The sequence below is a fragment of the Crocodylus siamensis genome, chromosome 6 (genome assembly GCF_052110815.1).
Source record: "Crocodylus siamensis isolate JL-2025a chromosome 6, ASM5211081v1, whole genome shotgun sequence".
Classification (NCBI taxonomy): domain Eukaryota; kingdom Metazoa; phylum Chordata; order Crocodylia; family Crocodylidae; genus Crocodylus; species Crocodylus siamensis.
In genome coordinates, this window is record NC_143400.1 from 46,541,721 (window position 1) to 46,612,867 (window position 71,147).

A 71,147-nucleotide genomic window follows, 5' to 3' on the forward strand; every position below is an offset into this window, starting at 1 on the left:
CCACTAATCAAGCTATTCTTTGTTCTGAAAATCTGAAGTCTGTTAACTACTCCTGGAAATTTAGACCCTCTTTCATACCCCTGCAGCCTGCTTTTAACACTCAGGTAGGCTCTGGAGCGGTGAGAGACGCGCGGGTGAAGCCCGCTGCACCCCCACTCCCCCGAAGCCCCCCAGACACCCCCTCAGCAGCCGCCAAGCCCCCTGCCGACCCCCAGCACAGCCGGAGGTAAGCGGGCTCGTGGTGGGAAGGGGTTAACTCCTCACTTGCTGGGAGGAGGCCGCTGCCTGGTGCCAGGCCGGGTCAAGCCCTTGCCCAGGCCCCTACTTGGCCCAGCCCCCCAGGGAGCCACGCGACCAGGCTGCGTAAACAGGCGCTCGAGTTAGCGCAGAGTTCGCGCAGGAGAGGGCGCGGGAGGGCACGAGACCCTGCCTGTGACCCCCCCCCCCCCAGCCATAGCCAGCCCCAGCTGTAGCCAGCCTACCAGGGGCATGACACGGATGGGCACGCGCCGCACCCCGAGGGTCCCCTCGGGCTCTACGGCCCCTCCACTGGGCACCGCAGAGACAGCCACCCAGACAGAGCCCATGGTTCCGGGCTCCAAGCAGATGGAGCCCCTGACTCTTGGCTGCGGGGGCTGCCTGTCCCTTTTTCAGGCTCTGGGGCCTGGGAGCATGGCCACCCTTACGGGGTCTGCTCCCTCCTGGGGTCTCTGGCGTGCCAGCTGGAGGAGCTCCAGGCCACAGTCCAGAGACTGCATACCATCAGGGACTGTGAACAGGAGATAGACTCCTACTGCCAGGCCCTTCTCCCCCAGGAGCCGCAGGGGAGAGCTCCGTCTCCCTCCGTGACTAAGGAGGACTCTGGGACCTCCTGCTCTGCCCAGTCAGGGACATGGACCAAGGTGGTCAAGGGCCCCAAGGCCCGCCGCACCAAGGCCCCTGCCCTGCCGGAGCTTAGCAACAGGTTCGCACCTCTTGCAGCCCCAGCAGAGCCCATGCAGTTGCCAGCTCCTGCAGGCAACCCAGGCTCGACCGCAGCTACTGGCCCCACTCTCCCCAAGACAAAGCGTAAGGTGTTTGTTGTGGGAGACTCCATCCTGCGGGGCACTGAGGGGGCAATCTGCCGCCCCGACCCCTTAGCCTGGGAAGTCTGCTGCTTCCCGGGGGCCTGCATCCGAGACATTGCGGAGAGGATCCCGCAGCTCCTCCAGCCCACAGACCACTACCCCATGCTCCTTATTCATGTGGGCACCAATGACACGGCTCGGAGCACCCCCAGCCAGGTCATGAGGCGCTACAGGGAGTTGGGAGCAGGGCTTAGGGGTCTGGGAGCTCAGGTGGTGTTTTTGTCGATCCTCCCAGTCTCGGGCTATGGGCTGAGGAGGGAGAGGAGGATCCACGTGGTGAACCAAAGACTGCGGCACTGGTGTTATCGGGAAGGCTTTGGCTTCCATGACCACAGCCCGCTCTTTGGAGAGAGAGGCAGCGAGCTGCTGGGAAGAGATGGCCTCCACCTCTCTCCCCTGGGGAGGAGGCTCTTCTCAGCCAGGCTGGCTGACCTGCTCCACCGGGCTTTAAACTAAGCCCGCTGGGGGATGGGGGGACTACTGCCCCTGCTGGCCTGCTGAACGGCCCTTGCAAAGCCAGCGGACCAAGACACTTAAGGGGGCACTTAAGGGAGCCCACCCCTGCCCCAGCCCTGGCACAATCTGTGGGCAAGGCAAGAGCCCCCAAGGGCACACTTGCCTGCCTGTACACTAATGCCAGGAGCCTGGGCAACAAGCAGGACGAGCTCGTCCTCCTGCTCAGTGCAAAGAAATATGATGTCATTGGGATAACGGAGACCTGGTGGGACTCCACCCATGACTGGACCACGGGTATAGAGGGCTATACCCTATACAGGAGGGATCGTGCTGACAAAAGGGGCGGGGGTGTAGCTCTCTATGTGAAGGAAAGCTACATGTCCCTGCAAGCTGATGTTGGCAACCGGCATGGACAGCTAGAGACCCTCTGGGTAAAAACTGGTGGGGAATTCGGCACAGGGGACACAACGGTGTGAGTCTACTACAGACCTCCCACTCAAAGTCCCGAGCTTGACCAGGAGTTCGCCCGGGAACTGACTGAGGCAGCTTGCTCCAGGACCTTGGTTGTCATGGGGGACTTCAATTACCCGGACATCTCGTGGGAAGATCACTCAGCTAAATCTGAGCGGGCGCAAAGCTTTCTGTCGTGCGTGGATGACCTCTACCTGACTCAAGAAGTCTATGGGCCAACGAGAGGCAAAGCACTGCTTGACCTGGTACTGGCTACGGGGGACAACCTAATTGGCGACCTGATCATTGATGGGAAGTTGGGTGACAGCGACCACGAGCTGATCACCTTCACCATCCGCCGTAAAGCTGGCAAGTCAGTCAGCAACACAGAAGTCCTTGACTTCAGAAAAGCCAACTTTGACAAGCTCAAGAGGCTAGTCGGTCAGGCCCTGAGGGACTATGACCCCAGGGAGATGGCAGTTCAAGAAGAGTGGTTGCTTCTCAAGGAAGCGATCCTCAGTGCACAAGCTAAATCTATTCCAACACGGAGGAAAGGCAGCAAGAAGGCACAGCGGCCCCCCTGGGTCTCCAGAGACCTAGCGGACCTACTGTGGCTAAAAAGGAAAGCCTACAAAGGATGGAGGACGGGATTCACCTCCAAAGAGGATTACTCCGTGCTGGTCCGGTCCTGCAGGGAGCAAACCAGGAAAGCCAAGGCTGCAACTGAACTCCAACTAGCTTCAGGCATCAAGGACAACAAAAAGTCCTTTTTCAGGTATGTGGGGAGCCGGAGGAAAAGCAAGGGCAATGTTGGACCCCTGCTAAACCAGATGGGGCAACTGACAACTGACGCCCAGGAAAAAGCCAACCTATTAAATAGGTACTTTGCGTCAGTCTTTCATCAGTCACACAGGATGCCTATGCCTGCTATGGGACAGGGAAATCTGGGTGAGGGGAATCCCCTACCCTCCATCAATGCTGACCTCGTGAAGGAACACCTTGAGAAGCTGGACACCTTCAAGTCAGCTGGCCCTGACAACCTGCACCCCAGGGTACTCAAGGAGCTGGCGAGCATCATAGCCCAGCCCCTGGCACGGATCTTTGAAAACTCCTGGCGCTCTGGTGTAGTGCCCGAAGACTGGAAGAAGGCCAATGTGGTGCCGATCTTCAAGAAAGGGAGGAGAGTGGATCTGGCTAACTACAGGCCCATTAGCCTGACTTCTATCCTGGGGAAGATCTTAGAAAAGTTTATTAAGGAGGCCATCCTTGAGGGACTGGCCCAGGCTAACATTCTAAGGGACAGCTAGCACGGGTTTGTTGCGGGTAGGTCTTGTTTGACTAATCTCATTTCCTTCTATGACCAGGTGACCTATCACCTGGACCAGGGAGGAGAGATTGATGTCATATATCTTGACTTCAGAAAAGCTTTTGATCTGGTATCCCATGATCACCTCTTGGCCAAACTGCCCAGTTGTGGCCTTGGCTCCACCACGATCCGCTGGCTGGGAAATTGGGTTAGTGGTCAGACCCAGAGGGTTGTGATTGATGGCAGTCACTCATCGTGGTGCCCTGTGACCAGTGGGGTCCCTCAAGGCTCTCTCCTGGGACCCATACTGTTCAACATCTTCATTAACGATATGGACATTGGAGTCAGGAGTGGACTGGCCAAGTTCGCCGATGACACCAAACTTTGGGGCAAAGCATCCACGCCAGAAGATAGGCGGGTGATCTAGGCTGACCTGGACAAGCTCAGCAAATGGGCAGACGAGAACCTCATGGTGTTTAACACCGAAAAATGCAAGGTTCTCCACCTTGGGAGGAAAAACCTGCAGCACCCTTATAGGCTCGGCAGTGCTACGTTGGTTAGCACTACAGAAGAAAAAGACTTGGGGGTCATCATTGACCACAAGATGAACATGAGCCTCCAATGCGATGCTGCGGCTAGTAAAATGACCAAAATGCTGGCGTGCATCCATAGATGCTTGTCGAGCAAATCCCGGGACGTCATTCTCCCCTTGTACTCAGCCTTGGTGAGGCCGCAGCTGGAGTACTGCATCCAGTTTTGGGCTCCACGATTCAAAAAGGATGTGGAGAAGCTTGAGAGAGTCCAGAGGAGAGCCACGCGCATGATCAGAGGTCAGGAAAACAGATCTTACGATGACAGGCTGAGAGACATGGGACTCTTTAGCCTGGAAAAGCGCAGGCTCAGGGGTGATCTGATGGCCACCTATAAGTTTATCAGGGGTGACCACCAGGATCTGGGGGAATGTCTGTTCACCAGAGCACCCTGAGGGATGACAAGGTCGAACGGTCACAAACTCCTGCAAGACCGTTTCAGGCTGGACATAAGGAAGAATTTCTTTACCGTCCAAGGTCTGGAACAGTCTGCCAGCAGAGGTGGTTCAAGCACCTACATTGAACACCTTCAAGAGTAAATTGGATGCTTATCTTGCTGGGATCCTATGACCCCAGCTGACTTCCTGCCCTTTGGGCAGGGGGCTGGACTCGATGATCTCCCAAGGTCCCTTCCAGTCCTAATGTCTATGAAATCTATGAAATAACACGAGCTAGCAACATTAACTCAGATGTGGAAATAATTTTGAGTGAAGCCCTGCCAATGCATTGCCAAGATGCTCAAGAAGGCCTGTTTTTTGCCTCTGAGACAGATGTGCATTTAATTTTAATGACTACAGGACTGATGAAACATCTTCTAAGTATTTTTGCCTTGTTTATTCCAGCTTTATACATAATATATAATAAAACAAGTTAATGTGCATTCCAATAAAATTATATTTGTTCTTGCTTCAATCTTCAACTGAACAATACAGTTTGAGGCCCCTAGCCTATCAGTAAAGTTTCTAGTTTCTTTTTTAACTGGAGAAAAATATGTGCTGTGCTGTATGTGATGGTGCACCACACTATCTGTTCCCACCTTTTCAAAATCCCGCAGACCTGGGATATACATTCCTTGTCCCTGCCCCTGCTCATCTTCCTATCTGTGCCTGTTTTCTTTTTTCTGCTTTCATCTTTTGTCTTCCGTGTAGGTAATCTGGTGCACTGAGCAAGGTTATTTGACCACCAGCTGTGCTGCATGGAGCATATGGCCAGAGGCCGGAGCCTTGGGCTGGTTCAAGGTTGCCAGGTTTTGAGGTAGCTGCTTAGCTCATGTGTGGGGTCCATGTCTCCATCCTTACAAATGTCCACCCTATATCTACTCTCTTTTCCACATCCACTACCAGTGCCAGCTAGGGTGAACTCTGCCACTCTTGTATAACTTTGTACATCTTATACCCCTTCATCCTGGTCACACCACTCCATTTTGAAGAGGTTAATTCCCTGCTTCATCTCCCCCTTTTATCCAACACTCTCTGTCAGGTCTCTGAGATTTGGAGACTGCTTCAAGGCTCATGGAATTCATTGCATTCCCAGGAATTTGACACATGAACTTTTTTAATATTGTTTTTATTCATTGCAGTGATCGCAACAGTGAATGAACCCACACAGTAATGCAATAGGAGAGCGGGGAAAGGAAAGGTTGCAGAGGGAAAAGAACAAGCAAGAACTTGAATTAAGGGAATCTGGCTCTACCACATTAGTGGCTAATTTCTTGGCACATAAGCAAGCACATGTCTTATCCTGGCATCCTTCCCTCTGGTTTTTCATCCTCCTTGGAAAATCTCTATTCCTGATACCTCATTGTGGTCCAATGGTCTTTGGAGCTCATTCATTTTTATTTCAATATCTGAAAGCTTCAGCTTCTAATAAATCTCACTTTTATTGGAGTTGAAAATTCAGTTAATTTTTATTGCAAAATTAAATTTGCTTTAATTTCTATTAGCATTTAAACTTTCCTCAGGTTTGAGTGAACTATCAGTTGGTATCAAATTGAAATTGATGTTTGACAAAATCAATTAGCTTTTTAAAAAATGTTTTTTCATTTCTTTCATTTTGATTAACTTCAGTTTTTGAAGTGTTTGTTGGCAACCAATTTGATTGATCCTTCTTTCATATCAACATGTAATATCATTTCAGTTAGAAAAATGATTTTACTTCCAAGGAAACTTATGCTGCATTTCCAAGGTTTTTTTGTTTTGTTTTGTTTCCTTTCTAAATCAACTACTATTTTTTATTTTTTTAGCTTTCTGGGAGGCTGTTTGATTTTGCACATCAGCTTGGTTCAGTTAAACTGCAGAGGTGCAGGGCAATGACTATCATGTGATGCTGGCAGACAAAGAGGAGCCAGATCCCTAACAATGCAGCTTTTTAAGCTCTTCCTTGATCCAGGGGATGAAACTGGACACTTTTGCAAATACTTTAGGGAAGGTTTTTCCATAGCGTCCATAGGAGACAATGCCATAGGCTGTCCCGTTGCACACCAGAGGACCCCCAGAATCACCCTGTGGAATAAAACCAGAAGTGAGATGAATTACACTGGATCAATTTGCTTCTTTCTGTGCCAGAAATGGGACTCACCTCCCGTTCCTGACCATTGACACATTTTGAGCTGGGGCTAAGATTACACATTAGAGATTACATGTTAGTCTGTGTTAAGGTTAACTGGTCCTAGTGACAAGTTACACATTCGGGGTTAATACCTGCTCTAAGATGCACTGCTGAGCCCTGCTGCTAAAGGGCTCGTGAGCAGGGTTGTGGCTATGGGCTGCAAATCTGCTTCATGCTCCTAATGGGTTCTTAGATATATTCTAATGGGTTCTTAGATGGGCATCAGAGGGACACCAGGCCACCAACTGTTGATGCTGACCCAGTGAGGAGACATTTGGATGGGCTGGATGTGTTTAATTCAGTAGGCAGAGAGAAGCTGCACCTGAGAGTACTGAAAGAATTGGTCAGTGTCATAGTAGAACCACTGGCATGGCTGCTTGAGCACGCGTGGTGCTTGGATCAGGTCCCAGAGGACTGGAAAAGGGCCACTGTGGTCCCTATTTTCAAGAAGGGGAGGAAGGAGGATCTGAGTAATTATAGGCCAGTCAGTCTCACCTCCATCCTTGGAAAGGTCTTTGAAAAGATTATGAAGGATCGTATTTGTGGGAGTCCAGTGGGAGAAATAATCCAGCAGAGCAACCAGCATGGATTTGTACTATGCCTGACCGATCAGGTTTCATTTTATGACAGGGTCATAAAATGCTTAGATGCAGGAACAGTGGTGGATGTTGTTTTCTTGGATTTTAGCGAGCTCTTCAATATGGTATCTCATCCCATTCTCATAAATAAATTAAGAGGCTGTGACACAGATGTTTACATGATCCAGAGGGTGGCAAATTGGTTTAGTGGTCATACCCAGAGAGTGGTAGTAGAGGGGTCAGTATCGACCTGGAAGGATGTGGGTAGTGGGGTCCTGCAGGTTTCAGTTCCTGAACCTGTACTCTTCAATATCTTCATTAGTGACTTAGATGTGGGTGTGAAGTGTACTCTATCCAAGTTTGTGGATGATACTAAATTGTGGGGTGAAGTGCACAGTCCAGAGGGTAGGGAATGATTGCAGGCAGACCTGGACAGGTTAGACAAGTGGGCAGTACACAATAGGATGCAGTACAACAAGGAGAAGTGCAGAGTGCTGAACGTAGGGTGCAAAAATATCAAGCACACCTACTGGCTGGGAAGTGACCCTCTCAGCAGCACAGAAGTGGAAAGGGATCTCGGACTTATAGTGAACTCCAAGATGAACATGGGTTTTCAGTGTGACAAAATCATCAGCAAAGCTAACCGCACTTTATCATGCATCAGCAGATGCATGACAAATAGAACCAAAGAGGTTGTTACTTCCCCTATATGCAGCAATGGTCAGACCACAGTTGGAGTACTGGGTCTACTTTTGGGCTCCGTACTTCAAGAAGGATGTTGATAGACTTGAGAGGGTCCAGAGAAGGGCCACTCATATGGTTAGGGGATTACAGGACAAGCCCTGTGAGGAGAGGCTAAGGGACCTGGACCTCTTCAGCCTCCACAAGAGAAGGCTGAGAAGTGATCTTGTGGCCACCTACAAATTCATTAGGGGATGCAGCAAGGGATCAGAGATGCTCTGTTCATCAGGGCGCCTCTTGGGGTAACAAGGAACAATGGTCACAAACCAACAGAGAACAGATTTAAGCTAGATTTCAGGAAGAATTTCTTCACAGTAAGGGTGGCCAAAATTTGGAATGGGCTTCCAAGGAAGGTGGTGCTCTCCCCTACATTGGGGGTCTTTAAGAGAAGGCTGGATAGGCATCTGGCTGGGGTCATCTGACCCCAGTACTCTTTCCTGCCTTGGCAGGGGGTTAGACTCGATGATCTGTTGAGTTCCCTTCTGACCCTAGCATCTATGAATCTATGCCTTCACTGCTCACTGGCTGTTTAGCCACGGTATAGGCCGAAGGGGTTTGGGCCCGCTTATGCCACTTAGATTACTCCTTCCATCCACTAAATTGCCCCACTGAATCCCATCAGCCCCTGGATTTCCACCCCCTTCCTCCCACCCCTCAAAATGGCTATCCTGCCACTCTAGCAGACTTAGAGTAGTGGCTGAAGGAGAAGCAGCAGCAGCAGGGCAATAGGAGAGTTCCCCTTTGTTGCCTGATCCTGGACTCCCTGCAGCCTGGATCCAGCACTTGACAGCAGTGCCTCCTAGGATACTGAAGGACTGAAAACAGGGGAACACCCAGAAGGTAACTGAACTCAAACATAGTAGTACACCTCAAAGATAATCTTGGCCCCAAATGGTTTAACTTTAAGATGCCTGAAGGGCTCTCAGGGCCAGTTAATAAGACTTAATATGTGATCATTCACATTTTAATTGCTCTTAACACATTGCTAATGCACATTTTAAGTGCTCTTTAAGTGATCTACTTGTAATTTGTAATCTGAACCTGAGACATCTGCATATTATCTCCCAGTTTTCGGTCCAGACAACCACAATATCTCCCCCACCATGGGCTCAGATTGTGTTAGCATTACCTTACTTTATGAGCCAAGGAAGCTGCTTACTTTGAATGTTGACTTCTTTCCAGAGGAATCCCCTACACACATCTGAACCCGAGGAACATACTTGGGGAAAAGCTTCCTGCAGATGCGATCATCCTGTACCCTCAGATCCACCTCCAGCAATACATCAGATGTCTTCTTACTCCACAGGTGTGTTCTGCCCCAGCCAGCCACAGAGCACATGGTTCCTGGTTTCACACTTTTCCTCCCAGCAGGCAGGGGGATGGTTTGCACTTGGCGATTCAGCCTGGCTTTGTGTTTCAGCTGCCATGGAAAGGACAAAAGAACAAGGAATCATCCCCTAGAGCAGAGAAGGAGATGGAGTGCACAGAGGCTGTTGATGCCTTGCAGCACTTGCTGGAATATGAGGTCACTGGGGCAGGGTATATGAACAGGGAGATACCTGCATCAGCATGATGTCATAGCAATGGGTCGTCCTGTTGTATTTAGGGTGGGGGACCCAGTGCTTCACCTTGATCCTCTGAGAGTTTGGTTCTGGCTTTCGAATGTTGTGTGCTCCCAGAATCACAGACATTTTGCTCAGATGCCTGTGGAGAAATCTCAGACTATTGTAGCTGTTTAAACCTATAAAGAAGATCCCCAAAGAAGTGGTCTGTGGGTCTTCCACACTGTGCCCACTTCAAATCACTGAGGTCCATTACATTTATTAGCCACTACAGTGAACTTAGGCACCTAAACCTGATATTATTCACTCTAATCAGCTCCCTGAAAAGCCATTAATAGGATATGGTGGGGGGGAGGCAGATGTGGGAGGAGTCTTTCTCTTCTGCTGTGTTTTCTGAGATTTAGTCTAGAGGCCAAGACTGTGATACATTACAGAAGCAGCCACATTATTGTTTTTTCAGGAACCTAATCAGGTTAGAACAAGATCACATTTAGGTGCCTAAGGGCACTTAGAAGCCTAATGAGTGGACTAGGACCTGGGTGTAATTTGCAGTGCTACAGTGACTGGTGGACCAGGACTCTCACATCCTGTGATACCTTAATGCCTGGTAGTCAGTAATGTTGCAGCACAAGAAGCATCATATCCAGAGGACTTCCAGGAGGTGCTGGGGAACAAATAACAGGACCTTTCCCTTCTACGAATAGCAGCTCTGGTTTGGACTCAGCTCCCTGAGGCTGGGTTAGGGGGTAGGGGCTGAAGGCTTTTCTCCTATTGGTGCTAGGGGACTGTCTGCCTGAATTAGGGGATACAGGGCTTCTGATTTGGCTCCAGGATGTGTGAACTGCCCAGCTTAGAGTGATGGCAATGAGGCTTGGGACCTTTTCCCTTTAAGGAATGCTAGTTTTCATCCAGAGACAGGGATGGGCACTGGCTGGCTCAGAGCACTGGAGGTGCTCCTCTCTTCTGAAGTAGGCACAAGGTTGGGACATTAGGGCTGGAGCTGCTACTTGTTGTCATGAGATGTCTGGGAGCTGCTGGCTGAGGAAAAAACAGAGATCAGTACAGACTTCTGATTCCCTCTGCCCTTTCCCTCCTGTCTCCTGAACTGAGTATAGAGAGTGAGACAGGGCCACTCAGCAGCTCTAGGCCTACGGGCTTACCCTGTGACTAGGGAATTTGGCAGTGCAGGAACATCCAGCTGCTTGATGGTCCTGCTATGTATCAGAGCTGTGGCATGTTCCTCTTGACCCATGAAGTTTAGCCTAGAGTTCTTACCTGGGCTCAGTGTTACAGTGAGCTGCTGTCACCACCACATCTTCCTGGATCAGGAACCCTCCACATCTCCCATGTCCTTTCCCAGATTTTTTTATCCTTGTGTAGGCCATGTAAGGACGGGAGTACTTCTTAGCTTCCCGTCCCCCAATGATTTCATCTGAAAGGAGACAGGGAAAGCTTATAACCACTTGCTTTGACACAAAATATGGCTGAGAAATCAGCACCTCCATGGGCCCTCCCCAGCCCTCTCCCATTATCCTAGAGGAGATTTCAGAAATCTCAGCATGAAACTCAATTATTCTCCCCACCTGGAACGCACAAAGTCATCTCTGCAAAGGTTTAAAAATGACACAGTGATGGAAGCAGTGCTCAGCAATGCAGAGGAAGGCCACTAGTGTAGCATGCTTAACACTGCAACTGTGTGAAAAGAAACCCATGTAGGGGTAAAAAATACCATGATGCTATAAGGGGAGACTCTATCCTTGGGGGTTGCTAGTTCTGGGGCAGAATCAGCTGCATACTAGCTTCTGGGCTGGTACTCTTGCCAAAAAGGCAAATGGGATCTTTGTAGTGATAAATAGGAGGATCCTAAGTCACAGAAAGGAGGATCTGTGACCTCTGTATCTGATGCTTGGCCAATCCCTGCTGGATACCTGGGGGCCATGCCTGGGGTTTAGTTTCTGTGCTTACTCTATGAGCTCCAGTGAGAAGCAGACCCCACCCATTTATTTTCTCTCCACACACCCCAACCTTGGATATTCAGCAATATAGCCCCTCTCAGTACATCTACCATACCTTTCACATGTCAATAAGCCTGCCTGGAGAGGCACCTATGGAGTGGGTCCTGGCTATCTGTTCAGATCACCTCAATATCCTAATCACCAATTCTGAGTGCCTGCATAACAGGAATAAGCATAGGAGTCATGCCGCTCAGTGGCATTCCTGGGCTTGGGCCACAGGCAATGTCAACACACTCCTGGTTTCCACAGATCAGGAATTAAGTTGAAATGTTGGAGACAGTTCAGTTCACAGAGATGCCTGAGGAGGATGAAAAACCTCATGGTGTTTAGCACCAGGAGATCCATCAATAGAGTGCCCCCAAGGGAAGGCTAAACAGTGCCCTAATAACAGTTTGCTCACACCCAAATGGGAAACAAAACTCTGGCAAGCTTGCTTCAACAGACAAGCTCAGAAGGTGAGCCAGTGGCTCAATGTGGACACTGGATATATTCAGGCTAAACAAAAGGAACCAATTTAGTGGGGACAGGGATCAAGTACTGGAGCACTTCAAGACAGGATAGGGGGTGGGATCGCCATGAACATTTTTAGATCAAGATCAGCTGTTTTGCTATAAGACATGATCTATACCGAGCAGGAGTTACTGCAGGGAAGGGCAGTAGGTTATCCAGATCAGATTACAATGGCTCCTTTGGGACATAAACTGTAGCAAACCCCCCCAGTATTTCTTTTTTGTTTTTTGTTTTTCTTTTAAAATGCATTCCCTCCCCTTCCTCAAACATTTCTTATTTTTTCTCTCCCTCTCTATTCCCTATAGGTAAGTATAAGTGAGCTAAGACATAGGATAAGCTTCAGCATTTTATTTTGGTAGCAAGTTGTATTTGTTTGTTTTTTCTCCTTTTTATATTGTATAATTATTATGTTTGTATTAATTTTTTACTGTTCTATATTACTGTTTAACTGGTACTATATGATTTAGGCCTACATATGTAAGTTAGCATAGGTCATGTCAAGTTTCCATTTTGTTTGTCAAGTCTTCATCTTGTTCCCCATGCCTGTTGTGTAATATATGACTCATACCTACCCCTCCTATGTAACTTGGATCTGAATAAATGAGGATGAATGAGGGTGCTTGAGATGCAATGGTAGTAGGTCTAAAAATAGCTCCCTCTGAATGACCAAACCATCAACACCAATACCAGGACCAATGACCCAGTCCTTGGAACCACGCTCCGCATTCAAGAAACAAAAGATGAGAAAACCCACCGTTGTCCCAGGGCTGCACATGCTCAGTAAGAACACTTGGAGCCCTCTGGGACAGGACTGACCTTGCCAGGACAGGCCCTCCCCATAGGAGATCAGAGGTAGTCTGCCTCATAAAAAGGGGTAGTGAAGACTGACTTCTAGGGACACTCTCTCCATCTGGATGAGCATCGTGCCACACCACCTATCTACCCAGAGGCCCTGCTGGTGACCCCCTCTTGAAAACACCTACTGGACAAAGACCCCTTTCCAGCCTGGATAGGTAGCTATCACCCCCCACCCTCTCTTTAACCAAGGACTTGGACTCTGTTTCTCTTCCCTACCTGGACTTCAGGCCTTCCACTGAGTCTATTTTTCCTGCTGCATTGTGAGTGTGTGTGTGTGTTTGTGTGGGAACCAATAACTTCATGGAGCTGTGTAGTGTGTTGTCTGTTTAATAAACCTGTTGTTTTGAAACCCTGAGTTGGGTTTTTGTCTGTTTCCTGACTGTTTTCCCCTTGCCACCACTTATCTGCTCCCTCAATCTCTCATCTGTCAGCCTCAGTTTCCAACCCCAAGCTCCCAGGTTTCTGCCTGTCTCTCTTTCCTGGCTGTTTCCTCCTTGTCACCGGGCTTTATCCCTTGCACCAGTGACCTCAAGTAACCCCGGGGCGTCTTGATCTTAAGTAAACCCAAGCCTTAGTTCCTCAGTCAGCTTCTCCCTAGTCTACTGGTTCTAATCCCAGTTCTAGCAACTTTCACTCCCTACACTTTAACTCTCTCTCTCACCTTAACGTTTCCCTGGGTATCCCAGGTACCCCAAGCATACACATACATGCTGTACCATCCAAGTTAGGAACTTCCCTGTGTGTATGTGTAGGTGGGTTGTATGTGTGTGAACTGGTGAGTGTGTGTGTGTGTTCTTATATATATGTCATTGTGTGCATGATATACAATTAGTGATCTGGGTAGGTATAATGAGTTTGTGGATATGGACAATTGATTTTTGTCTAACTTGTGGGGTGTTTAGTGTATGTGCTTGAGTTGGTGATAGGTATGCATGTGCCTAGGCTGGTTTGGATGTGTATGTGCCTGAGTTGGTAGTGCACCTAATTGATTTGTGTGTTTGTATATGTGCAATTGTACACTGCACCCTCCTGTCTAAGAGTGCAATATTAAGATCCTAAGCATTGGCCTGACCCCAAAGCACAACAATACTCTTTAAGCCCATCTTCAAGACAGTGGATCAAGTGATGACAAGAGCCAGCTGAACCAGAGACCTCAGTTAAAAGGGACCTTTAATGTCTGATTTTTGTAGAACTCTCTCCCTCCCCACTCTCCCATAAGGCAAAGCCTAACCCACAGGATGCTAGAATGATCCATGACTACTTCCTGGGGCTTCAAAGAAGAATGGATTAATGAACTGCTAGCTCACCTCACTGGCCAAAATTTGTGTCCAAGTATCTCATTGCTCTTTGGATCCCTTGGACAGAAATCTGAAATGCTGTGATACTGGCCCCATGTACCACTTCTTTCTCTTACCTACAGATTCCAGTCCCATACAAACTCCTTTCCCTTGTGGCCCTCAGTTCATTTCTAGCTAGATCCCAAGGCAGCTGCTGTAAAGAAGCATCTGACTCTGAAGAGGATGCTTGATTTGAAAACACTCTGAAATCCCCAGGAGCATCTGCCTAATACTCCAATCCTACCCTGTACTCACCAGCCCCAACCCCATGGGGCAGAAGAGCTGTGGGGAGCAGGAACAAGAGCAACATCAGCATCATTAGAGTCCAGGAGACTGACACCACTTCTGCCTCAGCCCAGGGGTTTTATAACTCACAGGAAACCTCTGGGTTATGTCCACATCCCCTGAGAGGGGAGCTGATGTCCTGCAGTGGCATTTAGCCCAGTGCTAATATTGCATAGCATTTCACCCTTGAAAGGCTCTCAAGTCACCTTGAAAGGCTCTCAAAGTATCCTGGTAGAGAATCACTGCCCAAGAAGTAAAGGATTAAAAGAGCTTTCTCCTGTTCTCTCACAAAATGATATCTGGAGACCCACAGAGTAGTGGATCCTGGCTGTAGTTTGTTTGAAAAAGGGTTATCTCAGACCCAACAAAAAACCAGATGTTGGAAAGAGCTTTATTCACCATGGTTACATTTAATACTTCAGTGCAGCTTGTGATCTCATATTTAGACTACCCCCTCTCTTCTATGAAGTCTTTTTCTTTTTAGTCATTAAAATACAGGGGGAAAAGGAAGAAAAATGAATAAAAGCTTCTGAAATGTAAGGCTTTAATTGTGACAAAACCCTTTCCTCACTGCCCTTTTAGTAGTGGACAGAATGTGCAAGGAAATTCTCTTGTGTGACAGGCTTTCCTAATACCAGAGCTGGTTCGGATATATATAATGAGTCCCAGAGGGGTGGGACTCATTATATGAGGGGTGGGACCCAGGGTCTCTCAGCTTTGCAGGTTACCGAGTCCATTGCTTTACCAGGAAACACAGTGCAAGGATTCAGGCAAGGGGAAGGCCCAATCTCTGAGCAGTATCATTTGTTTCTTAATAGGTTAAGGGTGGGGGTGATATTGCTGTGGCTGTCTGTGATAGCTGGATATTGGTCTCAGTAACCCAGGGGTTCCTTGCTAGTCCCATCTTCCTATGAAATCCAGGAGACTTGGATTCTATCCCTAGCCCTTGCTAGGCAGTGAAGTCTTGGCAGTAGAGCTGGGATCAGAAGCCCAGACTCCTGGGTTCATGCTCACTTGTTCTGACACAGTGGAACAGTGTGCAAGAGCTGTGAAGGTGTAAGTCACTTCACTGCTGATTGTCTTTGTGCATTTGTATCATTTGGCTATTATGTGCCTCATTTTCCCCACTTGTTATTGGGCTTAATTCTCCCCACTGTCCAGGAGGATCCACACAGGGATCCCTCCAGAGATACCTTCACCAAACCCACAGAAAACCATACATGGAATACACAGGCCCATGTGAATATAAGTTGTTAAGAAACTGACCACACATCACGCAAATCAGTGCATGCAAAACTTCACAAAGTACAGAAATACAGAAACCTAGGCTCACAACATAGCTCCACAGAGACAAAGCCTCACAGTATATGGACATAGGAAATCATACATATAACATCCAAAACGAACTATAGCACTGTCAAACAGCATATAAACTATATGTGTACTCATAAATCTCTCCCTCTGTAAAACAAATAGGGGACTGATTTTTAAATCATTCATTGGATAAAATGGAGAAATAGCTCAAGGATTAGTTTAAGCTCCATTGTGGGGAAAGGGCCAAAACCCTAGGTATCATATGGGTAGGCCCCTAACTGGCATGGAAAGTTTGGAGAGGTGGCAATGAATAATGGAGGCTACCAGCCACAGCATGTATCCCCTTATTAGCTTGCACAGAGGAAGACAATCACTCCCAAGGCCAAGCGGTTGGGTAGGGTGAAGTCTGCCAGGAGTCCCCTCACAAGAGTTCCCCCCACATGCCCCAGTGTGGTGGCAGGAGCTCACATGTATATTCTGCAGACCTGGTAGGTAAAGCTGTGGACCTGGCAAGGAGAAGGGTAGAGCCTGGTAGGTTAGAACAGGAAGGTGGGGATATCCAGACAGCTGGGTTCTCTTCCCAGGTCTATAAGGGGAGTAGGATTTGGTTTGATACAGGAAAGTGGAGTAGGAGCTAGATTCCGGACTCATAGTTCCCATCCTTGTCTATAAGCAGGGAGTGAGGTTTTGTGGTTAGAACAGGGTGGGCAGCAGCCAGGACTTCTGGGTTCTCTTCCAGGTTGAGGAGGGGACTTGTGTCCTGTCCATTAGAACTTGGGAGGCCAGGAGTCCAGACCTCCAGATTCTTCCCCCGATTATGGGAGGGGAGTGGGGCTGGCTGCATAAGAGGAGGCAAGGACTAAGAGTTACCTAAAGACTGGGTTGTCCCCCCAGATATTGGAAGGGAGTGAAATCTGCTGCTGAGAGAAGAGTGTTGAGGCTCAGGCCTTTTCAGTTTCATTGCAGCCAGTTCAGTGCAACAATATACCTGAGAGCAAAACCTGCTCCTCCAACTTCTGTTACTGAGCCACAGATTGGCACCCCTGGGTGCAGAAGTAGATTGTGGTCCAGCCAGTTTCTTGCCCTGGGCTCAGCCAATGGCTGAGAATAATCCTGTTAAATTGGTGTAACCCCAATACTCACTCCAGGCAGTGAGTGAGGCCCACAGGCTCTTCCTATGCTAGTCCAGGACCAGCTGAGTGATGTTAATGACTTGGAAGCAATCAGAGGATATAATAGGCAAATGTCAACAATAGCCTGAAGTGGCGTGGAGGACAGCTCTGGACTTGGGTTTCTACTAGAAGTGTCAGATCAGACTTTGCTTATTCATGGAGGGGACTAGCAAACTGGGTTTGTACTCTGATCACATCCCACAGGAGTCATTTAAGTCAGGAGAGGTTGGAAAGCCTGGAGCTGGAGGGGCTAAATTCTGACCTGAACTTCTGTTGTGTGAATTAGCAACTATGCCATCGCCATGTAACAGTTTTGCCTTAAGTCTGCTTAGTGATGCAGACACCACCTGGGGGTCTCAGAGTAGTGCACAACTTCATCCTCACAACATCGTGAGGAGGGAAGGGTGTACAGACTCCCAGTTTAAAGGATTTGGTCACCATGGCTTTCTTGCCCCTCTACTAAGCACATGTATTTGGGTATCCCTAAAACCATACGTTTGTGGGAGTGAAAAGAGGGGCAGAGAGACACAGTTGCCATTATGTTGAAACATAATGGCTTTCTTCGTGTGTGTGTGTGTGTGTGTGTGTGTGTGTGTGTGAGAGAGAGAGAGAGAGAGAGAGAGAGAGAGAGAGAGATTTAAAACGAATTGGTGGCAATGAAATACTTTCTCAGTTTCTTGGTAAAATGTCTGGCCAGAGAGCATCATCTTAGTTAGAACAACCAAGATCTAAATGGTGACAGGCCTAACCTAGAATGGAGGAGACCCCCGTTCAACTCCCAACTCTTTACTGCAGCAGGAACTCAAGTCTGGGGTTCTTGCTTCAATCCTAAACTGAACAATACAGTCCTAGGCCTCTACCCTATTTGTAAAGCTTCTAGTTGTTTTTTTTTAACTGGAGAAAAATATGTGTTCTGATGTATGTGATGATGCACCACACTGTCTGTATCTGCCTTTTCAAAATCCCATGGACCTGAGAGATGCGTTCTTTCTCCTCGCCCCCCACCCATCTTCCTTTCTGTTCCTGTTTTCTTTTTTCTGATTTCATCTTTTGTCTTCCTTGTAAGTAATCTGGTGCACTGGGCAAGGTTATTTCACCACCAACTATGTTGCACAGAGCCCATATCCAGAGGCCACAGCCTGGGGCTTGGCTCAAGGTTGCCTGGCCTTGAGGTAGCTGATTAGCTCATGTGTGGGGCCCAGGTCTTCATCCTTGCAAATGTCCACCTTATATCTACTCTCCTTTCCCCATCCACTTCCAGTGCCAGCTAGCGTGAGCTCTGCACTCCTGCACATCTTTGTATATCTCATACCCCCCTCACCCTGGTCACATCAATTCCATTCTGAAGAGGTTAATTCCTTGCTTCATCTCCCCCTTTTATCCAACACTCTCCGTTGTGTCCGTGAGATTTGGAGACTGCTTCAAGGCTCACGAAATTCATTGCATTCCCAGGAATTTGACACACAAACTTTTTTAATATTGTTTTTATTCATTACAGTGATGGCAGCAGTGAGAGAACCTGCCCAGTAGTGCAATAGGAGAGGAGGGAAAGGAAAGGCTGCAGAGGGAAAAGAGCAAGCAAGGACTTGAATTAAGGAAATCTGGCTCTACCACATTAGTGGCTAATTTCTTGGCACACAAGCAAGCACATGTCTTATCTTGGCATCCTTCCCTCTGGTTTTTCATTTGCCCCAGGAGATCTTTATGTTTAACACCTCAGCATAGTGCAGAGCTTATTCATGGTCTTTCAAGCTCATTCATTTTGATTTCAATGTCTGAAAGTTTCAGCTTCTAGTAGATCTCATTTTTATTTATTTTGAATTGAAATTTCAGTTCATTTTATTGCAAAATTATATTTGCTTTAATTTCTATCAGCATTTCAACTTTGCTTAGGTCTGAGTGAACTATTATTTTGTATCTAATTTAAATGTATTGTTGACACAGTCAACTAGCTTTTTAAAAATGTCTTTATATTTCCTTCATTTTGCTTAACTTCAATATTTGAAGTGTTTGTTTGACATCCGATTTGAATGATCCTTCTTTCATATCAATATTTAATACCATTTTAGTTTGACAAATGAATTGACTTCCATGGAAACTTATGTTGCATTTCCAAGTTGTTTTTCATTTTCTTTCTAAATTAACTACTATTTATTTATTTGTTTATTTATTTATTAGCTTTCTGGGAAGCTGTTAGGTTTTGTACATCAGCCTGATTTAGTTCAATTGCAGAAGTGCAGGGCAGACAAAGAGGATCCAAGTAGGCCCTAAGGATGTAGCTTTTTAAGCTCTTCCTCGATCCAGGGGATGAAACTGGACACTTTTGCAAATACTTTAGGGAAGGTTTTTCCATGGCGTCCATAGGAGACAATGCCATAGGCTGTCCCGTTGCACACCAGGGGACCCCCAGAATCACCCTGTGGAATAAAACCAGAAGTGAGATGAATTACACTGGATCAATTTGCTTCTTTCCGTGCCAGAAATGGAACTCACCTCCCCTTCCTTAGCATGAAGTGCACTGTGAGCTGAGGGTGAAATAACACCTTACAGATTACATGTTAGTTTGTGTTAAGATTAACTAGTTCTAGTGACCAGTCACACATTCAGGGTTAATACCCTCTCTGAGAGGTGCTGCTCAGAGCTGCTGCTAGAGGGCTGGTGAACAGGACTGTGTTTAGGGGCTGCAAGTCTGCTCCATGCCTTCCTGGCTACCTGGTTGTCTAGCCATGGTATAGACCAAGGAGGAGTGGAAGAAGGGCCCTCTTATGCCACTTTTATTATTCCTTCCACCCCCCACATTTCCTCACTGAATCCCATCAGACCCTAAGTCCCCCCCCCCCGCACAACCTTTCCTTCTGACAAAATTGCTACCTTGCTGCTCAGTCAGACTGAGAGCAGTGATGGCAGGAACAGCAGGGTGTTGGGAGAGTTCCCCTTTCCTGCTTGCTCCTGGGTTTCCTGCAGCCTCTGCCTCCCCTGTGTGTCTGGATCCAGCACCTTAGAGCAGTGACTCCTGGGATACTGAACAGCTGCAAACTGGTGGTTTGATCTCAGATGAACACCCAGAAGTTAATTTAACTCAAGCTAGGTAGTACAGCTCAAAGATAAACCTGGCCCCCCCAAATAAAAAAGGTTTAACTTTAAGATGCCTAAAGGGTTCTCAGCACCAGTTTCATAGTTTCTAGGGTCGGAAGGGACCTGAGCAGATCATCGAGTCCGACCCCCTGCCATGGCAGGAAAGAGTTAATGAGCTTTAATGTGCTATCATTCACATTTTAAGTGCTCTGAACACATTGTATATGTGTTAGAAATATTATTAAAATAGAAATATTATTAAAAATGTATAGTGAATAGAGTGTTGTTAAAACTGCACAGTTTGTATCTTGTACCTGATAAGCAGAAACACCACCAAGGACATCTCACTAATTTACTATCTCTTTGTAACACTAAATCACACATACCTTCAAACTCCTCTGCCTCTACTCTTGTAAACTACAAAGGCTGTGATTTAATTGACTGTGTCCTTGGGAAAGGGGGGGGTTTGAACTTTTGGTAACCTGGAGAGCTTTCTAAGCATGCGTGATTAGCTAATGCATATAAGCCTATCCGCCCCGCATACTTAAGTAGTTAATTATAATGCACATGCGACGGATGACGTGACGTCATTTCATATATGTTTGTATGAACTGGAAATGAGTTGTAAGAGTTCCTGCTTCTGCACACGTGCTCAGGAGAGAGGGGATAAAGCCTGCTGAGAAGTTGTCCCCGGGGGCAGAGTGTGGTCTTTTGTCTTCGGTCTGACCCTATTTGCAAATATACCTTTTGTATTGCTAATAGTGTGTGTCTGAGAGTTCTTCGCCTCCCGAGAAACGAACCGCAAATTTTTGCATCATATGTACATTTTAAGTGGTCTTTAAATGATCCACTTGTAATTTGTAATTTCATCCTGAGACATCTGCAAGTTATCCCCTCCCCCACCCCCCAGTTTTGGGTTGAGACAGCCCTGGTATCTCCCCCACCATGGTCACAGATGGTGTCAGCATCACACTACTTCAGGAGGCAAGGATACTGCTTACTTTGAATGTTGATTTCTTTCCAGAGGAATCTCCTACGCACATCTGAACCTGAGGAGAATATCTGAAGAAAGCCTTTCTGCAGATGCCATCATCCTGGACCTTCAGGTCCACCTCCAGCAGTACATCAGAGCTGATTTTGCTCGACAGACATGTTCTGCCCCAGCCAGCTACAGAGCACATGCTTCCTGATTTCACACATTTCATCCTAGCAGGCAGGGGGATTGTTTGCACCCAGTGATTCAGCCTGGCTTTGTGTTTCAGCTGCCATGGAGAGAACCAAAGGATCGAAGAATCATCCCATAGAGCAGAGAAGGAGAAGGGAGTGCACTGAGGCTGTGGATGCCTTGCAGTATTTCAGAGGTGGATTAATGCATGGGCCTATGGGGCCTGGGTTCACAGGCCCTGCGAAACAGGGCCCCCCTTGGAAAACTCACTAATGCTACTATGCAAATGCACGTGTTTACATGTGTGTGCATGTGTACATGGGCTTTGGCTGGGATCCCAATCACTGCACTAGGCTCTGGGAAGAATAATCTGGCCTGGACTTTTCTGAATATTGTCAGTATAGCAGGGTGTGGGTGTGTGAAGGCTGCTTTCCACCATGGGGGTTCAGTGGGAGTGTTGCCAAAAGTGCACGCTGGGAAAAGGAGGAGAGACTAGATCCTTGGGGAAACAGGTGAGCTTGGGTAGCTGAGGAAAGCATGCCACTCCACTCCATTCTGCTGCCCCCACCCTGCCCCTGATCCTGCCCCTCTTGTGGCCCTGACATGCTCACTGCTGCCTAAGGTGCCTAGGTGGTATCCTGAAGCTCCTGTCAGCTTCTTGGAACTAGGGGATTCCCAGTGCGCAGTGCTACCCACTACGGTCCCGGGCTGGCTCTAACTCCCTGCTGCTGCTGCTTTCTCCCGGGGAAACCTCGGCCAGGGCCTGCCCCTCAGCTTTCCCTGGCCTTGGGCTGGGAGAGCTGTACCTTCACAGCCACCAGAGCCCACCTGCATCCTCTGAGCCCAGGGGAAGGAACAGCTGAGCAGTGTGTGGGGTGCTGCGAGCTGCCTGCCCCAGCCGAGATGCAGCTGGGGGCTGGGTATGGGTGCAGTGCTGCAGATCAGGACCCTTCTCTGTGGGGGGCCTCCAATTTTCTGTTTACCCAGGGCCCCAGTGCAGCACTTGCAATAGTGTGAGGTCACTGGGGCAGGCTGGTAGGATCAGAGAGATACCTGCAGAAGCATGATGTCATAGTAAAAAGCCTTCCTGCTGAATTCAGGGTGGGGGATCCAGCACCTCACTTCAATCCTCTGAGAGTTTGGTTCTGGCTCCCGAATGTTGTGTGCTCCCAGAATCACAGACATTTTGCTCCGATCACTGCAGGGAAATCTCAGACTACTGTAGCTATTCACACCTAGAAAGAAGATCCCCAAAGCAGTGCTCTGTGGGTATTATACTTTGAGCCCACTTCCTCTGTGCTTTCTGAGATTTAGTTTAGAGGCCAAGACTGTGATACATTACAGAAGCAGCCACATTACTGGTTTTTCAGGAACCTGATCAGGTTAGAACAGGATCACATTTAGGTGCCTAAGGGCACTTAGGAGCCCAATGAGTGGTCTAGGATCTGGGTGTAATTTGCAGTGCTACAGTGACTGGTGGACCAGGACTCCCACATCCTGTGATCCCTTAATGCCTGGCAGTCAGTAATGTTGCAGCTCAAGAAGCATCATATCCAGGAGCTGCTGGGGAACAGATAACAGGACCTTTCTCTTCTAGGGGCAGTAGCTCTGATCTGGACTCAGCTCACTGAGTTTGGCTTTGGGGGTAGGGATAGAAAGCTTTTCTGTCATTGGAAATTCTGCTGCAGTGCTAGGGGCCTGTCTGCCGGAACTGGGGGATACAGGGCCTCTGACCTGGCTCCGGGATGTGTGGACTGCCCAGCTTAGAGTGATGGCAATGAGGCGTGGGGCCTTTCCCCATTAAGGAATGGTAGTTTTCATCCAGAGACAGGGATGGGCACTGGCTGGCTCAGAGCACTGGATGTGCTTCTCTCCTCTGCTGTAGACACAAGGTGGGGATATTAGGGCTGGAGCTGCTACTTGTTGTCATGAGATGTCTGGGAGCCGCTGGCTTAGAAAAAAAAACAGATCAGTACAGACTTCTGATTCCCTCTGCCCTTTCCCTCCTGTCTCCTGAACTGAGTATAGAGAGTGAGACAGGGCCACTCAGCAGCTCTAGGCCTACGGGCTTACCCTGTGACTAGGGAATTTGGCAGTGCAGGAACATCCAGCTGCTTGATGGTCCTGCTATGTATCAGAGCTGTGGCATGTTCCTCTTGACCCATGAAGCTTAGACTAGAGTTCTTACCTGGGCTCAGTGTTACAGTGAGCCGCTGTCACCACCACATCTTCCTGGATCAGGAACCCTCCGCATGTCCATTCTCCATTCTCAGATGTTTTGATGATTGTGTAGGCCATGTAAGGACGGGAGTACTTCTTAGCTTCCCGTCCCCCAATGATCTCATCTGCAAGGAGACAGGGAAAGCTTATAATCACCTGCTTTGAGGCAACATGTGGCTGAGCAATCATGACCTCCATGGTCCCTCCCCAGGTTTCTCCCAACATCCCAGAGGAGATTTCAGAAATCTCAGTATGAAACTGAATTATTCTCCCCACCTGGAACACACAAAGTCATCTCTGCAAAGGTTTACAGATGACACAGTGATGGGAGCAGTGCTCAGCAATGCAGAGGAAGGCCACTAGTGTAGCATGCTTTACACTGCCTAGTATGCAACCATACGAAAAGAAACACATGTAGGGGTAAAGAATACCAAGATGGTATAAGGGGAGACTTTGATCTTGGAGGTTGCTAGTTCTGGGTGAGAATCAGCTGCATACCAGCTCCCGGGCTGGTTCTCTTGTCAAAAAGGCAAATGGGATCTTTGGAGTGATAAACAGGCCTATCCCAAGTCAGAGAATGGAGGGTCTGTGACCTCTGTGTTTGATGTTTGGGCAATCCCTGCTGGATTACTAGAGGCCAGGTCTGGGGTGTTTCTACGCTGCTTCTGCCCTGATTCTGAGCTCCACTGAGAAGCAGACCCCACCCATTTATTTTCTTTCCAGACTCCCTAACCTCAGATATTCTTCAGTGTAGCCCTCCCTCCCCCCCCCCCCCGGTACATCTACCATGCTTTCCAAATGGCAATGAGCCTGCCTGGAGAGTCAGCTAGAGATTGGGACCTGGCTATGTCTTCTGATCACCTCCATATCTGAATTGTTCGCATTTACTGCCGTCATAACAGGAGTAAGCATGGGGGTCATGCTGCTCAGTGGCATTCCTGAGCTTGGTCAACACACGCATGGTTTTGGCAGCACAGAAATTAAGCTGATGTGTTGGAAATAGTTCAGTTCACAGAAAGGCCTGAGTAATATGGCAGACCAGAACATAAACCTCATGGTGTGTAGCTTGAGGAGATCCATCAACAGAGCATCAATCAACAAAAGGAAGGCCAAAAAGTGTCTTTATCCCAGCCTGTTCACACCCAAATGGGAAATAAAACTCTGGTAAGAGGCTTGTTGCTTCAGCAGACAAGCGCAGAAGGTGAGCCGGTGACTCAATGTGGAAACTGGACATATTCAGGCTAAACAAAAGGAATCAATTTTAGTGGGGACAGGGATTAAGTACTGCAGCACTTCCAAGGGCTAGGGAGTGGGAACTCCATGATTTTTTTTAGATAAAGATCAGCTGTTTTGCTACAAGTCATGATCTACTCCAAGCAGGAGTTACCGCAAGGCAGGGCAGTGGCCCGGGTTACCCAGGCCAGATCACAATGGTTCCTTCAGGATGTATACTCTTTGGGCGTATCTCCAAGACAGTTGAACAAGTAATGACAAGAGCCAGCTGCACCAGAGATCTCAGTTAAAAGGGACTTTTAACATTTGATTTTTGTAGAACTCTCCCCCTCCCTTCCCCTTTCCAAAGGCAAAGCCTAACACATAAGATGCAAATGCTCTTATAATCTATGACTATTTCCTGGGACTTGGAAGAGGAATGGAATAATAAACTGCCAGCTCACGTTCTGGCCAGATTTGCACCCAAGTATCTCATTGCTCTTTGGACCCCTTGGACAGAAATCAGAAATGCTGTGATACTGGCCTCTTGTACTGCTCCTTTTTCTTACCTCCAGTCCCATACAAACTCCTTTCCCTTGTGGCCCTCAGTTCATCTCTAGCTAGATCCCAAAGCAGCTGCAGTAAAGCAGCATCTGACTCTGGAGAGGACCCTTGATTTGAAAACACTCTGAAAACCCCAGGGGCATTTGCCTAATAATCCAGTCCCACCCTGTACTCACCAGCCCCAACCCCATGGGGCAGAAGTGCTGTGGGGAGCAGGAACAGGAGCAACATCAGCATCATTAGAGTCTAGGAGACTGACAGAATTTCTGCCTCAGCCCAGGGGTTTTATAACCCACAGGAAACCTCGGAGTCATGTCCATGTGCCCTGTGGGGGGAGCCCATGCCCTGCAGTGACCTTTAAGAAACTATAGGTGAGGTATGGTGGGGGCACAGAAGGAGAGGGCATGTGCCCCTCGATATTCCTGCACTGATGGCCGAGCGGGGGGCTGCAGAAAATGGGAAGCACATTGTCTATGCAAGAAACTCTGTCCCCAGAACAGTGAGAGTAGGGAAAGTTGCTTCTGAAATAAGGCATCTCTCCTCAGCGGGGACTCAGAGCATTTGGAACAAGGGGCTATCTTGAGCCTTCCTGGAATCATATTCATCTCAATTCATGTACACCTGGAGCCTGCATATCTGAAATCCCTTCTGCTCTGTCAGCACATCTGATCAAGTGCAGCTAGTACCAAGTCAGCTGCTCCCTCCATTTTGTTCTCTTCTTAGTGTTTGTGCATGAATGAGCACATTCCCTGACCCCTAAGCATTTTTGCTTCCCTGTGCTAGACTCTCTCCAATCTGTCCACATCCTTTTTGTTGGGGGGAGGGGTAAAACTGGACACTGGACTCCAGATGTGGCCTCACCCGTGCTGCATAGAGGGGGAAAATCTGTTGGCAGTGCTCCTCTAATACAGTGCAGCATTCCATTAGTTTTCTTCACAACAAGGGCCTACAGATGGCTCTTATTCCATTTATTATCCACTGTAACCCCCAGGATTTTTTTCCGGCAGTGGTCCTTTTTGGAAAAGTTAAACAACAAAAAAGAAGCAGTACCTGAGCAGGATGGAGCTGGCATTACAACTGCTGTTGTCAAAGTCCAGTCCATTTTCTCTGAGGCAAAACTAGATAAACACCTGGAAAAGTGGAGAAGAAGGAACAGCAAGGGAGAAAGTAAAGTTTGTATCGCTCATGCTAGTACTGGGAGCACATAATGTGATACCCTGCTGTGACACCAGGCAATGCTGAAACAATACCTCAGCTGTTTGAGGTATTGTTTTCATCAGTCTCTTTGCTCACTAGTGTCTCCTCAGCAGTGTGGAAAGTGGTGGAGTACCTCCATGGAGAAGACTAGTGTCTAGGCCTGATGCTGTCTAATGTAGAGGAGCTATTCGGGGTTGTTGGCTTGTCTCCCCCAGGTGGCACATAGACCACTGGTGGAGATGGTCTGTCGTGGTGAAAAACTTAGAAAGGCTTGGTTTAGCTTTCAAAACTGAGGGCAGAACACTGATTTCTACATCTCTTTGGAGAAATAGGTCCAATGTCTAGGACTGTCTTGCAATGGTCAGGGTGGGCCATCCAGCTTCAAGTTCCTGCTGCAGCTAAAAGCCTGGACCTGAGCAGGAGTTCTCCTTATGCCTGGAGGGAGGTGTCCATCCCTGAGGTACTGGTGTTTCTGGCACGAGTTGTGTTCTCTAGCCAGAATTATCTCCCCCATCCCTGCTTCAGGCTGAGAGAATTTCCCTAAGGCCAGTTTGTTCTGGCAAAGATGTTCAGCTTCAAACAACTGGCACTGTTCTGTCTATCCATCTTCCCAAGTACCCATTCCCAAGCACTCACACTCATTTAGGAAAACTGAAATGAAGTGGTTCAGAGCAAAAATTCTCCACTCTGTTATACAAGAGGTTGGACAAGGCAGTTGAATGACTTAGCCTTGCCCCTGAAATTGCATGGGTCTGTGGGATCCCCGCCCGCCAGGGCTGCAGGGATAAACAGTTGTGCTGCTCCAGTGAGCTTGGTGAGACATGTCACTCAAAAGACCCACAGCTCTGAGGGCAGGTGAGGGAGTGTGGATGGGCAGCAGGAGAAGGGACCTGTGGGTGACAGCTGTCATCTCTCAGTCACACACTTTCTCTCCTGGCACTTTGCCTGTTTTGTTTCTCTGGTGAAATGCCTTATGCAACCAAAGTGAGTGTCTAACGGCTATGTGGTCCTGTTTCACTACCCTGAGGAAGAAGGCAGCAATAGATAAGGACAAAGTGATGGCCACATCAGCTCAAACTAACTGTCCATGTAGCCCCTGCCTTGGTGAGCCCCTTGTCCCAGAAGCCTAGTTTCTCTGTCCCAGACCTTCCATTCATCCTCTTGGTTTGCATCTGACTGGGGCCCTTCTCTCCACATGTCCCATAGACCCATCCTGTCTTTCATAACCTTGCCTCAGACTGAAGTGGGATTCCAGGTTGCTTCCAAAAGTTAATAAAGAGACCCAGAGATTTAACCTATGGCCCAAGCCATGTAGGTAGGGGGGTTCCCTAGGGGGTATTATGTCAAAGATGAAATATCCTGTTATTGTAGTGAGACACCACCTTCACTTCCTTGGGTATATCTTTATGGAAATACTGATATATCGTTATGGAAGATACATAATAATGGAGAGTTTGAATCTTAAGTGGCATTACTCAATCTGTCTGTCCAGTCCTATGAAGATATGACTTCTGGGGAATCTAAGTGAATGGGCTCAGCACTGGGGAACCTGGGTGATATTCTCCAGCCTGAGCTGTACAGGAGGTTGGACAAGGGAACCAAATCACTTGCTCTGTCCTTGAGGTCTATGAGTCTGTAGGACTCACCTTCTCTCAGCGATGTGGAGATGAAGGTGCTTTCTGATGCCCTGTTGAGATGTGCATTGCTAGACAAATCCAAGGCTCTGAAAGCAGGTTGGGGGAGGTGGTATAAGATGATATTGTAGATGACAGCTTTTGGCTTTCGTGTTTCTCTCCATAGTTTCATAGTTTCATAGTTTCTAGGGTCGGAAGGGACCTGAGCAGATCATCTAGTCCATGGCAGGAAAGAATTCTAGGGTCAAACAACCCCAGCAAGGTGTTCATCTAACCTCCTCTTAAACACCCCCAGGGTAGGAGCCTGCACCACTTCTCTTGGAAGCTGGTTCCAGACCCTAGCCGCCCTGACCGTGAAGTAGCGCCTCCTGATATCTAATCTAAACCTACCTTCTGCCAGCTTGTGACCATTATTCCTGGTCACTCCTGGCGGTGCTCGGGGGAACAGTGACTCCCCCAATGCCTGCTGATCCCCCCTGACTAGTTTATAACAGGCCACAAGATCCCCCCTCAGCCTTCTCTTTTGGAGGCTGAACAGGTTCAGGTCCCGTAGCCTCTCCTCATAGGGCCTGCCCTGTTGTCCCCTGATCATACGAGTGGCCCTCCTCTGGACTCTCTCCATGCTGTCGACATCCCTCTTGAAGTGCGGCGCCCAGAACTGGACGCAGTACTCCAGCTGCGGCCTGACTAGTGCCGCATAGAGGGGAAGGATCACCTCTTTGGACCTGCTCGAGATGCATCTGTGGATGCATGACAAGGTGTGGTTGGCCTTCCTAACTGCCTCCCCACACTGCCGGCCCATGTTCATCTTAGAGTCAATGATGAACCCAAGATCCTTTTCTGCCTCCGTGCTGACAAGAGAGGAGTTCCCCAACCTGTAGGTATGGTGCCAGTTATTCCTCCCCAGGCGCATCACTTTGCACTTGTCTGTGTTGAAACCCATCCTATTCTTATCCACCCACCCTTGTAACCTGTCCAGGTCTGATTGTAGCCTGTTGCACCCTTTCAGTGTGCCCACGTCCCCCCACATCTTAGTGTCATCAGCAAATTTTTATCCCCTCGTCCAAATCACTGATGAAGATGTCGAACAGTGCGGGCCCGAGGACCGAGCCCTGCGGAACCCCACTGCCCACGTCCTTCCAGGTTCAGAAGGACCCATCTATTACCACCCTCTGGGTGCTAGTTGGCAACCCATTTGACTGTGTGGGTGTCTACACCACAGCCCCCCAGTTTCTTAATGAGAACGGGGTGAGAGACAGTGTCGAAAGCCTTCCAGAAGTCCAGGAAGACTATATCCACTGCTACCCCTGCATCTAATGATCTAGTGATCTGATCGTAAAAGGCCACCAGGTTGGTCTGACAGGACCTGCCACTGATGAACCCGTGTTGGTTGCCACTAAGCATGCAGTCCCCTGCTGGCCCCTCCTGGATGTGTGCCAGCATAATTTTCTCGAACAGCTTACCTAGGATCGAGGTAAGACTAACCGGCTTATAGTTTCCTGGGTCCTCCTTCCTGCCTTTTTTGAAGATGGGGAACATGGTGGCGATCTTCCAGTCCTCCGGTACCTCACCAGAGCACAATCCTCCGGTACCTCTCCCACAGCTTTGCTAGTTCTGTGCCATTGGTGTCTTACAGGTGGGCTGTGGGATGATAAATGTTAGTTTCTTTACCCTGAGCAGGATGTCAGTGATTCACAAGGACAGAGGCCTGGCCACAGAGAAATTAAATATCCTTCCAGGAAGCCTTTTGTCCCATTACTCTGGTCTTTCCGGTCTAGGCCCCCACTGCTTCCCCTCCTCATGAGGTTTTTGGCCAGTCAGGCCATAGACCCATCCCACCTCTCCAAGCCTTGCCCATGGTATAGGATCCCAGCCTTTTCCAATGTTAATGAAAGTAAACAAAGCTTTCTCTTGATTCACAGGCCAGTTGAAGAAGAATATACTTGATGGAGCCAAACAGGGTGTTAAGGGAGGGATGAAGTACACAAGTGCAGTGGGGTGAGACTTATACATCCCCTAACACCCTGTCACCAACCTTGGCTTGACTCACTCTCATACCTTTCCCTGTTCTTGCCTCCTCTTCTCCCTTTAGGCAGGCTCTTGCTGCATTCTTGCAGAGAAAGCTTGCCTCTCCCTTGGCTCATCTTCCCTGCCCACTTTCCCCAGCAGTTCAAATTTCGTTCTTTCTCATTGACAGAGAAATAGTTCCTCTGCTCCTTTTTTCTAATTTCTTCCACTTGGCCTTGTGACACCATCCCATTCTCACCCCACCAGTTCTTTTTTTCAACTCTCCTACCTGCTTCCTTTCTGGATTTTTCTCTTCACAGTGTAAAAACATCTAATCTTTCTTTGAAAAACAAATCACCATTGACCTCACTTGCCTCTCCAAAGGCCACCTTCTCTCTTTTACTACTCAGCTCCCCAAATGTGGTGTTCTTCACCTGTTCTGTCCTCTCCAATCCAGTTCTTTCCCTCAATAGGGTGCCTGTACATGTGCAGGACACCTGCTCTGATGCCTCACCGTCACTTGTGTTCAGTGTCCCTGCATTTCAAAATGGCGATGAAGGCACTTTAACTAAAGCTCCTTGAACAAGCTTTAATTCAAGTACTTCTCCCACCATTTTGAAGTGTAGAACACTGAAAACACAAGATGCTGCAGGCATTTTAATTAGTATGGTTCCCAAGATCTGCTCTAATTAAAACACACACCCCCGACCACCTGAGCATGTATATAGGTGCAGATCCATCGAATGACCACTTTCTCACCAAAGCTCAGACTCACTTTTCCAGCCTTCTCTCCCTTGTTCTATCAGTTGCCTTCCATGCAACTGGCCACAATGTTCTTTCAATCCAGTCCTTCTTTGGCTTACATGACTCTGGTCTGACCTTTTTTTCCTCCTACATTTGTAATTATAGACCTCCTTCCCACCACTGTTTTTCTTCCCTCACTACAGACAATACTACCTGACTACTGTCCTCAACTGGAACTTTTCTCTCTAGGTCTTCACCTCCAGCTTGTCTATGCCTTGCAGATTCCTTCAACACAACATCATTAAGGTTCATCCTTTCCCCTCCATCCTCACAGATAAACCTCCTGTCCAAGCTCTCATTCCACATTTTGTATTTTTCCTTTCTTCTTTTCTCTGGATATTGTGCTTTTACCCTGCCCATATTGATTCTCAACACTGCAGCAGCAATCACTTCCCTGACTTTTGGTTCTGAATCCCTGCACTTTTCTGTATTGGAGCAAACATCCAATGGTTTGGGCTTTTATTGATCCATGATATTTCATTGGAAGCTCTTTAAAGTATAAACTGTGTGTGTGCAGCCCTGTATGATTCTGGTGCATGGTCGGCACTCCTAGATTCCACATTCATCCACCTCTGTTTCCAGAGCAAATATAGCCATCAAAGATTACACTGAAAGTCTGTGGTGGAGCTAAGAATGGCATTTCCTAAACCTGAGTTGAGCTTAAGTGCTCAGTGAGCAAGAGAGGAGGAGATGAGTTTTGTAGTTCAGAGGTTAACACCCTCACATAGCGGTAGGACACCTGGGTTCTTTTCCTCTTCTGGTGACTGTAATGTTTTAGATTTAGCTGCCTCAAGGGCCCGTTAGGCAGGATTTAGAATTGTTTTCCCCTTGCTGATCTACTCCTTAACCTCTCCCTGTCTCAGTTTCCTTCTAGAAAATGGGGGTGATGCTTTGCTTCCTCACTAAGGCCCATGAAGGGTGAATTCAGTCATGAAGGTGAATTAGCTAGGAGTACAATGCTAGAGCATAGAGGAGCCTGTGTTTGTGGATGGCAAAGGCACTCTTATCTCTGGAGTTCAGTGCTGCTTTGTTATTGGCAACAGCAGTTGAGCAACCCTAAAATGGTATGTAATGAATTTTTTTCCTACTGTCTCTGAACACAGGGTTAGGATGTGGGCTTGCTCCTGAGCTGGGGACACAGCTGTCAGCTCAGCTGCAGTATCTCAGCTTCAGGGTAAAATATCAAGGAAGGGGCAGGCCAGAAATGGACAGGAGTTCCTAAAAAAAAAACTGCTTTAGGCTTCTACAGCCACTATTTTAATACCACAGAGATCAGTCTGGCTTTCCTGAAATACCTTGGTTGTTGGCTAGACCCAGTGAGCATTCCCAGAGCATACCAAACTGCATATACACCTCTACCAAAGGAGATCACCCTTCCGCCCTATACCCTCTGGAACCTGGAAAGGACAGGTTCTATATCTTCCTGTTCCTGAAAGCGCATGACTGGCCTTCTGGGCAAGAACCTTCAGGTCCAGGCTACGGGGTATTCTGTTTTCGGGGAACACCTTCTCCTTCCTGTTCTACCCATCATGACACACATATAGCAGTTGAGACAAGGAGTAGAACCCAAAAGGTGACAAGGCAGTGGGCTAAACTTTTAGTTCATATAAGGGGCTCAGAGAGACAGGAGACATCTTTCTGCCCTCCTGCTCCCACCACACACTGGGCCTACTTTGAGCTAAATTTGCTTTCCAGTACATACACCTGGGGCTGGATTAACCCTTTAGTGGGCCCTAGGCAAACACACTCAGGGCCCTGGGCTAGTCGAGATTCCCCTCCCCACCCCAGTGCTGCCACCTGCAGAGAGCAGGGCTTGGAACTGCTGCTAGGGGGTGGCAGCCACCACCACGCGGCCAAGGGAGGGGAGGCGAAGGGAAGTGAGGCAGAGGGGGCCATTAGCACCACTGCTGCAGAGGTAAGGACCAGGGGCCCCCCGCAGCTCTGGGCCCTAGGCATGTTCCTAGTTTGCTTATGTGTTAATCTATCCCTGCATACTCCTGGTTTACGCTGAGGAAGAGTGAGAGGAGTCAGCTGCGATGACTCTGGTGGACTCCTAATTTATACCAAGGTGAGGACGAGGTAAATACACTGGCATCCAGGTCTAGGTCCAGGTCTTCTCTCTCTCTGGAGACATGTTTGGGCACTTCTGCTGAAGCCAGTAGCTCAGTAGCTGCTATTTTTTCACCACCTGCTCACTCAGCATCCAGGGCTGGTGCCCAGTTACTCACACACATTCCTCTTAGCTATACTACCACGTCTCTCACAAGAGGGGTTAACCTGGGGAAAGAGAACAGTTACCCAGTTTTCATCATCATCTTCTCACATTTGAGAAGAGGTCTCTCTCTCACCACACCACCTTTCAGCTCTCCTGTGAACTATGAATTTTCATTTCCACATTGGAGAAATTTTACAATCTTTGCACTCTGCTATGCTTGAGCAAGGGCATGTGTACCCAAAAGCTTGCACATCAAGACTTTTTTTCCAACTATCTAATTGGTCTAATAAAAGATATCAGCTCCCCAAGAGTTTTGATTACTTTTGACTGCAGACCAACATGGCTACAACCTGTACGTCTGCCACCAAGACTCTCCTAAAGAAGCTTGGCTATGCCCATGCCTGACCAACAAATTGGTCTTCAAGTACCATTCTGCCATATGACAGGTCCCTAGAACTGTATTCTATGCACATTTCACCAAATAAGGAGCTAGGGTTGGGCTGGGATTATCGGGGAAAATTCTCCTCAAAACACCCCAAACTATGCATCTGTGCCAATAGGGATTGTCTTGATGAAGCCTGGATACTTTGTGTGTGTGTGTGTTTTATTCCTTTTGTATGGAAATGTGTGGGTTGTACATACACACTGATTTTTCCTAAGTAACCTATTTATTATTAATTGCAAAGATAAATTGATATTCCTGATGCATACTATTGTTTACACTAATATAACATAGAAGATGGTTGAGAAAGGATGAAATCTGAAAATCATAGGATTAGTACCAGTGCAGTGTTCTTAATTCCCTGTAAACAAGGCTTTTGAATATATTTATCTATCTGTGTACATTGTTGCTGACATCCCTATTGTATCTCAGACATTCATGCAGGAAGAACGTGGTTTAATATGGCAGTCTCCCTAACAGCGCTGGAGGATTTGTCTTCAGTTGCCAACATAACTCTACAACCTAATTTTTAATTCTCAATGTTCACCATATTCATGCCAGGTCTCAGTCTCACCAAGTTTGTGGAAACACACAAAAGGGTTCCCACTATTGTACACTATCCCAACTATTTTGTACGTGCAATGAGAAGACTTTTGTTTTAGGGGCTCTGATAATTTTATAAGCATGTCTGGTGTCCTCTGTTGAACCAATCCAGACTGGTAACTTTATTTTTTAACTAGCAACACTTCGTCTGTTTAAATGCAATAGCTCCCCCCCAACACAGGATACAAGAAAGGGATTTGTGGAGCAATGGAAAAGGGTTTTACCATCTCTGAAAAGTCAGTGACTGGCATTTGAGAATACAAGGTTTGGTGTGATATAGACCTAAATATGCATATAGTTTCGTTTCAGCTTACTTAATGTTATGTGTAGAAATCTCTGGTGAAAAAAGCGAAGCACCAAATGTTTGAATTTTTCTGGAAATTTCTTCTGTGATCAGATTTCACTGTAAGTGTTATGTCTAAGATGCATAGTTTTCCAGTAATGAATTGACATTGACTCAGTTCCTGTGATCTACTCCACTTGTTCACTTTGACACTGAGGGCATCTATGCACTTGCTCTGGGGTGAAGGGGGGGACACTTTAATGAGAGTGGCTTTGAAAGCCGCTGTAATTGAAGTTCCCGCAGTGTCATGTGTATTCAGTGTCCTGCCCTTCAAAATGGCTGTGGGGGCACTTTAACTGAAGTTCACTCGATGAGCTTAGTTAAAGCACCCCTACTACAATTTTGACGTGTGGGGACGCTGAATACACATGACACGGAGCCTGCTGGAGCACACTAATCAGCACGCTTCAGCAGATGCATAGCAGGCTTGATTAATCAAGGTCCATCGTGTGTATAGGTGCCCTGAAATTTTAAAATAGGTAAATAATTTTCTGGTTGCTAGAAAAAAATAATACCAGTATTTTCTGCTATAGTTATCTGTGACCTGTTGTCCGCCAAGCACCTATTATTGTATGGAACTGCAAACAGTCCTGTTCGAGTATGTCCAGATACTTCAACTCCAGCTCGAGCCCTGACCCAGATCAGGGGTGAAGCTGGGCCCTCACTGCATCTGCCCTTCCCTGCTATCTGTCTCCTTCTCCCTCTACTCCCTTCCAGCTGCCACCTCTTAGCCTACAGCTCTAACATGGCTCTGGCCATGCTCCAGTGAAGAACACAGAGCTCATGGTTGCACCAGTCCCAAGCAGGCCACTCAGTATGGAGGTAGCAGCTCCAGTCCCAGCTTCAGGGCCAAGCTGGAGCTGCTGCCACTACAACAGTTACTGCATATCAGGGTTGGAGGTTAAATAGTAGATGGAGAGGGATAGAGGCAGCAAGAGGGCAGGTGCCAGGTGGTATATAGGGTAAAAGCAATAGCAACAGGCACTTCTCTTGACACACCCATAAAGAATGGGTCTAAGAAGAAAGTACCTGACAGTGTTACTGATCTAAGTACCTTGAAGCCTCTTATTTAGTAGGAAACATGGAATAAATGTGCATATTCAACATCCAAGAAGGGATCTAGGTATTCTTGGCTGCTCCAGAACAGTAGCAGAAACACAAACCCTGGTTGCCCATCGTCCTCCTTGGAGCAGTGATGTCAAAATCAACAAAAGAATGGTGACATTCATCAACATTATCTGCCACCACTGTCCTAATGGCAAAGGATAGGTAAGAGCCGTGACCTCAGGGCATTTAATAGGAAGCCTCTCAGATTTTCCATCAGTTTTTCTATACAGCAAGGTGTGGCAGGGTAGTCAGAACAGATGGCCCTAGACAGGTGGGTGGGCCAATATTGTGACCAGCTCTGGGGGTGGCATACAGTTGCACACATCATTCATTTGCTATTTAAAAAATATCAGCCATTAAAAAGTGAGATTAAAGAAGAGATGAAGTGCTGCAACATGATCTCAAAGTGAGTGAGGCATTTAGCAGCAAGAACTGGGATGAAGGGAAATGGCAGTGGCTGGCACAGTTTAAAAAAAAATACAGGAAGGAGCAAATGGAATTCAGTGGAAATGAGTAAAATACAGTGACATATCTCCTCTTGTACCTCTACAGCAGGGCTGTCAAATTCATCTGGCCCTGTAGGCCAGATGAGTACCAGACCACCAGTCCATGGGTCAGATGAATGACTTGGGATTTTCCCTGTGGGCTTGATCAGGCTCATAAATGTCCCAGCTGCATGTTGGATCTAGCACATGCAACGCCTGCTGTGGCTAGTTTGGGCCTTGCACTGCACAGGGCAACTGTGCCTGGCTGGTCTGGGGTGGGCCCCAGATGTATAGTGCATCTTTCTTTGCCATGGTCAGCTGCCTGTACAAGGTTGGATCTTCCTTCCACTGCTTTCACGTTGCTGCCAGGTTTCTTGACTGCAAATCCAAAAGCACAGGGGATCTGAATCCCTCTGTTCTGCCTGCTGTCTTTGCTGTGTGGGAGATTCTTCAACTCACTCTTTGCTGTAGTTGTCATCTACTGTCACAGAACTGTGCACAATAATGAGGAACTTCTTTTGGCTTGTAAGAAGTTGGATCTTCATTAGCAGAGTGTGTGCTCCATGCTGCTGCTTGCATGGTGGTCAGAGCAATTGTGAAATTCTCCAAGGACTCAGAGCTTCCTGGCATCAACCTTCACATCCCCCTCATGCATACTGTGTTACGACCTGCATTGCAGCAAGTTTTTATCTTCATTAGAAGAGCTTGTGCTCCATGCTGTGGCTTGCAACTGTGTGGTGCTGTGCATGCTCAGAACAGTTGTGAAATTCTCCAAGCCCCTGGAGCTTCCTGGCATCACATCCACAACCTCCTGCATGTTGTTTCAACCTACATTGCAACCCACTTGTGTTGCAACTTGCAGGAGCCCATGGGTAGTCATCCTGTCAACCAGGAGATCTATAAAAAGGGGTGTGGGAAGGAAAGTCTACTACTCTCATCCTTGCAGGAGGGAGGATTCATCTTTGAGAGGAACCCCAGGAGCAGGACTTGGGTAAGCTCAAATCCAGGTTAAGGAGGAAAAGCATTTCACCGGGGGGGCGGGTCATTGTAGGTTTACCCAAAGGGAGCTGAGATAAGTCTTTGGCTCTGACCCCACAGCGTCAAGTGAGTTACCTGAGAGAAAGGAATAAAATGAAGAGACCCCGCACTGAGGACACTGGCAGATATAAGAATAATGATGACCTGGCTTCTGACACCCCTTCCCCACATGTCAGGACTGAGAGTTCCCATGTCAGGACAGATCCCAGCCCTGGACTGCTGCAGCCTGGCAGCTCAGGTGGAAAGGCTGCTGCAGGGGTGCCAAGGGGCTGTCTTTAGCCCCATCCCAGCAGCTCAGCATGACCTCCCTTTCTTACTGGTTGTAAGGCTCTGGTAGGCAAGAGATTTCTTAGTGTTCCCTCCACTGCTGGGGAAGTGAATGCCTCAGCCCACATGACCTCCTTGTGCAGATGGTTCCCAGGACGAGGAGACAAGAAGCCATGACCTTGGCCTCCTGGGGGCTAATGCAGACAATCAGCTGATGTCCTCACTGACCCCAAGAACCCCAGATCTGGCTATGGCACACCAGCAATTTAGATGCCAGAAAGGGTTTATGGGCCCTGGCACACACTATGTTTATGGTGAGATTCATGTATAAGTTGCAAAGGTGCTACCCCTGCACACAGTTTCAGATCCTTCCTTTTGCATGTTCATCTGACAAGGGATTTAGCAGAAGTCATAGATTTGTTGGAAGATGACAGGGTTGTGCCTTGAACGCTTCTGCTAGAGCCTTGTATTTGCTACCAATGCAAGTTCACACTGGTAGAGCAGCTGGTAAACACATAGCCAGGGGAAATCTAATAGGTGTGGAACAGCACATACATATTTAGGATTGATATGTCCTATAGCGGTGAAGCCATAAATAATGGCAATAAAAAACAGGGTGGGGGTACTCAGGTGAAACACAGAGAAACCTAGTGTAAACATATATATTTCCTGGTTAAAAGGCCACACACAAGCAGCCAGCCAGGTAAAACTAATTATTATAAGGACTTTTATACTAATGCCAGAAGTGTAACATCCAAAATGGGAGAATTTGGATGCATAGCATTAAATAATAATTTTGAGATAATAAGTATCTTAGAAACCTGGTGCAAATAGGAAAATCAATGAGATGGATAAAAATTATACAGGAATGATAGAATAGGTCACAATTTTGTGGAGTTTGGCTCTTTTCATCAAGATCTGCATCAAATCAAATAGGGTAGTGTTTTAACTGATAATATAGGTACTGTACCATAGAATTTGTGTAAATACAAATTCTGTGTTTCACTAGAAAACATCTGGGGATGTATCAACCCCCATGACCAGGATGGCAGCAGTTAGCTAGAAATGCTGAAGTAGTTGAGAGAGGCTGTGAAAGCTGAAAAATAATTGAAAAATAATTGGTGACTATAATTATCCAAAAATAGACTGGGTCAATCTAACCTCAGGCCAAGATGCAGAGACTAAATTTAGTGACTTTATAAAATACTGCTTTCTGGAGCAGTTAGTCCTGGCACTTACAGAAGGGAAGGCTACTCTTGACCTACTCTGAAGCAGTGAGCAGGAATTGGTGCACACTGTAAGGGTTACTGAGCCGTTACTGAGCTGTGCTGAGCTGTGGCCAGAAGATTTCTTCATTTCTCTTGTTTATTTAGGTTGTACACTCTTTTGGGCAGGGACCATTTTCTTGCACCTGTAATACAAATCATTAATAGGAAGAAACTGTTTTATCTTTCAGTGCCATTCACCATGCCTGGAATACTTCCAAAGAGTAAATCCCCCGGAGTTGATTTCTGTGGTGTAGATAATATTACTACATCGTCTGCTCGGACCTGGGCTGCTACATGAGGTCGACCAATTTCAATCAAGGAAAAGATCTGAATGTGTATAGCCTGCACCCCTCCTGCCGGGGTGGGGAGCATTATCTTGCCTACGAGGATGACCATTTCATCATCAAAGGAGGAGCTTATCGGCGTGTGACCAACATGAACACTGACGCAGGTGCTGTTGTGTACAATCTCCATCCCAACTGTCGTGGAGGGGACCATTACCTCTCAGCCTTTGGCCACTTCTATATCATCTACAATAGCAAGGGTGTCTACCGCAAGGTCACCAATATGAACACTGATGGTGATGCTGTTGAATATACTTTGCACCCTATGTGTAGGAATGGTCTCTATTATTGGGGCGTCAAGGACTACTACTACTTTGTAAAGCCCCATGATGAATGGGGGGTCCAGTATTACCGAACCACCAACTTTCATGAGAACACAGATTCTGTGACTTACTCCTTCCACCCTGATGTTGTCAATTTTCTCCCAGGGGGACTAGCCATTACACATGGTTCAGCTTTTGGCACTTGGCAAGCCATCAAGACCATCTCCAATGATTCCAACACACCCATCACCTGGAACAAGAAGATCACCAGGAAGGTGGGATACACCAAGGAGAAGATGAGTAGTGTGGAGCACAACTGGAAAATAAGCATGTCAGCTTCATACCAGTCAGGAGGCCTCACTGAAGCAATTGCCAAGTACCAATTCTCTGTCACTGCTGAATATGGTGGGAAGAGTGTCAACACAGAGCAGGAATCCTGGAATGAAGCCACTGAAATGGAAGAGTCTGTCAACCTGACCCTGAAGCCCCATGACAAGATCTACATATGGCAGTATCAACTTGGCCTGGGCAAGGAAAACATCTTGTTCTGCCGTGACATGATGTTTAATGATGACCCCACACCACCTACCCACGTTCCTCTGCCTCCTTCCAGTCAGTGATCTGAAACGAGGAGCCGTCCAGAATTCTTCCTCCATCATGCTATTGCTAACAGTGTGGGCTATTAAGGTAGAGCACCGTAGAGGTATATTTAGAGTGAATGCTTAATAGTAATCATACAAGTTTTGGGGTACAGTGAGGTGTAGTGAAGCTCTCAGCGTTGGAAATGATGATTATTGAACATAAAGGTTAATCACATGATCTTCTATCATGATCAGAAAAGGGCCTGTCTGTCAACCAATTTCCAACAGGTGTGCATGTAGCATGGGAGGTTAATCATTTCCCAGTCCAGAACAGAAGAAGTTTTTGGTTGCCAACAACCAGCACAGCAGTTAGTGGGAAGTGAAAGACATACTAATGCTTCTTTTCCCCCTGAATGGTTTAAAGCTCAGAAGGAAAAAGGAGAGGGCCCTCACCCACTGAAAAGAGCAGCACAGTGTTGAGCCTTTTTTATTTAAAACTACATTCCAGCTTCCTTTGCAGCCTCTTATTGCGGATAACGACTCCTGGGGATTACATTAGCCATGTAGGGTTGGATGTAGACTTAGATCATACTTATAATCAAAGTATGACTTTCACCTGCAAAGTAGTTCAGGTAGTTTTCAACAGGTTATCTGTTCTGGGGCTGCTACATAAATAAAGGAACTCAAAACTTACAAAAAAAATTGCTTATGTTTTCTTTTTGTGTCTGCTTGTAAAAACAATACTTAGAAATGCCTATCTGTGAATAGGTGTGAGGTGTCATTCAAGTCTTTCACAGCAGGCTATGCAAATTTCTTTCCTTCCAGTTCTGACAGAGCAGGCAGAAATCTGCCTCCCAATATGAAAAGGAATCTCTTTTATAAGCTCCCCCTCCCCATATTTCTCCATGGTTTGGGGAATGGGGTAGGGATCTTCTACTTCTAAGACCCCAACACAGCTGCAAAGAAGCTGACTCCTTCTTCATCCAGGATATTGTAAATAAGTAGGGAGAATCACGTAGAGATAAAGAACTGTTTTCATTTCTCAACCTAGCATTTTTAACACAATGACTGGAACACTGTTTCCAGTTCTGGGGTTTGTATTTATAAGAGGGCTTGGTCATAAGTTCAAAGACAGGGTACAAAAGTGAGCTGGCAAACTTAGCCTTTTCACCTCTGGCTGAAGGAGTTCAGCCTACTCCTCTTACTAGAGAGAAGGCTAAGAAAGGTCTCTTACCAGCCTGTCTTGCTGCACTCACAGACAATCTTCTCTTAAGTTTCAGACTTAAGTTTCAGAGTCCTTCTCCAAACAGTGAAGTCAAAGGAAATAAAAAAACCCAGCACCTTCCTACAAGTTAATGAAAGTAAGCAGTGCCTGCCTCTGTGCTCTGAAAGCAAACCTTTTCCCCAGTTGCAGAGGTTTTCCACACTCACCCAAGCTCCCTCCTGCTATCTTTCTTGCAGTTAGGGCCCTCTGAATACTCCCAGATTGCAGTCTTCCCAGCAGCATGTCTGATAGAAAGTTCCCTACAAATCAGATTGGCTTTTCACATTCCTCGTCAGCACAGAGCATGATTCCTCAGACTAGTCATTGCTGGACACAGATTCTAAGAAACGTGACCTATATTTTCCCCTGTGAAAGTATTTGAGATAATTTGGGGGAGGTGGACATTTTTAGGGTCTCAGTCTGGGGTGGGTGAAAAGAATGGTTTCAGCCGTGGGGTTGGTGGGCAGCATAGGCAGGCACAGATGGTGACGGTGAGATAAGAAGGATCCCAGCAAGTTTGTGCTGGGAGGTGTTTGAGACAAAGTCCAAACTGTGTAATATTGTGGGGAACAGGAATCATCATGGCAAGAGATTTACTTGTAAAAAAAAAAAATTTCAAATTTCCCTATCTTCCTGAACTGGGAAACAAAACAGGCATGCCAGGATAGTAGTGGTGGATGTCAATCCTGGATTTGTAATCCTGGCTGTAAGGATGGCCTGCATATTTATACAAACGGAGTGATAGCTCCCCCTGCTGCTGAAATGCAGCATTACTACTCTTCAGGCAAACTAGAAAGAAAACCTTTCCAAACAGTCATAAATGCAAGAGGCAAGAATGTCTTAGGGTGATATCATTAATTGGACCAACTGCATTGTTGGGATAGGGAGAATTGTATTTCTTTTCAGGCTGTGGGAATCAATTGACTTCTTAACTCATTATTATCTTCTTGTTTTCTGCTCTTCAGAGGTGTTAACAACCCTGGAACTCCAGGTACTCAACCTGTCCTTTCTTCTACAGGTATCCTGGTACTGGGTTTTTTGCATATCCCACAGGGTTTCCAGTAAAGGTGTGCCAGCACCTAGGTACCCATACTGTTTGCAATTTTTTTCAAGGAATTCAAATGCAGAACACATTAGAGATGGTGATGAGAGGGCAGGGCTGAAGGCAGGCCCAGCTCTCCAGTGGCTCTGCCTGAGTGGTCAGAGGCAGGCGGGAGTTGAAAAAGCAAGGCAAAGAAATAAGTTACTGCACTGACCCATTCCAAGGTCATTCATTGAGGCACATGACAAAGGCAACCAGTGTGGCAAGCCAGGCATGAGCAGACCCAGGGGGTTGGTTTCCCTGGGTCAAGGTGCAGCCGGTGGCTGAAGGGAGCCCTGCCCCAGCCCAGATGGTTTGTTTCCGTATGGTAAGAATGGAAGAAAATAGAGGCTAGCTAAGGGCATGCTGATGGGATTGGGGCAGGGGGGAGGAGGAAGGGGCGGTTATAGCCCCTCCCCCATTTGCCCCATGGTTGGGGCTGAGGGACAAGAGGAAGTTTTGGGAGGGGTTCTGAGGGGAGAGGGCTGCTGGAGGTGGTGAGGATGGATGAGGGGGATCAAAGGTACCAAAGGGATTTTAGAAGAAGGGGGGTTATGCAGTAGATGTGCCTGGAAGAATGAGTTGGCTTAAGGGGGTGAAGGAATGTGAGGGGTAGATGAGGCTTGGGGATAAGAGGTGTGATGGGGGCCATGATGCTGAAATAGGGTCTGAGAAAGTTTGGGAGGAAGAGGGATTATAATCAAGGAGAGTCCAGGGAGTATGAGAGACTGCATTAGGAATTTTTTGGGGGGTGGGGCTCATTGGGGCATGAAGGGGACAGTGAGGGGTCAAGAGGGCTGGGACATGAGGGGGATGGGTCTTTGTGGGGTGCAGTGGGTTCATGGGAGCAAATGAGGGGGCAGAATAGGACTCCACTGTGGTGGTGGGGTCTGATGGGGCTTGTGGCACAAAAGGGTTGTGCTGAGCATGGGGTATATGTGAGATAAAAAAGGCAGAGTAGAGCCAGGAGCCATTGAGGGGGCCCTTTACAGCCACAGTGGAGTGACTGTGGGACACATGTCTTAGGGCTGGGGTGCAGGGAGCACATCTGTCCATGGCCAGGCTTGGGGATAACAGCTGTCCTCCCCTGGTGTCACCTGCCTGACCCACTCTGCAGCTGACAGTCAGACTCCACCCCTTCCCAACCTCTCCAGCTCGATTATATTTGTTTTTGCTTGGATCTCAAACAGAATCATATAGCCCCAGGCCCTGAGCATATCAGTAAAGTTTCTAGTTCCTTTCTAATTGGAGAAAAATACCACATCACCAGCGCTCCTCTTTTTTTCAAAATCTTAGACCTGCACTTGGGATCTAAACCAAATTATTTTTCTCACCCCAACTGGAAACTGCATTCAATCCAAAGATAACATAGATGGAAGGGATAGAGAAAGGGGAGTTCTGGGTCCAGCAGAAGGATGGGATGTGCGGCGTTAGACCTGCTGTCCCCAGGGTGCAGAACAGACAGGAGTGTGCTTAGTATTTCCCATGCTTCTGGGCTTTATTGTTTTTTCACGTGGGATCAGGAAGAAACTTTTCCCGCTTCTGTTGCTTCGGAGGAAGGGGTTCCACCTTTCTCAGAAGCATTGAGTGTTGGCTGCAGATAAGGCTGGGGATTTGGACTGGTACCTTCTAATGCTTCTGCTGGGACTAATACCCAAAGTTTCCTGACTAGAGGGTCTTTCCCCTTAGCTCAGGGTCAGATGGATCACCACATATAGGGTCAGGAAGGGTTTTTACCTCAGGGTCAGATTGGTATGATCTGTGGTGGGGGTTTCCAACCTGTGTAGCAGGGGTATGGACCTCTTCCTTGGCTCTCTTCAGCATATTTTAACAATCCTTGCAGCACCAGGACATTAGCCACTGTTGGGCCCCTGCTTTACTTGTGGCAGGTTAGGGTGATATGCTTTATGGTTGTGAGACAGGGTCAGCTGCATAGTTTTAGTAACCGGTTAGACAAGGATTTGCTTGGCATGGTTAGCATAGGGATTATCTTGCCTTTGGCAGGGGGTCCCTTCCAGCCATACTTTTCTATGATTCTGTTCTATGATTCGAAATAGCATGGCACTGGCAGTTCAACAAGAAGCTAGTTCCAACATGATCGAAGCAAAGAACAGCAAATGACCAAGATGCTCATGCACAATTCTTCTTGCATGCCTCAAATCAAACGGAAGACATTCAAGAATGGAAATACAGGCTGGCCACCAAGGATGGATATAAAAAAACAGGGAGTACTTGAAGGGACAAAATCAGAAAGTCAAAAGTCAAAAAAAAAAAAATTGTTATACTTGTGAAGGAAGTTCAGGACGACAATGTTGTCAGAAGAGAAAGACTGAAGAAGCCATGGTCCCACTGCTAAATAGCCAGGGTGAGCTGAAGGGATAAAAGTGGAATCAAGTTCCTTCTACCCACACCCATTCACCATTGGTGAAGATGTCATCACTTCATATTGGGCATGTCTACATGTTCATTAATGCACCTTCGATACTGCACATTTAGTTTAGCACTTCCTTAATAAAGTACTAACTAAACGGGCAGTACCTAGAATTACTGTGCAGTAGCGCCAATGCACAGTTATTTAGTGACGCTTACTGCACATTAACCTAATAACACTGTGCACTAGGCTATTAGCACATTTTTTGCCATGCCACACTAGTGCACAGTAGGGAGTTGCGAAATGGCAGTGTTCCGTTTCGACCAGCATTTTGACATTTTGATGGAACAGCATTTCATTTTGAATTTTGTTTTGATTCAAAACAGCTGTTCCGTTCTGTCGAAACAGTGTTGAAACAGGGAAACTGTTTCGAAGTTTTGCCCTTAGGATATAATGGGGAAGGCAAAAACAGCCTATAACTTTGTCACTTCTGTCTTGATTTGGATGAAACATGCATAAATGGTAGTCCCTGTGGAGGCCACAAAGCCTACCAAGTTTCAAGGAGATAGGTGCAGGGGGTTTGCGGAAAACTGTACCTCAAGCTGTGGACAAGGAAAAGTCGTGACATGGGTGACACTGTGTGTGTTAAGGCGCAGCAGGGTGGAAGCTGCAGGCCTGCTAGCCCCTGCTGAGGACATGAAGCCTGCTAGCTGTCAAGGAGATAGGTGCAGGGGTTCTGGGTTCTGCGGGCCCTGCACCTCTAGAGGCTGACATGCAAAACTCGTGTCATGGGTGCTTGTGCAACTGACAGCGTCTACTACCTTGGGGCACAAGCAGTTCTTGGCTCTGTATTGATTCTTTCCTCTCCTTAGTCTGTGGTTTGTAGGTGCCAATTCTTGCTCATTAACTTGTTATCATATCTAGCTGCTGTATTACAGCCAATCATGACTCACTCAGGGACCAGCTCAATACACAGTCGCTAGCTAGGATAACGTGTACAACTGACATTAGTTTTGCTTTCAAGATATCGGGGTGCAGTTTTCCTGAACCCCTTGCATCTATCTCCTTGAAACATGGCAGGCTGCATACCTTCAGAAGAGGCTACCATTCCTGCAATTTTCATCCAAATCAGGCCAGAAATGACAAAGTTATAGGCTGTTTCAACCTTCCCCATTATAGCCTATGGATGAAATGTCAACATAATGTCGAAATGGCAAAACGTTTTGACTTGCCTCATTTTGTTTCAAGGCTGTTTCAACTATATCTGTTCCATTTCAATTTTGCTGTTTCGATCTTGAAATGAGTCGAAACAGTGCCAAAACAAAACTGGCAAAATTTTGTCCAGCCCTACTGCGCAGTGTTACTAGGCAAATGCAAAGCAAGTGTCTTGTGTAGACAGGAAAGAAGAGAATGTGTTGTCACTGCTGGGTCAAATTCTAAGGATATAACTGAAGCGGGGAAAAAAAACCCACAGTGAAGAGCAACTCACCCTCAGGCATATACTTTAGCTGGAGTATGCTGGGAAAAGCAACAGTTGGAAAGCTCCGAGGATCTCCAAAGACACAGATCCCAGAACCTTTCCAGAGCAGTGCTCAGAGACCATGAGAAAGGAGCTCTTTAGCCTGAAGCAAGTGGAAACTGGAGAGGGCTATGCAACACAAGGTGCTTTGTTCCCACTGACGCTCTGAGTATTGGGTATGTAGCAAAGGTGTAGCCTACAGTACAGTTTGCCAGCAGAACTGAAGTTCTGCCAGAAAAATATGTGGGTGTTTACACTCAGAGCTTCTCAGTGCCAGCAGACCCCTTGTTCCTGACAGCATAGTTAAGCCACCTGTCTTAAGTAAAATAAAGCTTTTTCTGCCACCTGAAAGTAGGCATATGGTGGGGCAGACACTTCCACACCTTTTGTCGGAAGCTCGGTTCTTTCAGTGGATGATACCTTCTCACAGTGCACTTAAAGCCTGGAGGAAGTACTGCTGAGCGGAGCTGCCAGAAGCACCTGGGAATGCCACCCACCCTGACAACCTGGTGGCAACATTCTTGTTGGTGTCATGATTTTAAAATAATACAAACATTTTTTATTATATTTCTTTTCATGTAATTTTAACCAGCAGGTCTGTAACCTTAAACATCCTCCACATATCTTAAAAAAACAAACAAACAAACAAACCCCAAGGGTAAGGAAGACAAAAATTAAGAAAGACATAATATCAGTTCTAATATTTATTAATAGATAGCGCTCTTGCAGACACTGTTGATTAATTCTAGAGCAATGTGGTCTAGTTTATGGAAAGAAAACCTAGTTAATGTTAAGATGGAACTCAGCATGGTTAAAAGGGGATTTATGCAATGCAGTTTTCTGCAGTAGCAAAGGACTGGACTCAGTGGCTCAAGAAATTCCTTATAGTCCCTTGTTCCTGATTAGGAGAGTACCAAAAATCTACCACCTTTTATTCTTAAAACCTAACTAGACAGACAGGTAGGCTAATAGGTAGAAATATCACTCCTGAAATATATCAAAAGACGATGCTGTTACAACCTTGGAAAAAGACAATGACATTTACCATTGGTAAATGGTTCACAAAAAAACAATCATTTCCTATTTAAGCCTTCAAATAAATAGTCCTTCAGTGAGAAATAATAGATGTTCCCCATGTGGGAGCCCTCCACACTGAGAAAAAGGTTGCAATTACTGCACCTCTTAGATGCCCGATAACAGCAGCTGTGTTATGTGGAGTTTAGTTCAATGTAACCTGACTGGTATTTTCCCCATCTTTGGTTTGGGCATTTTGAGTCACCCCAACTCTGGCAGGAATGGAGTGCACACAGAGGTTAACATCTAAGTTTGGGAACATTGCTTCATAGGGATTTCCGCCTACAACAGGGTCCTTATTCTGTGTCTAACTACTAAGTGTTACCTGTAGGAGACATGGTTTGCAGCATAATACCAGGGGACAAACTCCTATTGCCTATATTCTATTGCATCTTATAACAAGGGGAACTCCCTTCTCATCAGTGCAGAGGCAGAAAAGGATCCTGGAGTTATCATTGATGCCAAGATGAACATGGGCCGGCAGTGTGGGGATGCAGTCAGGAAGGCCAGCCGCACCTTGTCATGTATCTACAGATGCATCTCAAGCAGGTCCAAGGAGGTGATCCTCCCCCTCTATGCGGCACTGGTCAGGCTGCAGCTGGAGTACTGCGTCCAGTTCTGGGCACCGCACTTCAAGAGGGATGTGGACAACAGGGAGAGGGTCCAGAGGAGGGCCACTTGCATGATCGGGGGCAGCAGGGCAGGCCCTATGAGGAGAGGTTATGGGACCTGAACCCGTTCAGCCTCCAGAAGAGAAGGCTGAGGGGGGATCTAGTGACCTGTTACAAACTAGTCAGAGGGGACCAGCAGGCATTGGGGGAGTCTCTGTTCCCCCGAGCACTACCAGGAGTGACTAAAAATAATGGTCACATGCTGGCAGAGCGCAGATTTAGCCTAGACATCAGTAGGCGCTACTTCACTGTCAGGGCGGCTAGGATCTGGAACCAACTTCCAAACAAAGTGGTGCTGGCTCCTACCCCGGGGGTCTTTAAGACAAGGCTAGATAATCACCTTGCCGGGGTTGTTTGACCCCAGTACTCTTTCCTTCCCAGGCAGGGAGTTGAACTTGATGATCTGCTCAGGTCCCTCTGACCCTATCAACTATGAAACAAATATGTTTGAAATATTTGACAGTTTGTAATGAAGGGCAGAATCTTATTGAGCGCTTTCTTCAGAGCCTCCTTGACCTCTTTGTTTCTCAAACTGTAGATCAGAGGGTTGATCAGAGGAGTCAAGATTGTGTAGAAAACAGAGAACACTCTATTTAAGGGTCTCAGTGGTAGCAGATAGACAATGATTATCGTTCCATAGTAGAGTATTACAAGAATGAGGTGAGAGGAACAGGTGGAAAATGCTTTTTGCCTCCCAATGGTGGAGGGAATTGCCAGGATGTTGGCAATGATGCACATGTAGGACATCAGGGTCAAGAGAAATGGGGGTAGAATCAATATGACTGTGAACACCTGAGTCACAAGAATCATCAGGCTGGTGTCACTGCAGGAAAGCTTGACTAATGCAGTGTAATCACAAAAAAAGTGGTCGATTTGATTTTGACCACAGAAGATCAGTTGTGACATCCAAGAAGTTGTGACGGTAGTAGCTATAATTCCAGTAAGCCAAGAGGCAGCTGCCAGATGTAAGCATATTCTTCCATTCATAAGGGCCACGTAGTAGAGTGGTTTGCATATTGCTATGTACTGGTCATAAGACATTGCTGCCAGAAGGCAACGTTCAGTAGATGCCAAAAAAGCAAAGAAAAACAACCAGTGACAAGATGAGGATGTTCCCAGTCATTGTTACAATGTAGGTGACTAGGAACAGCAGGAAGAAAAGAATCTGCAGTTCAGGGAAATTTCCAAATCTCAGGAGGATGAATTCTGTTATAGATGTTTGATTTCCTCCATCTGTGTTTTCCATGGACTTAATTATGGGAAAAAGCAAAACAAAACATTCTGTGATGCATGAAACAAAGGAAACTTTAATAGCTCAATTGCATGTTATGTTGATTTAATCCTGTCATCCATGGGATCTCTGTCCTAGGAGATGTATCTAATTTTTACTACCAAGAATGATGCTGTGTATACCTTAAACTCCTTCCTCAGCTGATTCTTCAGGTATCAAGAGCTTGGGAACCCAGTATAGTTAAGTACTGTGGACACAAGATGGCATATTTGTATGCCTGGATTGCATTTCTGGCCCACTATGATCATTAACCTTACAGTTTGTTCTGTGTCTCAGTTTCAGCTACCGGATAACGAGGAAAAAGGTTTTCTATATAATTTGTGCACTGATTGGGAATTTACTGATAAACAGATAAACCACTGCAATGAGACTATATATAGTTTTCTGTACATACTGACTGGTAAAATAAAAGCTATCCCCTTGTCATATGTTTCTATAGTTACTTTTAAAATGATGCCTCTTTTTATTGAAGAGTATCATACGATTTTGGCTCAACAAAACATTAGGTTTAGTGTTTTCATGTGACTTCCCTCTTATCTGCTTGAAATGACACCTTTTGCCGATATTACAAAGTCTCAATTTATGGACAATATACATTTTAGCTTGTGTAACTGAGAAAACATTCACCTTCCAAAGTAGGAATACAGACAGACAGAAATAAAGATGGAATTAAGTGAAAAATGCAAAAAAGGTCAACAGAATAGGAAAGGAAGACAAAGACATGGGGAGATGAGAGGAGGGGGAGAGATCATGTAAGAAACAGCTATACGAACTGAGATAACTGTTGGAGGAAGGGAGAGAAAGAGATTTTTTTAAATGGATGCACTAAAGACAAAGAGAGGTATATGCAGGCAGGGGTCTCTGGATAGAGAGATAGGAATTCCAAAAAGATGGGGAGAGAGACAGAAGAAGGGAGAAAGAGAATGTGAAAGAGATGCACAGACAGAAGCACAAAAGGGTAGATGCTTAAATACATGTTTTAAAGTTACTGTTCCGAAGTGTGTTTTCCAAGGATGAAATTTGTGTTCAGTTTGTTTTATCCAGATGTCTTAACTACATTTTCCTCAGGAATATTTCATTTGCTCAATTAATGTCCATGTTTCTAACCTCTTTGCCTCTTTTTGGATGATTTAAAGACCCAAACTTCAGCCAACACTCATCCTTAGAGGTTTTTTAGGCAGCAAACAAGTAAAAAGACACAAATTCTTGCAAATCCAGAAAACTGCCTTTTATCTGACCTCTGACTATTCCTGCCTGAATAAACACAGGATCTAATAAGAACTGGAATCTGATGTGACCTCTTGGTGCCACCTTTAACAGAACTGAACAGTTCTACAGAGTCCTATTGACATCCTCGTCCCAAACCTGAGCAAAGAGAAATGAATGTTGCCAGGAGTACCTACCACCAGATTTTAATCTCCAGCCTAGCTCACTTTGCTTAGTTTCCCTTGATTTATTGTTTAAGAAGGAGAAATATCCCTTGACATTTCTGCTCATGGGAATGTTCAATCGCTCTGAAAGCAGTTGTAACATTTTTGTATTTAAAACTTAAAAGAAAGACACTGAAGGGAATAAAGTACTTTTGTTTGTGTGGAGACTATCAGGCCACAACTTTGAGCCTAGGCCTCAGCCTTCCCAGTCTGGCCACTCATCTCAGTCTAACACCTTTCCAATTGCCTACTGAGACTGAGCAAGGCTGACCAAAAACCTTGATCAGGGCCTATCCAGTTCTAGCTGTCCCTTCATTCCCTCCCATAGAAACCCCTGACCCAGAACAGGAAGTGTCTGGACAACAGGGACTGATCTGAATCCGTATGGCATTCCCTATGTTTTGTCTTTCTGCCTGGTCTCTGTTTCTTGGCTTCTGGACTCAGGTTGCCCTATGACTCTGTGTTCTGACTGCCATGGTTCAGCTTGCCCCCCAGACCCAGTTTTCAGATCAACCTCCTGCCTCCTGATCCAGCTCAGCCCTTGAATTTACTTACTCCTACCGATCCTAGCTGGCCCCACAAACCTCAAGTGTTCCCTAGCCTCTGTTGCCTACAGCCTGATGTGACAGTAAAACATCTCTAGAATCATCGAAAATAAGGGTTGGAAGGGATCTCAGGAAGTCACATCTAGTCCACCACCCTGCTTAAAGCAGGACTGTCCCCAGCTAGGTCATCGCAGCCAAGGCTTTGTCTAGCCGGGTCTTAAAATCCTCCAGAGGTAGAGATTCCACTAACTCTCTAGGTAACCTGTTCTAGTGCTTCAATACCCTCCTTGTGAGAATTTTTTCCCCTAATATCTAATCTAAACTTCCTTTGCTGTAATTTGAGACCATTGCTCTTTTTTCTGTCATCTGCCATCACTGAGAACAGTCCAGCTCCATCCTCTTTGGAACCACACTTCAGGTAGATGAAGGCTGCTATTAAATCCCCTCTAAGTCTCCTCTTCGCCAGACTAAATAAGCCCAGTTCCCTCAGCCTCTCCTCGTAAGTCATGTGCCCCAGTGCCCTAACCATTTCTATTGCTCTCCACTGGACTGTCTCCAACGTGTCCGTATCCTTTCTGTAGCGAGGGACCCAAAACTGGACACAGTACTCCAAATATGGCCTCATAATTTCTGCATAGATGGGAATAATTACTTCCCTTGATCTGCTGGTAACACTCCCACTAATGCAGTTCATTACACCATTAGCCTTCTTGACAACAAGGGCATAATGTTGGCTAGAGGAGTCCTGCTACAGAATCTATGCTACAGGATTTCTCTCATTGCTCTTATCTCAAACATAGGAGCCGCAACACCTGGTGAGATAAGTCACTTACCATCCCTTCTTTGGCCTTGGCCAGTACCAATTATTTGAGCTATGGTCCTAGATCAATAAAATCTCAGTACAGAAAGTATATTTGTACACAAGGAAACCAACCTGTTTTTTGCAATTAGTCTGCATTCCCCTGGGTGAAATTGAGAATAGAACCTTGTTTCTCAGGTGCGACTGCATGACCAGAGGTCATAAGAGTTCATTAAAGGGAAATTTAAGTTAGATATTAGGACATTTTTTCTCATTAGGAGGGTAGTGAGGCACTGGAATGGATTTCCCAGAGAGTTGGTGGAATCTCCATCCTTGTAGGTTTTAAGACCCGGGTAGACAATGCCTTGGCTGAGATGATACAGTTGGGGATGGTCCAGCTTTGATCAGGGAGTTGGACTGGATGACTTCCTGAGGTCCCTTCCAACCCTAATTTTCTATTTTTCTATATTTATGTTTCTCATCAACTCTTATGGTTAGGGTGTGCAAAGAAGTGAACAAGTTCTAGTGTAGTTTACTTTGGTTTTAAATACAAATTACATCAGGATTAATAATGGGCAGATGTATAGACCTCTTACATGTACACCATGATCTAAAGGATGGACGGTTGCCTACCTGTATCTATCATAGCATAACTCACATAGTGAGTGACTATTAAAGAACTTTAGCACTCATTGGAAGGGGAGCAAGCAATCATTTGTTTACCTCTACCAAAAGGATACCCCAGGGTGGATATGAACAGATGAAACCTAAGTTGGTTTAATTAAATGAAGTTTAACCCTGTTTCCTGGAGAGGTACTTCTCTACAAGTTGGTCAATTTGTAGGGTCAAAACCGTGTTTTGAGGTGTTAGCAGAATTCACAGCGGTTTCCAGGTATTACCTGACAGGTGTCATGATGGAACTAATGAAAAAAACTGCTATTCTATTGCTTCAACCACCTGTTACTGGCACAGAGCTTCAGACTATGCAACACCTGCTGCAATGCCCTCTGCTTGAAGGCATATGTACAATGAAAGACCTCGCAAAGTACAACTGAGCACAAACATGTGTAACAAAGGGCACGTCTACATGTCACACTTCATTGGTTTAGGAATGTACTATGGTAATGTAGCAACCACGTGAGTCTACACATGACCAGCAGCTACTTTGCTGCAGTGGCAAGCTCCCCTATTATAGCGTGCCACTATGGCAAAGTAGCGGCTAAAAATAACCATGCAGCATGCATACGGCACAGTATGGGTGGTTACTATGCCGTGCTTTAGTACTTCCAAAAGGAAATATTGAAGAACCAAAAGGAAGTACTAAAGCATGGCACAGTAACCACCTGTACTACTACCTCAAGTTTGCAGCTACATAAATGAGCCCTTTGTTGGTGTTTTAATTCACAAAGTTTTATCTGGCCAGAAGCACCATGACTAATGGGAGTTTAGATGTCAGAGGAGCAGACATTAGAGGTTGGATATTAGGAAAAATGTTTTCACTAGGACGGTCATGAAGCACTGGAACGGGTTACCTAGACAGGGGGTGGAAGCTCCATCCTTGGAGGTTTTTGAGGCCTGGCTCAACAAAGCCCTGGCTGGCATGATCTAGCTGGGGATGGGCCTGCATTGATCAGGGGTTTGACTTAGATGTGACCTCCTGAGGTCACTTCCAACCCTAATTTTCTATCATTCTATTAACATGTAATATGTATTAGCTGAGCCACACATTCTACTATACCTTCTACTCTTAGTGGCCCCACCACAAAACGCTCTCTGGTCTGCAAGGGCCCATCTTCAGAAGGAGGGCTGCAGAAGGACCTGTAAACTGCATAACTCATGGCATGCTGGTTTGAGCACTGTGGTGAGATATCAGAACAATATAGGTTTAAACACTTCCTGGGTGAGGGAGGCCTAGAAACAAATACTCCTAATTCATGGGTGTGTGCCCTATCCTCTCAGCTATCGAGGGCCAAATATGGGAGAACTGTCAATCTCAAATGAGCTTGCAGGCCATGTTTTTTCTTCCATCCCCAAGGGATAAATCCATCTGGCCTGTGGGGTTTTTCAAGGCCAGACAGCCCACCTCTGGATTGGTTGGTGTGCCTACCAAAGCTGTTGTGTCAGTATGACCAGCAACCATGGAGACAATGCCACCACCGCTCATCTGGCTTTTCTCATTGGCAACTGTTGCTGATTTTAGTAATCAACGGCAATGGGAATCCAGACATTTATTGGCAGCTAAGGAGGGGAGGGGGAGATGCAGGTGGTGGTGGCATTAACTGACACAGTGGCTCCAGCTGTTGTGGTGACAAGACTCAAACGCCAAATAGTTGACTGCTGTGTGGCACATCTGACTGGTGGACTATCTGTTGGACATCTGTAGTCTAGGGACAATATTTGTTGATAGTGTGCTATTGTTGAAGACGATATCTTGGTCAGTCTTTTAACTTGTCTGAATCATCAATAATGTCTTTCCTTAGCTGGAATTTCTGAAATGACCTCTTATTGCTGCCTTTCATATAGGAGAACATGTGTCCAAAAACAGTCCTCCATCCTCTTCTCCCCACACAGACTCCAAAACATAGAACTGAGAGTTTCAAAGAGCTGCAGCACTAATTTCTCATTTCACACCTTGCCCAGTGTTCTTGCTATCAACAAGTGTTCCCCTTCACTATACAGAACAAGGAATCTACCTTGACACATCTATTAATGGGAAATACCAACTGCTGAGACGGCAGATATTATATTTATTTTTAAAAGCTTCAAAGAACAAGTCTTCTTTGCTCCAAGGTCCCAAAGCTCAACAGGTACATACTACATGACAGTTGCTTCATATTTTTATTAAATGACCTTACAATGCCTGGGATATTGTAAAAAACACCATTTTCCTGACACTTTTTTTGAAGGCCTCTTTAACTTCTTTGTTTCTCAGGCTATAAAGAAGGGGGTTGACCAGAGGAGTCAGAATTGTGTAGACAACAGAGAACATTTTGTTCAGGATTCTCAGTGCTGCAGTATCTGGTAACATGTAGACAATGATTAGCATCCCATAGTAAATCATAACCACAATGAGGTGAGTGGAGCAGGTGGATAAAGCCTTTTGCCTCCCTGTACTGCCAGGGATTCTCACAATGCTAATGATGATGCAGATGTAGGATGATACGGTTAATACAAATGGAACTAGTGAGAAAATGGAAGAGCATAGAAAAGCCACAATTTTCATCACGTGGAGATCACTGCAGGACAGGTTTATTATTGGAGTGAAATCACAGAAGAAACTGTCAATTTCATTCGGGCCACAGAAATATAATTGTGACATCAGTATTATTACTATGGAAATAGCCAGAAAGCCACTGATCCAAGACCCCACTGCTAACTGTACGCACAACGTATCATTCATAAGGGCACCATAAGGAAGGGGTTTACATACTGCTAAATAACAATCATAAGACATCAGGGATAAGAGATAACATTCTGACACACCAGAGATGCAATGAAATAAAATTGTACAATGCCAGAAATGGTTCTGTCTTTAGATACACGTGCAAAGTACTTATCATGCCAAAAAAGCTTGAATGAGCTCTAAAGTTAGACATCAAAAACGTAAGCTAATCATATAGCTGGTGCCTATATAGCTTTAATTTGCATGTATAGCAGAGTCTCCTCTGCGGCTGGGAGTACCATCAGCTGACAGGGCTCCCAGAAGCAGCAGTGCACCAGGCCCAGCTGAGGCTAGTAGTCTTATAACTGAAGGGACTCTCAAACCAAGCAGCTGCTGACTCTGGGGCCCAGTAGCTTAAGGACCCAATCGTGCAGCTCTGGACACTAGGTACTGGGATCCAGCTGGATCTGGGCAACCAGGGTGTGTGGCTGCTCTGGGGGTGCATAAAACCCTTGGGGCTGGGGGATTGCAGCTGCCATGATCTCCCAGGCCCGGACTCCCCCTGCACCAGCAATAAGGTGCAATGGGATCTAGTGATCAATCCCACAATCACACCTCCTGCCTTACATGTGTGCCATGGCAGGAAGCATGATTGTGTACATGCCCATTAAATCCTATTGTGCTTTTACCTGCACAATAAGGGGGCCCCAGTAACCATTAGGAAATGGTTCTTGTGGCAAATGTAGTAAAAGCTGCAGAGAACAGGTTGTCTCAGAATTTGCACAGCTTGGTAGAAACGGGGATGTGTCAGTTATCTGGCTAGAATGGACCCAGCGTACACATGTAAGACAACATTAACAGCTTCTGTGGGAGAGGAAATCTCTGAATATGCCTTCTCAAGAGGATATGTTGGGAAGAGAGTGAGTGACAACCGGTTAGTGAGTTTCTATTTCTTGTTTAAAACTAACTTAGAGGAAGTAGAGACTTGTGAACATGGAGAGTTTCTGTTCTCTTGTTATAAGGTAGACTAGAAAGACGTATTTAATATAGCTAAGATTTTCATTATAACCTATGAGAGAGAGGCCTAACTGGTTCTGAAATTGAGAAAGATTTCCTGTCCAATTACTTTAGGTATCTTTGAATATCACAAAATAGATCTAGAAGTCTGTGCCTCATTCATTATTTAATAGAGCTGCTGGAAATGAGAATCTCCATTTGTTCAGAAGTTATGAAACCTCCATTGTCTTTATCTAGTCCAAATCAAAAGAAAAAAGATCATATTGTTACACTTAGAAAAAAATCAAAATTATTGAATTTTTTTTTGAGAACAGCAAAATGAAATTGTTAGGGTGACAGTAATTTGGATTCTTAGGAAGCACTGGATTTGCAGATGAATAAAGGCATGACCTGTGGCCTAGCAGTGCTGCTGACCACAAAGAAGAATGATAGCTAAGCCAGCCATTTGCTTATGCTAAGTAACCATTTTAACTGTGTCAACCATTATCTGAGGGAAAAGCAGCAAGTAAATCTGTGTGAGTCTGTGTGCTGTGAACCAGCTACTGCGAGGAATGAGATAAGTTACAGAGGCCCAAAAAAAGGTGAAAGATGGTAGACCCTGAGACAGAAAAACATACTGGAATGTGGAAAACAACACGTAATTGGTAACAGAATATGAGATGAACATATGCAAAAAGGTGAATGGCGATTGGTGAAAAAGCCTCTAGAAGCTGCCAGGTTTTGGTCAAAATTCGCCCATTGACCAAAGAAGAGATGTCAAGGTCTTAGACATGTGCTCATAGCAGAAAGACATGTAAATGAGTAAAATGCATAGCAATTCCATGCTAATGAAGCAAACAGTAAACAGAGGCAGAGTTTGAGATAGGAGGAGAAATGGGTGGAACAGAGGCGGGACAGAGGTGGAATGAATGTTAATGAGTGTAAACCAAAGTGTATACATGTAAGAAGAACCCATTGTTTGGGGCTGCTCCTTGTCTCTTATGGCGAGAGAGCTCATCCAAAGCTGTCTCCATTCTGAATAAAGCTGTTGTGAGCAATGTGTTACAAATTAACCTGTTACTCATTAACCCTTCTCTGCTCTGGTTAATGAGTAACAGGATCCACGGTTAATTGGACCGTCATCTCCCTAGTTGTTGGGCACCACATGGAGTCAGGGTCTAACATCTTGGCATAGTCGGCAGGATTCGACACACATTTGGAGGGGACTGATCATCCAGATCCTACCAGGGTAAGGCCTATCAGGTATACTGGGTTCTCTTGGGCATGGGTCGCCTCACGTGTACTAGTTTCTCTTGGGCTGCCTCAGCTATCGTACCCCGTCTTTTACCTTTCCCCAGTACCATGGAAGCAAGTTCAGAGGCTTTTCCTCTGTGTGTGTGACATCAGGGAGACCTCTGTGTTTTCTCTGTGAGTTGGGCTAAACGGAATGGGGGTCTGCTGCAGGGGCCCCAGGAGAGTCCGTCTACCATGGCTTGAATTACGACCCAGAGTTGGGTTGAGGAAGCTTTAAGTAAAGCAACTGCACTCAGGCTTTAGCTTGGAGTGTTTGAGATTTCTCCTTCAGACTGCTAACACCTCCTTGGACCTGTTCGAGATGCATGTGTGGATGCATGACAAGGTATGGGTGGCCTTCCTGACCGCATCCCCACACTGCCAGCCCATGTTCATTTTGGCATCAATAGTGATTCCAAGATCCTTTTCTGCCTCTGCACTGAAGAGAAGGGAGTTCCCCAGCCTGTAGGTATGCTGCTGGCTGTTCCTCCTCAGGTGCATCACCTTGCGCTTGTCAGTGTTGAAACCCATCCTGTTCTCATCTGCCCGCTCCTGTAACCTGTCTAGGTCTGATTGCAGCCTATTCCTCCTTTCTAGTGTGTCCAAATCCCCCCACATCTTAGTGTCATCAGCAACTTTGAACAGGGTGATTTTTACCCCCTTGTCCAAGTCACTGATGAAGATGTTGAACAGTGTGGGCCCGAAGACCGAGCCCTGGGGAACCCCACTGCCCACATCCCTTCAGGCCAAAAATGACCCATCCACCACCACTCTCAGGGTGAGGCCCTCCAGCCAGTTAACGACCAAGTTGACTGCGTAGGTCCAAATCCAGTCCAACAATTGGCAAATCTACCAGGACACAAGAGTAGTAATCTGACTGATCAGGAAACTTGTTGATGCAGAGTGATTTGTTTGAGAGGGGTTAGCTGAAACCTGTAGTAAGGTAGAGTTATATAGGAAGTAACTGAAGTTATAAGTGTGGAAGAAGTCAAACTGCTTTGTGGTTGAATCAGAAATGACAGAGCCAGCTTTTCTTTAATTAGGCCTAAACTGTGTTACAGGGAGAATTTTGTACAGCAAGGGGAATCACCCACTTGTCTGTTTCAAAAGAATCCTCCTACTCTATAAGTTTACAAGCATATTTATACTTAAGACAGAGAAAGAGAAAAATAAATAAGACCTTGGAGAAACCAAAACAGACATGCAGCCAATTTACGTAAATGAATCTTCAGTGTACAGGGTAATAAGGCATGCAGGATTCCTTATCTCAGAACATGTGACTGAAATAAGCGGTATCAGCACTTCTGGTCTTTGTCTGTTTTCCTAGTCAAGCAGGCCAGAAGCCTGACCAAATGTACTACTACATTCCCTGTTTGTTTGTTTTTTCCCTAACAAGTTAGATATTTAGAGCCGTTAGCCTTTCAAATTCTAGTTTTTCTTTCTCTTTACATTCTGCTATTTCAACATACAAATTATATACTTCGTTTCTGGTCGACGGGCTAAGCCTCATTTGCTTGGCAGCACAACTTAAGCAACATTGTACTATCATAAACACTAGGCATACTCCAATAAAAACAACAAACGGTATCAACAATCTATGAATGATGGCAGAGCCTAAGGAACTGAAAATAGAGCTAAACCAAGAACTCAAATTCCAACTATCTGACTCATGCAATTTAGCTGCTTCTTTTCAAATATGTTTACTTAAATCCTGGACTTCTTCTGAGTTATCAGGAATATAAGGACAACATTCTTTACCTATTAAAGCACAGACTGCTCCTTTGCTGGCTAGTATATAATCTAATGCAAGTCAGCTTTGCAATGTCATTTGCCTTATTTCCTTCATTTCTGTATTTATTTTATCAAAACTGTCAGCAGTAGCATTAGCAATCTTTTCCAGAGATGCTGCAACTTTCTTTATCTCAGACATAGCTAAGCCTGTGCCATAGCTGGGGAACATTATACCCCAAAACCTTTGATTTTCTGTAATTTCACCAACATTGCAAATTCTTCCTTCAGGAAAATGAGATCTAATAGTAAAGGCAGGATACGCTGCGGAGACATAGCACGTTCCTCTCCAACCGGAGGGAAGATTTTTATAGGCCTTATTGCTACACACAAAATAGTGACCAGCTAATGTAGTAAATCCACCTGTATTACAGCGTGGGGACATCATCCATTGTGAATAATAGCCTGAAAATTGACCTACAGGGTGAAAATTGACCTACAGGGGAGTAGTTAGATATCCAGGAACCATTAGAAAACCAAGCACCATTTATATTAAATTCTACCTCGCACTTACTGACTCCGACTTGTAGTAGGAGATTTAGATGGACTTCTGGCCTATTTGACTAGAAAATCAGACAGAGACCAGAAGTGCTGATACTGCTTATTTCAGTAACCTGTTCTGAGATAAGGATTCCTGCATGGCTTGTTCAGATATATTACCCTATACACAGATGTTTTCTTTAAGTAAACTGCCTGCATGTCTATGTGATTTACTATAGATTTGTTTCTCCCAGGTCATCTTTTGTTTCTCTATCTCTGTCTTAAGTATAAATATGCTTGTAAACTTAGAGAGTGCGAGAAATCCTTTGACACAGACAAGTGGGTGATTCCCCCTGCTGTATGGAATTCTCCCTGTGATCACATTAAAGCCCTAATTAAAAAAAAGCTGCTTCATTAACATGGAAATACCTATGCATTTAATTCATTTACATGCCTTTTTGCTATGAGCACATGTCTAAGGCCATAAATCCTCTTCTTTCGCTCGATGGGTGGACTCTGAAGGTTTCTTTACTAATCACCATCACCCATTTGCATATGTTCATCTTGGTTACATGTTATCTTTCGCATTACAATCTGTTTTACTATCCCAGGTTGTGGCATGCCCACCCTTTTTGGTCCCCTGTACCTTATCTCGTTTCTTACTGTAGCTGATTCATAGCACAGAGACTTAATTGCTGCTTACTTCCTGGAGAAAAAAAACAAAACATGCCGCTGATAAGCTTACTTCTTTTTCCCTGCTCAGAGTAACTCAGATTAAGTCTGGGCACTTATCTCTATTTATACAGCTGTTAACAATCTTTATCTTTTTTAGGCTCTTCCCTGTTCCTGGAGAAGTAGGTGGGGGGGAGAACCAAGTTTTTCCTCTGACTTCTAATTACAAATTCTCTGCCAGGGATTCACACAGCCTTTTTAGCACAGAGATGACTTTCTTTGCTTTTTAGCTTCCTATAGAAAACACAACAGGAGGTTCTTACTTAATTCTAAGCAGACTACAGCATATACTTCCACAGCATATAGTCCTGTCCACTATGCTGCCTGACCTGGACAAACAAAGTCTCCTGGTCAGCAGAAACAAGCAACGTCTCCTGCACAATACTTATGTGGAAGAAATCAAACTTTGCGTTGTGGTTGAATCAGAACTGACAGAGCCAGCTTTTCTTTATACTGTGGTCACAGTATAGCCCTAATTAAAGAAAAGCTGGCTCTGTCAGTTCTGATTCAACCACAATGCAAAGTTTGATTTCTTCCACTATTTGGTGCCGTGACTCAGATAGAGACACCTGGAGTGATCAATTGGGACACAGACATCTCTTCACTGAAGCCCTGGCGCCAAACCAAGGGAAGAGACCTTTTGAAATCTCTATTGGGGATTTTCAGTGAGAGGCTGTCTCTGTGTCTTCCTGATTCACTGCTTGAGGCTCACCCTACCCAAACTTTTTTTTTCTGTCAGAACTGTCAGACCCACTGTGTGAGTAGTAACTGTGAGTAGAAAGAGTTAAGGTTAAAGACTCTGTGTTGCTGTTGTCAATGAAAGTATTTCCCTGTGTGAATTGAGTTTTATAAAGAACTATGAGGTCTCTCTGAGGCCAAGAGTGGAAACCTTGTGCAGCTGCCTCGAAGACAACAGATTTGTTTTGTGTGCTCTTCAAAAGCAAGGGTGCAAGGTGGAAACTTTTAGAGTGTGAGCGTTTTCCATGATAAGCGTTGACCAAGGCTGAGACTAAAGAAATGCTCTTGAATCTCGTGCCTCAACGCAGAAATTCCCTTGTGTGAATTGATAGTATGAACTGAGAAATATGAGCCACTGACCAGGTCTGAGACTAAGGTTGGGTTCAGCTGCCCCACGGCTGTCCAGAAGGGCAGTTTTGAATGCAAGGGGGCCCAACTGGAACCCCGTGACCCAGTGGACAGGTCTATCCTTTCCCTACCCTCATCAATGAGCTGTGTCTAACAGTGAGTAACTGCATAGTGTGCTGTTATTGCCGTGGAGTTTTGTCTTTGGACATTAGCCACAGCATCTCTGTGCTGCTAGCAAATCTCACAACCTGACTGGACACCCCGAATAAGCTGTTCCTGTATGAAAGACCTGCGTGAATTGAGTTTAAAGATTTGGGGGAGCAGAAAGTCTAAAGACATACCGGCTCTGCCAAAAGGGACTCCAGCATTGTACATGTACACACACAGTGGCCATTAAGGTTGCAAGTTTCTAGACAAATGGAATTGGTATACCAGGATGATTTTAGCCGGCAGTTTCCCCTGGAGGGAACATCTGTTTTAAGTAAAATTGTTCATCTCCACAGAGACTTTGAGTTAAGAGGTAGTAATATACCACAGTGGGACACATTTCAGTGGGACACATGTTTTGATAGGTATGAAGACGTCAAGAATCTCAAGTTCAGAGTCTTAAGGACTCCCAAGAGAAACTGAAATCTCTGATAAACTTTGGTTTACACTCATTAACATTCATTCCACCTCTGTCCCGCCTCTGTTCCACCCATTTCTCCTCCTGTTTCAAAACTATCACTCAACCGCCACCTGCCCCTGGGGCATGCCCATGTGCACCGGAGACATGGCGTCTGCCTCCTGAAATCGCAACCCCCTCCTCTTGTTTAAGGTCTGGTACCCAGTATGGTCCAGCCCCTTCTTTAAAATCTAAAAAGACTCAGCTTATGCCTTTATGCCAACTTCCAGGGCAAGGTCCAAATGGGGAAACTACAATCACAGTCCGTGTCCCCTGGACCCCAGGAGATCTCCTAAACCTCATTAAACAATTTCCCAACATCAGGGAGGAACCCCAGAAATTTAGAGATGAATTGGAAACTGTAATCCATTGTTATAATCCAACACGGGCAGATTTGAACCAATTAATGAGAAGTGTTCTGCCCTCTGAGGCACGCAACCGCCTCATCACACAGGCTACTTGGCCTACTCAAGACCCCGGAATAGGAGATCACTTAGCAGATGCCCAAAGATGCCTCCTTGAGGCTGTGCTTAAAATTTGCCCCAGGAGAACTGACTGGGCCAAAATACATAACTGTAAACAAAATAAAGGAGAATCCCCAGCAGACTACATGGACCGCTTGAAACTAGTATTTGAAAGACATTCTGCTATTGAAAATGCAGCTGAAACTGCCCCACAAAAAGTTGCTTCCGCTTTTGTCCAAAGACTTCTTTCTAAAGTCCAGGAACAGTTGTGCACAGTTGCTGTAGGTTGGCAGACTAAGCCACTTGCAGAACTAGTCACCGTTGCAAATCATTGTACAACCCGCCCGGAAAAGAAAAAAGAATCCACGGAAACTAAGCTAATGTCATTACAATTACAGACTTTAGGCATGGGCAGAAGCCGAGGTTTCCATTAAGGACAGTTCAGAGGCAGGGGACATGGTTTTGAGAGGGGACAAAGAGGATTTCAGTCCCAAAATAATGACAGTTGTCCTTATTGTGGCCAACCAGGACACTGGAAGGCTCAATGTCCTCACCGGCCTGGCCAGCCAGGGATGACGTTTAGCCTGCCACCACCTCCTCTCACTCAATTCTCTGTCCCCAGTCTGGGAGCCTCCTGTTGGGCAAGCCTGAGGAATGGTAACATCATTACAGCCCCGCTTCTCCCACTTAAACACGATGATCCCTTCGCTTCCTGCGTGATAAATGGCAGCTCTACAAAATGTTTAGTAGACACTGGTGCAAGCTGCTCTACTCTTTGAGCTGAAGAATTTTTCACAACTCCCCTCTCCTTTGCTGTGGTAAACGCTGTAGGAATTTCAAATCAAATAGTTCCTCATCCTGTTCCCCAACCATTACATGTTTCTCTTGGTCCTGTTTCTGATCAACATACCTTTCTCCTTAGTCCTTGTTCTCCTGTTAATTTATTAGGCTGAGATTTGCTTTGTAAACTCGGCTGTACTATCTATTGCTCTCCTAATGGTGTTCATTTAGATGTCCCCTGTGATAGGGAAATAGCTGTACTTGCCGCTTTAGCTAGCTCACTTCCTGAGCCTGAATTCCCTGATCTTTCTGTGTTGCAAGAAGAAATCATAAAAGCTGTCCCTCTGTTTCTCTGGTGCCAGCATGCTAATGAAGTAGGACAAATACATACTGCCCAGCCTGTCAAAATTAGATTAAACCCAGCTAAGCCTTTAACCAAAGTTGCTCAAGGCTTTTTGTGTCCAGAAGCCAAGGAAGGGATATGCCCTGTTATAACTGCCCTTTTAAAGCAAGGTATCATTGTCCCGACTAAGAGCCCGTGTATTACATCTATTCTTTCTGTAAAAAAAAACTGGGAAGAATACCTATCGCTTTGTACAAGACCTCCATGTGGTAAATTCTGCAGCTTTACCAACTTTTCCTGTTGTACCAAATCCAGCTACTATTTTGTCCTGTATTCCTCCTAATGCTTGCTATTTTACTGTTGTTGACTTGTCTTCTGCATTTTTCTCTATTCCTATACACCCTGATAGCCAGTTTCTCTTTGCATTTACCTATCAAGGACTTCAGTATACCTGGACGCGATTGCCCCAGGGCTATACTGAATCCCCTTCTCTTTTTTCTCGAATTCTGAAGAAAGATCTAGATCACATAATATTTAAAGAAAATTCTGTGCTTGTACAATATGGTAATGATTTGCTCTTGGCATCTACCTCCCTTGAAGCCTGTAAAACTGATTCTTTAACTCTCCTCACCTCTCTTGCCCTAAAAGGCCATAAGGCATCTAAAGAAAAGCTACAACTTTCATAGAGTCATAGAGGTAGGGTCAGAAGGGGCCTTGTAGATCTTCAAGTCCAACCCTCTGCCTGGGCAGGAGAAAAAACTGGGCTCAAATGATCCCAGCTAGGTAGGCATCAAGCTTCCTCTTAAAGACCCCCAGGGTAGGAGCCAGCACCACTTCCCTAGGAAGTTGGTTCCAGATCCTAGCTGCCCTGATGGTGAAATAGTTCTTATGGATGTCTAATCTAAACCTAGTCTCCAACAACTTGTGGCCATTATTCCTTGTTATGCCAGGGGGCACTAGGGGAAACAAGGTCTCTCCCAAACCCTTCTGGTCCCTCCGAGTGAGTTTATAGACTGCCACCAGGTCCCCCCTCAACCTTTGCTTGTGAAAGCTGAACAGGTTCAGGTCCCACAGTTCCTCATTGTAGGGTCTGCCCTGTTGTCCCCGGATCATGCGGGTGGCCCTCCTCTGGACCCTCTCAATGTTGTCCACATCCCTCTTGAAGTGGGGTGCACACAACTGGACACAGTACTCCAGCTGTGGCCTGACCAGTGTTGCATAGAGGGGGAGGATCATCTCCTTGTCCCTGCTAGAGATGCACCTGTGGATGCATGACAAGGTCAGGTTAGCCCTGCCAACCGTGACCTCACATTGTCAGCCCATGTTCATCTTGCAGTCAATAATGACTCCAAGATCCCTTTCTGCCTTCGTGCTCAAGAAGGGAGTTTCCCATCTGATAAGTGTACTGCTGGTTACTACTGCCCAAGGGCAGCACACTGCACTTGTCAGTATTGAAGCCCGTCCTGTTTTTGCTAGCCCACCCCTGTAACCTATCCAAGTCTTGCTGTAGTCTTTCCCTCCCTACTAGCCTGCTTACCTCACCCATAATATTGGTATCATCAGCAAATTTAAACAGGCTGCTTTTCACTCCATTGTCCAAATCGCTGATAAAGAAATTGAACAGCGCGGGCCAAAGACTGAGCCCTGGGGGACTCCGCTGCCCACTTCCCTCCAGGTCGAATATGACCTATTCACCACCACCCTCTGAATGTGACCCTTGAGCCAATCTGCAATTCATCTGACTGTGTAGGCATCAACGCCACAGTCACCCAATTTTTGAATGAGGATGGGGTGGGAGACAGTGTCAAAGGCCTTGCTGAAGTGCAGAAAGACTATGTCCACGGTAACACCTGCATCCAATGCTTTTGTGACCTGATCATAAAAGGCAATCAGGTTGGTGTGACATGACTTGCCCCTAATGAAACCATGCTGGTTGCCCTTGAGCATCATCTCTGAGGACAGACCATCACAGATGTGCTCCATGATGATCTCAAAGAGTTTCCCTAAGACTGAGGTAATACTGACGGGCCTATAGTTGCCCGGGTCCTCCCTCCACCCTTTTTTAAAGATGGGAACCATGTTGGCTATCTTCCAATCATCTGGCACCTGGCCCGAGCACCACGAGTGCTCATAAAACCGTGCCAAGGGCCCTGCAATAACCCCTGCTAGCTCCCTCAACACCCTGGGGTGGAGATCATCTGGACCCACTAATTTAAACATGTCCAGCCCCTCCAGAAGCTCTAAAACCCGGTCCTCCCCAACTTGAGATCTGAAGGCATTCCCCTCAAGTCAGTCTTGCACCACGGTGGGGAAGTCCCGGTCCCTGCTGAAGAAAACAGAGGTGAAGAATTGGTTAAAGACGTCTGCTTTCTCTTCTGGCGCAACCACCAGATTGCCCAGAGGATCTTACAGGGCACCTGTGGGTGACAGCTGTTATCTCTCAGTCGCACACTTTCTCTCCTGGCAATTTGCCTGTTTTGTTTCTCTGGTGAAATGCCTTATGCAACCAAAGTGAGTGTCTAACGGATATGTGGTCCTGTTTCACTACACTGAGGAAGAGGGCAGCAATAGATAAGGACAAAGTGATGGCCACATCAGCTCAAACTAACTGTCCATGTAGCCCCTGCCTTGATGAGCCCCTTGTCCCAGAAGCCTAGTCTCTCTGTCCCAGATCTTCCATTCATCCTCCTGGTTTGCATCTGACTGGAGCCCTTCTCTTCACATGTCCCATAGACCCATCCTGCCTTTCATAGGCTTGCCTCAGACTGAAGTGGGATTCCAGATCGCTTCCAAAAGTTAATAAAGAGACCCAGAGATGTAACCTATGGTCCAAGCCATGTAGGTAGGGGGGATTGATATGCTATGGATCCCTCATTTAGCCCTAAGGGGTGTTATGTCAAAGATGAAATATCCTGTTATTGTAGTGAGACACCACCTTCACTTCCTTGGGTATATCTTTATGGAAATACTGATATATCTTTATGGAAGATATATAATAATGGAAAGTTTGAATCTTATGTGGCATTACTCCATTTGTTTGTCCAGTCCTATGAAGATATGACGTCTGGGGAATCTAAGTGAATGGGCTCAGCACTGGGGAACCTGGGTGATATTTTCCAGCCTGAGTTGTACAGGAGGTTGAACAAGGGAACCAAATCACTTGCTCTGTCCTTCAGGTCTATGAGTCTGTAGGACTCACCCTTCTCTCAGCAATGTGGAGATGAAGGTGCTTTCTGATGCCCTGTTGAGATGTGCATTGCTAGACAAATCCAAGGCTCTGAAAGCAGGCTGGAGGTGGTGAGGTTGGGTGATATAAGATGATGTTGTAGATGACAGCTTTTGGCTGTCGTGTTTCTCTCCCACAGCTTTGCTAGTTCTGTGCCACAGGTGTCTTTCAGGTGAGCTGTGGGATGATAAATGTTAGTTTCTTTACCCTGAGCAGGATGTCAGTGATTCACAAGGACAGAGGCCTGGCCACAGAGAAATCAAATATCCTTCCAGGAAGCCTTTTGTCCCATTAGCCTGGTCTTTCTGGTCTAGGCCCCCACTGCTTCCCCTCCTCATGAGGTTTTTGGCCAGTCAGGCCATAGACCCATCCCACCTCTCCAAGCCTTGCCCATGGTACAGGATCCCAGCCTTTTCCAATGTTAATGAAAGTAAACAAATCCAGCCTTGGCTTAACTCACTCTCATACCTTTCCCTCTTCTTGCCTCCTCTTCTCCCTCTATGCAGGATCTTGCTGAATTCTTGCAGAGAAAGCTTGCCTCTCCCTTGGCTCATCTTCCCTGCCCACTTTCCCCCAGCAGTTCAAATTTCTTTCTTTCTCATTGACAGAGAAATAGTTCCTCTGCTCCTTTTTTCTAATTTCTTCCACTTGGCCTTGTGACACCATCCCATTCTCACCCCACCAGTTCTTTTTTTCAACTCTCCTACCCCCTTCCTTTCTGGATTTTTCTCTTCACAGTGTAAAAACATCTAATATTTCTTTGAAAAACAAATCACCATTGACCTCACTTGCCTCTCCAAAGGCCACCTTCTCTCTTTTACTACTCAGCTCCCCAAATGTGGTGTTCTTCACCTGTTCTGTCCTCTCCAATCCAGTTCTATCCCTCAATAGGGTGCCTGTACATGTGCAGGACACCTGCTCTGATGCCTCACCATCACTTGTGTTCAGTGTCCCTGCATTTCAAAATGGCGGTGGAGGCACTTTAACTAAAACTCCTTGAACAAGCTTTAATTCAAGTACTTCTCCCACCATTTTGAAGTGTAGGACACTGAAAACACAAGATGCTGCAGGCATTTTAATTAGAATGGTTCCCAAGAGCTGCTCTAATTAAAACACGCCCCGCCCCAACCACCTGAGCATGTATATAGGTGCAGATCCATCGAATGACCACTTTCTCACCAAAGCTCAGACTCACTTCTCCAGCCTTCTCTCCCTTGTCCTATCAGTTGCCTTCCATGCAACTGGCCACAATGTTCTTTCAATCCAGTCCTTCTTTGGCTTTCATGGCTCTGGTCTGACCTTTTTTTCCTCCTACATTTGTAATTATAGACCTCCTTCCCACCACTTTTTTTTTTTCCCTCACTACAGACAATACTACCTGAGTACTGTCCTCAACTGGAACCTCTCTCTCTAGGTCTTCACCTCCAGCTTGTCTATGCCTTGCGGATTCCTTCAACACAATATCATTAAGGTTCGTCTTTTCCCCTCCATCCTCACAGATAAAACTCCTGTCCAAGCTCTCATTCCACATTTTGTATTTTTCCTTTCTTCTTTTCTCTGGATATTGTGCTTTTACCCTGCCCATATTGATTCTCAACACTGCAGCAGCAATCACTTCCCTGACTTTTGGTTCTGAATCCCTGCACTTTTCTGTATTGGAGCAAACATCCAATGGTTTGGGCTTTAATTGATCCATGATTTTTCATTGGAAGCTCTTTAAAGTATAAACTGTGTGTGTGCAGCCCTGTATGATTCTGGTGCATGGTCAGCACTCCTAGATTCCACATTCATCCACCTTTGTTTCCAATGCAAATATAGCCATCAAAGATTACAATGAAAGTCTGTGGTGGAGCTAAGAATGGAATTTCCTAAACACCTGAGTTGAACTTAAGTGCTCAGTGAGCAAGAGAGGAGGAGATGAGTTTTGTAGTCCAGAGGTTAACACCCTCACATAGAAGTAGGACACCTGGGTTCCTCTTCCTCTGCTGGTGACTGTAATGTTTTAGATTTAGCTGCCTCAAGGGCCCGTTAGGCAGGATTTAGAATTGTTTTCCCCTTGCTGATCTACTCCTTAACCTCTCCCTGTCTCAGTTTCCTTCTAGAAAATGGGGGTGATGCTTTGCTTCCTCACTAAGGCCCATGAAGGGTGAATTCAGTCATGAAGGTGAATTAGCTAGGAGTACAATGCTAGAGCATAGAGGAGCCTGTGTTTGTGGATGGCAAAGGCACTCTTATCTCTGGAGTTCAGTGCTGCTTTGTTATTGGCAACAGCAGTTGAGCAACCCTAAAATGGTATGTAATGAATTTTTTTCCTACTGTCTCTGAACACAGGGTTAGGATGTGGGCTTGCTCCTGAGCTGGGGACACAGCTGTCAGCTCAGCTGCAGTATCTCAGCTTCAGGGTAAAATATCAAGGAAGGGGCAGGCCAGAAAAAGACAGGAGTTCCTAAATAAAAACTGTTTTAGGCTTCTACAGCCACTATTTTAATACCACAGAGATCAGTCTGGCTTTCCTGAAATACCTTGGTTGTTGGCTAGACCCAGTGAGCATTCCCAGAGCATACCAAACTGCATATACACCTCTACCAAAGGAGATCACCCTTCCGCCCTATACCCTCTGGAACCTGGAAAGGACAGGTTCTATATCTTCCTGTTCCTGAAAGCGCATGACTGGCCTTCTGGGCAAGAACCTTCAGGTCCAGGCTACGGGGTATTCTGTTTTTGGGGAACACCTTCTCCTTCCTGTTCTACCCATCATGACACACATATAGCAGTTGAGACAAGGAGTAGAACCCAAAAGGTGACAAGGCAGTGGGCTAAACTTTTAGCTCATATAAGGGGCTCAGAGAGACAGCAGACATCTCTCTGCCCTCCTGCTCCCACCACACACTGGGCCTACTTTGAGCTAAATTTGCTTTCCAGTACATACACCTGGGGCTGGATTAACCCTTTAGTGGGCCCTAGGCAAACACACTCAGGGCCCTGGGCTAGTCGAGACTCCCCTCCCCACCCCAGTGCTGCCACCTGCAGAGAGCAGGGCTTGGAACTGCTGCTAGGGGGTGGCTGCCACCACCACGTGGCCAAGGGAGGGGAGGGGAAGGGAAGTGAGGCAGAGGGGGCCATTAGTACCACTGCTGCAGAGGTAAGGACTGGGGCCCCCCACAGCTCTGGGCCCTAGGCATGTTCCTAGTTTGCTTATGTGTTAATTCATCCCTGCATACTCCTGGTTTATGCTGAGGAAGAGTGAGAGGAGTCAGCTGCGATGACTCTGGTGGACTCCTAATTTATACCAAGGTGAGGACGAGGTAAATACATTGGCATCCAGGTCTAGGTCCAGGTCTCCTCTCTCTCCAGAGACATGCTTGGGCACTTCTGCTGAAGCCAGTAGCCCAGTAGCTGCTATTTTTTCACTCCCTGCCAACTCAACTTCCAGGGCTGGTGCCCCAGTTACTCACACACATTCCTCTTAGCTATACTACCACGTCTCTCACAAGAGGGGTTAACCTGGGGAAAGAGAACAGTTACCCAGTTTTCATCATCATCTTCTCACATTTGAGAAGAGGTCTCTCTCTCACCACACCACCTTTCAGCTCTCCTGTGAACTATGAATTTTCATTTCCACATTGGAGAAATTTTACAATCTTTGCACTCTGCTATGCTTGAGCGAGGGCATGTGTGCCCAAAAGCTTGCAAATCAAGACTTTTTTTTCAACTATCTAATTGGTCTAATAAAAGATATCAGCTTCCCAAGAGTTTTGATTACTTTTGACTGCAGACCAACATGGCTACAACCTGTACGTCTGCCACCAAGACTCTCCTAAAGAAGCTTGGCTATGCCCATGCCTGACCAACAAATTGGTCTTCAAGTACCATTCTGCCATATGACAGGTCCCTAGAACTGTATTCTATGCACATTTCACCAAATAAGGAGCTGGGGTTGGGCTGGGATTATTGGAGAAAATTCCCCTCAAAACACCCCAAATTATGCATCTCTGCCAATAGGGATTGTCTTGATGAAGCCTGGATACTTTGTGTGTGTGTGTATTTTATTCCTTTTGTATGGAAATGTGTGGGTTGTACACACACACTGATTTTTCCTAAGTAACCTATTTATTATTAATTGCAA

The 71,147-nt window shown here is 46.2% G+C and overlaps 3 protein-coding genes across 3 annotated transcripts; 1 reads left to right on the plus strand and 2 right to left on the minus strand.

Annotated features, from left to right (window-relative positions):
* Positions 1-5,642: 5,642 nt before the first annotated feature.
* Positions 5,643-14,481, minus strand: LOC149862623 (cathepsin G-like). Its single transcript, XM_090052673.1, has 5 exons — positions 14,393-14,481; positions 10,693-10,849; positions 9,415-9,559; positions 9,015-9,275; positions 5,643-6,430 (listed from the first exon to the last, which is right to left on the minus strand). The coding sequence occupies exons 1-5, from the start codon at positions 14,454-14,456 to the stop codon at positions 6,281-6,283; spliced, it is 777 nt and encodes a 258-aa protein (XP_089908799.1). The 5' UTR covers positions 14,457-14,481; the 3' UTR covers positions 5,643-6,280.
* Positions 14,482-19,175: 4,694 nt separating this feature from the next.
* LOC149862624 (mast cell protease 1A-like) lies at positions 19,176-25,384 on the minus strand. Its single transcript, XM_090052746.1, has 5 exons — positions 25,321-25,384; positions 23,337-23,493; positions 22,202-22,346; positions 20,985-21,245; positions 19,176-19,325 (listed from the first exon to the last, which is right to left on the minus strand). The coding sequence occupies exons 1-5, from the start codon at positions 25,382-25,384 to the stop codon at positions 19,176-19,178; spliced, it is 777 nt and encodes a 258-aa protein (XP_089908872.1).
* A 13,464-nt stretch (positions 25,385-38,848) lies between these two features.
* LOC149862625 (uncharacterized) lies at positions 38,849-39,781 on the plus strand. The gene has a single exon (XM_090054015.1). The coding sequence runs from the start codon at positions 38,849-38,851 to the stop codon at positions 39,779-39,781; it is 933 nt and encodes a 310-aa protein (XP_089910141.1).
* Positions 39,782-71,147: the final 31,366 nt, after the last annotated feature.

What these genes read in the sequence shown, in the direction of transcription:
- LOC149862623 (XM_090052673.1), bottom strand. Translation starts at nt 14,456, where the DNA reads ATGATGCTGATGTTGCTCTTGTTCCTGCTCCCCACAGCTCTTCTGCCC. An exon ending in CACTGTAACACTGAGCCCAG is followed by an intron (nt 9,560 to 10,692) that starts GTAAGAACTCTA and finishes ATTTCTCCACAG; the next exon opens with GCATCTGAGCAAAATGTCTG. An exon ending in GAAAGAAGTCAACATTCAAA is followed by an intron (nt 6,431 to 9,014) that starts GTAAGCAGCTTC and finishes TTTATTCCACAG; the next exon opens with GGTGATTCTGGGGGTCCTCT.
- LOC149862624 (XM_090052746.1), bottom strand. Translation starts at nt 25,384, where the DNA reads ATGATGCTGATGTTGCTCCTGTTCCTGCTCCCCACAGCACTTCTGCCC. An exon ending in GCCCCATGGGGTTGGGGCTG is followed by an intron (nt 23,494 to 25,320) that starts GTGAGTACAGGG and finishes GTCTCCTTGCAG; the next exon opens with ATGAGATCATTGGGGGACGG. An exon ending in GAAAGAAATCAACATTCAAA is followed by an intron (nt 19,326 to 20,984) that starts GTAAGCAGTATC and finishes TTTATTCCACAG; the next exon opens with GGTGATTCTGGGGGTCCCCT.
- LOC149862625 (XM_090054015.1), top strand. Translation starts at nt 38,849, where the DNA reads ATGAGGTCGACCAATTTCAATCAAGGAAAAGATCTGAATGTGTATAGC.